Raw genomic sequence first — 69,632 nt, forward strand, 5'->3', positions numbered from 1 at the left:
GCTGTCCATTGCTATAGACACGGTGGTTCCTGCCATGTCCAGAACAAAGTTCTGACTGGCCCTTATCTTTATTATATTTCCACCATTATGCATGTGTGGCACTCTTCCCACTGGGCTGGGCACTTCCTAGGGCAAGGACTGTGTGCTTCCCAGGCCCAGCCATGCCTGCCACATAAGAGCACAGTCTGAATGAAAAGCCTGAACTGAAAGCGTCCAAATGGTTCAGAAAGTGGGCAGATAGCATTTCTTCAGCTTCAGACTTGCCTTGGGGGTCATGCGTGATCTGCTATGTTTTAAAGGTGACCTTGTTGGGGGGGCGACTACAGAATAGAGAGGAGACACACAACCATGAAAAAGGATGATGGTGATTAAACTTTTTTTTAAAAAATTCCTTTAATGCTATGTATGATTCTTATAAATTGTTTAAAAGGGGAAAATTTATTCCTGAAGCTGCATCCAAGAGATCCCACTCCATTAACCCCTGTCCAGCTGTGAGTTCCCTATGGTCTGGGGGCTCCCAAGGTGTGATGAACAGCCTGTGGGGAGATGGGCATGAACAGGTATGTGGACCCTGTCTGAGTCAACCCTGAGAGGCTTCCCTTCCATCCACAGGCCTCCCTGAAGTACCAGGGAGGGAGCAAGTTCTGCCTCAAGATCAGTGGCCAATTGCTCTGTCCTGATGCCTTTGTGATCACCTCCAGGCTGGGCAGGGCCAGAGCATGGGGTGCTAGGGCAGGTGGAGGGAAGGCTGCAGGAGGAGACAGGTGAGACATATATCCTTGTGTGTCATACGGGAGTCTACACTGACTCTTCTCTCCAAGGCGAGTCCGGTCCATGCAGCAGCCTCCCACCTCACTCTGAACACTTGGAGGAGGAGGAGGTGGAGCCTCAACCTTGTCTTGCCAGCTTGTTGAGCCCTCTGGATCTTGAGATGTCTCCAGGTGATTGAGAGCTCTCACTGGGGCTCCCCAGCACCCCGTGGCCTAGAACACAAGAGGTCCTCATGCAACAGGGTCCTCACACAGCCCAGCTGAGGGGAGACAGGGAGTGGGCAAGATACTTGTCCCAGGTAGGCAAATTGTCCACAGTGACCCCAAAGGTCAGCAACAGGGATGGAACTCAGAATAGGCTCCTTGGGCCCCAGCAAAGCCAGGTGCCCATCATTCAAATCCCTAGATCCCTGGGCCCCAGATTGGAAGAGGCTAAGATAGAAACTCCTCCTTGACAGGCACTGGGGAGGGGTTGGCCAGAAGGCCTGCATTGGTGGAGCACAGACTACCCAGGGGTGGCCCTGATGGTGTGGGGGTGCCATCCAGGGGCAGGGGCAGCTGTGTGGGAGGCAGCGGGGGCGGCTGCTGTTGCTGCTTCTTCTTGTTCACTTTGCGCTCCTTGGCCCGACGGTTCTGGAACCAGATCTTTACCTGTGGGATTGCAGAGAATTTGTGCAGCTGGTGTTAGGAGGGAGCTGTGTTGGGGGAGAGGTGGTCTGTATGGTCCACTTCCTGCTCCAGCCAAGGCCCTAGGGACTAAAACACATTCTCCCTGTGCCCAGACACCCTTCTCTGTAACCTCCTTCCTCCCTTTTCCAAGGCCCCATTACTCCAGAGCCCCTGTGTCCTGTGACCGCCCTTCCTTTGTATCTGAATAGCACTGATCACTGCCCACTGTAGCCTGTGTGTGTGTGTGTGTGTGTGTGTGTGTGTGTAGCGATGTGGGGGTTTAGTTGGTGCTGTGGCAGTGGTCCAGTGTGTAGTATTGTGGCAGTAGTCTAGAGACAATCTCTCTGTTCTCTTTTTGTGTGCTCTGTCCCTGCATGGCAGCCTGAAAGCTCGACTCTGGGCCCTGCTACTTGAACTGAGGTGGAGGACCCACATACCTGCCGCTCTGTGAGCCCCAAGTTAGCAGCCAACTCCGACTTGCGTCGGATGGTGATGTACCGGCTGTAGTGGAACTCCTTTTCCAGTTCCAGACGCTGGTGGTCTGTATAGACCACACGGTACTTGTCCTTGGTCCGAGTCTTACCTGAGGAGCAGAAGGGGCAATGAGGGAAGGTGAGTGTGGTGGAATGCTCAAGAAGGGCCAGGCAGCCCCTGGGAGGAAGCGGATGACAAGGCTGCCATGTCAGCTGTGAAGGGTGAGGCTTCAGGAGACCCCCTGATTGTTCACTCAGAAGACCTCAGAGCTGTGTGGCAACAAACTCTCCAAGATCTGACACCCTGACAGACATACATGCAGGCAAAACACCAATGCACATTAAAAAACAAAACAAAACCAGATACACAGCTGGGCGTGGTATCTAGTGCACACCTTTAATCCCAGCACTTGGGAGGCAGAGGCAGGTGGATCTCTGTAAGTTTGAGGCCAGCCTGATCTACAAATATGGTCCAGGACAGCTAAGGCTACACAGAGAAACCCTGTCTCAAAACCCCAAACAAAAGAAAACTCTCCAGATGGTTTTGACTCAGGGGTCCCCAGACCATAACATCTGAGCACCAGTGTCATGAAGGGGACACCTGGCTGGTGAGGGTAGACTGAGACTAAAGGGGCTTGACAGACAACCTCCCTCTTGTGCAGGGAAGACACAATGATGGAGGGAAAGTACCCTGGGCTTGGGGCGGGGGTGGAGGGTATTCCCCAGTTCTATTTAATGCTAGCCCAAAGTAAGACAGAAAGGCCCAGGGCTGCTGGTAGATCTGTGGTCTGCTAGCTGCCCAGAAGGACACCCAGGACACCATGCCCTACTCTAGGGTTGCACTGGGGGCCAGAGGCTGAGTGGCCCGAGCTGTCCACACTTTCTTCTATGTCTAGGGACAGGCCAGCAGTGACTCCACTGGAGAAACCTAGCTCTTATCTCAGGCTACACGGTGTGGTGGGCAGGGAACAAAATGAAAAGTCCCTGCTTGGATGCTAGGGACGGAGGCAGAAAAAAAGGAAATAAAAAATGGAAAGTGTTTGCTTTGTTCGCTGGCAAATATTTTGAGGAAAAGAAAGAAGACAAAGAATTTGGCAGTGGGGAGGGGTGGGGCTTCGAACAGAGTGGTGATAGCTGAGTCAGATGGCAGGCACCTAGTCACTTGAATCTAGGAATTCATGTCCTTCCTTCCTTCTTTCCTTCCTTCTTTCCTTCCTTCCTTCCTTTTTCAGAGATAGGGTTTCTCTGTGTAGCCTCGGCTGTCTTGGACTCGCTTTGTAGATCAGGCTGGCCTCAAACTCAGAGAGATCTGCCTGCCTCTGCCTCCCCAAGTGCTAGGATTACAGGTGTGCACCACCATGCCCAGCTGAATCCAGGAATTCAAAACCACCCTGGGGAACATAGTGGAACCCCTGTCTCAAAAAAAAAAAAAAAAAAAAAAAAAATCAAATATTTAACACAGTAGCTGTTGAAGCCCAACTGAAAGAGAAAAAGCATGCAGAGACCTAGAGAAACAGAAGCTAGTGGAGTGAACATGGAGTGTAAACATGTCTGAGAGTGGACAAGGAAGCTGGTGGGACAAAAGTGCAAGGAGCAAAGGGGATGAGGCAGATGCCAAGGGAAAGGGCTTAGGTTTTACTCTGTCTGGAATGGGAGCCACTGCAGAGCTCTCTAAGCAGAGGGGGCACGTGGTCTGCTGCAGGCTTTCATGTTTTTCTGGCTGCTGTGTGGAAAGTTGGGGTCGGAGGGCAGGAAGAAGAGGTACAGGGAGAACTGCCACGTCTTAGGACAAGAGAGTGATGACTTGGCTTTTAGACGGTGCTGCCTGGGCCAGGAGCTAGACTTAAGTCCTGTCTGAGGTTATAAACATTGGGGTTGTCTTTGGAGCTTAGCTTGGGGGGGTTGTCTGGGGCAAGTATTACGGTACAAGGCCCGGGTGGACATCAGCTTTCTCTATAAGAAGCTAAACCCATGGGTAAACTAGAAGGTGCATGCTGACAGCAGGCAGGCACACACCAGGCACAACGGATCTTGCTGTAACCCTGAAAGCCCTCCTGCCAAGTGCCCACAAACAGCCTGTCTCCCCCATGCCACTGCACTAAAGACCTGCATCTGGCCCCATCTCCACCCATCCATCCCACACAGCTTGGCAGGACAGACCTAGGCTCTTCTCCAGCCAGTGGGGAATAGGAGACCACAGCTGTTCCTAGGCAGCTTCTCCCTGGTTTTCTGCCAGAGCAGTGGAAGCACACTGGCCACTTCCAGATGTACCAAGTTCACAGTACCACCTGACAGCAGAGATAGAGCACAAGACAGCCAACAGCTTCGGCCAGGCCTGGTTAGAGGAGGGGCTGAGGGAGAGGCTGCTGAGGCCTTGGCTCCAGATGGGGGCTCCTCCTTGACCTAGAAAAGTCAATGTTGGCTCAGAAACAGCTCTGCCTGAGGCTACTACCACCACAGCACACTAGGGTCACTAGCTAGAGCTAGGGGTCTTGGGATTTCAGTCCCTTGCCATCTTACAGATGAAGAGGCCATCATGGTTCAAGGTGGTCATGTGGCTGCTGGAGGTCTAACTAAGAGGCCTGAGAGTTCCTCCAGGAGTTTCCAATTGCAACTGTGGGTCACAAGTGTTCCATGTTAACTGTGGATGCAGCCTTACACATCTTCAGATTATGACGTAATGTAATAATGTCTAAAGGTTAGATACTCCTGCTAGATTAAGTCCACCCTCCCTGCGGAGTCAGGGTCACAAGAGGGCAAGTGGGTACACATGTGCTCATGCCTTACCTTCTACTCTAGAGCTCTCTCTGCTGCCTCCAATGCACAACTCCCATCTCACCGTCCTTAGGTACCACTGAGCTGCCCAATATCCTAAATGCTGACAATAGAAGCTCACAGAGCCGGTCATGCCTCTGTGTCCATCCCCTGGAATGGAGCGTCAGACCATGGCAAGGGTAGACTGGGAAGCCTGGGCTGAGGTTGAGGGTCTTGGGCTGGGATTTTGAAATGCCAGGGAGACTCCCTAGCTGTCTCCAAGAGGATGGCTGGGCAACAGATGGAGCTCTGCTTGCAGTTTTTCCCTTAATACTTAGCTTGCTTGGCCTCTGTCTGTCTCATCTCTGCGTCTGTCCCCCACTCCTCGTGGTAAGCAGTAGGGACCTACAATAGTCCTTTACAGGTGGCAGCCAGGGCACAGAAAGCTGTGCACTGAGGCCATCAGCTTGGTATTGAACCTAGAGGAGAGCACTCTGATCTCCAGCTGGCTCTGCCGAATGGAGACTAGACAGACTCAGGGTCTGCTGGGTCAGTGGAGCCCTAGTCTGTAGGCCTGGAGAGGAGTTGATAGGATTGGGAACCAACCAGCCAACTTCTATCTAGTCCAGCTGCTTAAATTAATCTAGTCCAGATTGATTCTAGGACTAGGAAAACAGCCTGACAGTGAACAAAATGTTTGATTAACTGGATGGCCCAGAAACCAAGGACTCCCACATACTGTCCGGGGTGAGCACTAACTGGAGCGCCCTCCTAGAGGCCCAACTATGCACAGAGCTGTGGGCCCTAAGCTCTACTTCTACGACAGAATCTCAGACAACCGCCCACGGTTCTGAATGTCACTACCAGCACAAGAAAAACAGTGTCCATGTCTATGAGTAGGGAGCCACTCAACTAAGACACGGACCGCCCATGGAGAGGATCACTGAGCAAGCGTTAAGACACGGGGTGCTGTAAGGAAAGCCTGCTACCAGGCTGGGGAGATGGCTCTCTGCAGAGCATGAGGGCTGAGTCAGGTCCTTACCACTCATGAGAAAGCCACTTATGGTGGCTCCCATGCCCGTAATCCCAGTTATGGGGGTGTAGGGTGGAGACGAGTGAATCCCTGGGCTCACTGACCAGCTAGTGTAGCTGAAATGGTTAGCTCTGGATTCAGTGAGAAGCCCTGCCTCAAAAAACAATTTGGAGGGCAATAGAGAAAGCTACTCAGTGTCTCCACATGGCCAAGTACAGGTGAACACATCTGTTTATGAACTCACACACACACACACACACACACACACACACACACTCACAAATACATAATTTTTTTAAATGTGAAACCTAAAAAGCCTGCCATAATGCCAGGAGGTGGTGGTGTACGCCTTTAATACCAGAACTCAGGAGGCAGAGTGAGTTCCAGGATAGTCTGAGCTGCACAGAGAAAACCTGTCTCAAAGAAACAAATCAAAACAGCCTGCCAAAAAAAAAAAAAACAGCCTGCCAAACGTCATCATATTTGTGTAACTTTAGATAGCATATAACTTTATGGTTTTAGACTTAGTTTTGGTTTTGTTGTTTCTAAAGATATGTACAAGAAGCCAACAACAGAAGCGCCACCTCCGGGAAGGCAAGTGGAGGTAGAAAGCCATAGGGAGGAGAGGGTCTTCAGGGTCTCAGTTTTTACTGTGCTGGGATTGACCCCAGGGCCTCATCATAGTTACGTGAGCATTCTACCATAAGGACATACCCCAGCTCCTTTTGTGCTTTTTAAACCTCGAGACAGCGTTACCCAGGTAAACCCTGACTTCACATTGTAGCCCAGGCAGTTCTTGAACTTGAAAGCTTCTGCCTTGGCCTCTTGTGTGTGGGGTTGCAGATCTAAACCACCAGGCCTGCCTTCTAATTTATTTTTTCTTAATAAAGATAGGGTCTCCAGCACAAGGTAGCCTTGAACTCACTACGCAGCTTTAAACTCCTGATCCTGTGTGTACCCCTGCCTTATGCTGAGAATCGAAGCCAGGGTTCTGTGCATGCTAAGACTTTACTGAGTACATTCCAAGCCCCAGAGCTCTATTTTTATTTACTGTTTGACTGTTTGAGAACTTCATACATGGCCCCAATGGATTTTGGTCTCATATCCAGGCCTGTGTTGTCCCTCCGGCTCCCCTAGGATTGAGTCTCTCCTTCCCAAGTTCATCTGCCCAGCTCCCTCCTCTTCTTCCTCTTCCTTTTCCTGTAACCTAGAATTCACTTATCATTGTTTGCATGCCCATGGGCGTGGGGTCATCCACGGAAGCATGGACAACCTACAGTGGCCACACCAACAAGAAATGACTCCTTTCCCCAGCAGCCATCAACTTTCCACCAGGGGTGGGGCCTTGTGAGCCTTTCCCCCATCCTTGGAAACTGTATTTTCAGTGACAGTCAGGAACCCTGCGTTCCACAGCTCTAGACAGAACTGTGTCCTCCCTGATAAGCTTTTGTGAGCACCTGTGTCCCCTCTGGAAGCCAGAGAGGAAAGGCAAGGTGGTGCATGAGCGGAACAGAGCAGGGAGGGAGGCCAGGGTGAATGATTTACAGGCCCCTGGGACACTGGGGCTAAGGGGGAAGTTCAGGCTCCTGTAACAGGTGTCTGATGAGGGGCCAGCCACTCCCAGACAAAGGATGAGTGATTTCTAGGCAAGATGCCAGTGAAACTAGGTAAGGGGGAGAAGATGCAGACTTTCAGGGCCGAGCGCAGTGGGGAGAACCTCAGCCGAGTCAGCTAAGTGAAAGGTTTGCCCTCTGCTCTGGTTCTGTCACACACAGGTGGAATGTCTCATCCTTGTGGAACAGGTTGTCACAAGAGGCATGGAGTGGAACCCCACATCTCTAAAGTATGTGCAGTTCAAGGTCCAGGGAAGCCAACGGGCAGCCAGCTCTCAGTGCCTGGCCCTTAGCCTCAGTACTCCTGGTGAGCTGTCCTGCAAGTCCTGGTCCCCAGATTTGCAGTGGGTTAAGGCTGACCATGGCTCCTGGGGTTTGTCCTTGGTCAGCTCTCCAGGTGTCTCTGATATGCGGTTGTTTGAACAAGGAGGAACTCTAGGGATGGTCAGGGCACCTACATGTCAGGGTGGTTGAGGATCATCTTCCCACCTCTCTGAGCCCCATTTTCTTTATCTGTAATATGGAGATATCTAACCATTAAGGACGCCACTGTAGCCATGGGCCAAACACATTGTGTATGTGCCTCAACAACACATGGGATGGTTTAATGTAAACTGTTGTTGGTCTGTTTGTTCGTGTGGTTGGTTGGTTGTTTTGGATTTTTGGTTGTTTTGTTGTTTGAGACAGGGTTTCTCTGTCTAACAGCCCTGGCTGTCCTAGAACTTGCTTTGTAGACCAGGCTGTCCTCAAACTCACAGAGAGATCTGCCTGCCTTGGCCTCCCAAGTGCTGGGGTTAAAGGTGTGGACCACCATGACTGGCTGAGTTTCCAATTTCTTTTTGTTGTTGTTTTGGTTTGGTTTTCAAGACAGGGTTTCTCTGTGTAGCCCTAGCTGTCCTAGACTCGCTTTGTAGACCAGGCTGGTCTCGAACTCACAGCGATCTGCCTGCCTCTGCCTCCTGAGATTAAAGGCGTGTGCCACCAACCTGGCTTCCAATTTTTTTAAAAAAAATGAACATTGGTGTTTTGTCTGCAAGTATGTCTGTGTGAGGGTGTCAGATCTCGGAGTTACAGACAGTAGTGAGCTGCCATGTGGGTACTGGAAATTGAACCCAGATTCTCTGGAGGATCAGTCAGTGCTCTTAACCACTGAGCCATCTCTCCAGCCCCTGTATATCCAGTTTTACATACAAAAACTAGGGCTAATTGAGGCTTATCTACCAAACAAGACTATCTAAGGCTAGGGAGATGGTTTAGGAAAGGTGTTTACTGCCAAGCCTAAGGACATGAATTCTATCCCTGGGACCTACAAGGCCCAAACAAATGTAGTTAAACATGATTTAAAAGCTAGGGCTATTTGTTCTCAGAAACACAGTAGAACCTATTACACAGAAGACTGTTTCCCACAGTCCTCTGCAGGCGTGGGGTGTACAGGAGCATGGGAAGGGCCCCTTGTGCAATACCCGGCATACGGCAGGTACACAGATAGGGAGGGATAGGGCCCACTCTTTCACAGCGGTGGTGGGGTGGCCCCCTGTAGGAATGCCAGGAAACAGGGCTGTGTCCTAGCAGTATGCTGGATTTGTAAGGTTCCTTCCAACTTGGAAGCAGAAGGCTCCCAATGTTTGTTGACTCTTAGATTGTGTTTGTTATTGTTGCTGAAATAACAACTCTAAGGCTGATTTCCCAGTCTGAGAGCCTAGACAACAGGCCTGCCCAGCTGGAAGACAGGGATAGAGTTTTGGTGGCCTGTACTGTGGCCCTCATCCAGCCCAGGACAGACAAGAGCCTGGCCTCTGCACCAAGATAAACTGACTCCCAGAAAGTCAAGTGCTGTCTAGGTCAGCCCTTACATCTGGGTTTGTGGCTCCAAGGGCTGGCTAGCTCTCATTATCAGTACATGGGCCTCAAGTCCAGCCCAGACCATCTGTGATCTCTCACTGGGTGGGCCACCTCAAGTGGCTGTATATTAAGATGCCACCCCCCACCCACCCACCCAAGCATATACACACACATGCATGTATGAAAGTTTGTTAAAAATACCTATTGCTTGGTTCTTTCCAGGTCTGGGACTTTCTCTCCCATTTTGGTGTGTGTGTGTGTGTGTGTGTGTGTGTGTGTGTGTTTGTCTGAGGATCAAGCCCAGCTCTGTCTCTCAGCTACACCACTGTCTTTAGCAAGCTCCAGCTGGAGTGTTCTTAAGCAAGACCCTTATCTGTGGGTCTCAGTCTCTCCTGATGAGGAATGGGTGTCAGCACCAGGGTACGGAACCCAGAACTTCCTATACATGAGGTGCTTTTTCCATTGAACTATAACAGACCACAGGGCCTCTATGCTCAAGTATTGTGCAACTCACTGCTCACCCACTACCCAGGTACATGCAAAGGGAGGGCACACCAACATACCCTCCAGCCCAGTAGAGCAGGGAGCAATGGCCTGCCCACCTAAGTCTGTGGTGCCTGTTTGGGGCATGCTTAGGGAAGGTGGGAAAGGAAGCCATTGGGTCCCACTTCAAAACAGGTCCAGAAACGTCACTGGGTCATGTGATGAGGACAGCTGCCAAGCCAAGGAACAAAGAGAAGGAAAGAAAGATGGAGGGGAGTCAAAGGTAGTTGGAGGACCAACTAGAAGACAGCTTCCTAGCCAACCCCTGAGCACCATTGGCCAGTGCCTTTCCCAGGCCTTGTGGAGACTGAGGGAGAGCACAAGAGACTAGGTTTTGGTGTGGGTGATTTGTGCCAGTGCTGCCCCTGACTCTTAGTAGGATCCCCTTCTCCATTCTGTGCCTCCACGTCCCTATCTACCGAGGGAAAACTGGATGGACAAGATTAGGGTGGACATCTTTTGTATAGAAAAGATAGATGAAAAGGAAGAATTGCAAGTATGCTGAGCATACACATAGCTTTAATATAAGACCCTTGGGGAGGGGGGCTGGAGAGATGGCTCAGAGGTTAAGAGCACTGGCTGCTCTTCCAGAGGTCCTGAGTTCAATTCCCAGCACTCACATGGCAACTCACAACCATCTATAATGAGATCTGGTGCCCTCTTCTGGCATGTAGGTGTACATGCTGGCAGAGCACTGTATACCTAATTTTAAAAGACCCCTGGGGTGTCATCCAGATTAACGTGAGAGAGCTACCAAAAAGTAACAGGGTACCAGCACCCCTGCGGTATTAGCTCTCTGCTCTCTACCAAGACCTGCAAAGGGTAGGTACTCGCTAAGGACCCAAACCTAGCACCAAGACAGAGAGCCGGGAGGTGGCCAGTCTGTATCCTTACCGGAAGAACCAGACAGGTGTTTGAGCTTCTTTAGGTCCCCTCCCTGTAGAGCACACAGAAGAGATGTGAAGACAGTTTGTAAAGGGCAAAGAACTATGGACCCCAAAAAAGAAGAACTGATCTATTTGCAGAAGAGGATGCTGGAGCACTCCCTTGGGAATAGGAGGAATGTTGCCTGATGAGAAGTCAAATGCCAATGAACACCCTGGAGTGTGGAGAACTGATTAGGCCACCGGTTACCGTGCAGTCTCAATCTGAGCCTGTTTCCCCCATCTGTGTCACCTGTGGCAGGGTCTCTGCGGCAGTAGTTGCAGCCCTGCCCATCCTCAGGATCCAGGGAGCCTTTCTGGAGCTACAGGGTTTCCTGCTGAGCCCACCATGTGTCCTTTGTTGTCTGAGGGGCAACTACCGACTATCCTGTCATGGTACCTCACCCAGGCCCTGGAGGGACAATGAAGTTGGCAGGGGTGGGTTAAGCATAGCCAAGTGTGAGGAAACCAGGGGCCTCCTGAACCACCTTCTCTTCCCTCTCAGAGTCATCTATCATAACCACACACCCTGAGGCCCTCAAGCCGTGTGTGTATCTTGACCGCCATATCTTCCTTGAGACCCACAACCAGACCTGGCTTTGGGAGGAACTTTAGAGTCTTGGGCTGGAGAGACAAGCTCAGAGGTTGAGAGCATTGGCTGCTCTTCTAGAGGGCTGGGTTGATTCCCAGCACCCATGTGGTGTGGTGGCTCACAACCATTTGTAAGTCTAGTTCCAGGGGATCCGATGTTCCTTTCTGGTCTCCACAGGTACCAGGGCCACATGTGGGATACAGACATAAACACAAGCAAATCATTCATGCACATAAAACAATAATTTTTAAAGTTTAGGGTTTGATGGTCCTGAAAGTCTTCACGTAGATTGGCCGTGCACTGCTGGTCTGTCCCCAGGTAAGCCACTAGAGCCCTTTTGTCATTGTTTTTATTTGTTTTCCTTGTCACATTAACCAGATTCTAAGTGCTCGACCACTGTATGCTCTGGTGGCTGGCTGCTGGACAGTCCAGATCTGGTGCACTTCCCCAGTGACAAGAAGTTCTATGAGACCCCCACTGCTCTGCCCACTGGGGACCAGGAACCCAAGCTACCCAGCTCACCCCACAGCAGAGTGTACACTGCTGCAGCTCCTGCCAATCTCATGTTTCCAAGGTTATTCTACAAAGACCCTCAGCCCAGTGCACAGCTCCGTCCCTTCAGCCCATGGCTCAGCCTCTAAGGCAGCCTTTCCTACCTGTCACTACTGCCTCCTCATCCTTCCCTTAGCCTCAAAGCCAGTTAGTTGAGAAGCATCCCAGTCCCAGGCCAGTATGGCTGCATTTGAAGAGGGGCTGAGCACACACACCTGGAAGTGTGTGGGAGACACCAGCTCATTTCGTCCTGACTATGCCAAATGCTTAGCACTGATCTGGTCCCTGCTCCTGTGACAGGACATGCGAAAAGCAAGCACGCCAATCAAGCAACTACCAACTGATCAGGAGTGCAGAGGACCATGAATAAGGAGCCGAGGCTGGGCTATGATGGTTGGAGGGAGATCTCTTGGAGGGAGTGGCATACAGTCCGCAAGACCTGAAGGTTGAGAAGGAAGCTTCCATGTCACATATGGGGAACAATATTCCAGAGAGAGAGAAAAACACTTCCGCAAAGACCCTCAGATGGGGGGTGGTTAGAGCGGGGAGCTGAGTACCAGGTCCCTGGGGGTAGCTGATGCCACCTTTGTTCAGCCATAGTGCCCATCACCCAACAGAATCTTCAGCACAGAACAGAACACCATTGCCTGACTTCCTGGAAGAATGGATGCAGAGAAGAAGAGATGGAGTAGGGGGAGGTACAAGCTGTGGTTGGAGGACTAACAACCTCTGGCTGAGGGGTCTGGGTTTTATTTCAGAGCCCAGGCAGGCATGAGGGTAGCAAGCACAGAGTGGCAAGCTCACGCTTCTCCACTCTGCTCATGCAAAGATGAGGGCTAAGGAGAGACACAGGGAAAGGGTAGTAAAACATGGCAGTGACTCTGACTCCAGATGCTATGGCTGCTTGTGAATCCCAGGAGCTCAAGGCCTGTCCAGGAAGAGGCCTTCCTTCCCAAAGCTGGTCCCTGCTGCTAACAAAGCTGTCTAGTCTGAGGCTCTAAGCACAAGATCTGCTGGGGGAAAGAAGGGACACGTTCCACAACTCCTGCCACTTTCTAAGTAGGTCATTCCCAGCTACATCTGAGAGCTGAGGTGTCAGGTGCAGCTTCTGCTACAGGGAAAGCCAGCTTTTTAAAAAGTCCTCCCTGCAGAGCCTATTCTCCTTCTCTCACTCTCCTTTCCTCCCACCTCACCCAGCTCCTTCCTGCTGGCCTCTTTGTCCTTACCTGGGTGGGCACTGGCTGGAGAGCATGCAGCAGAGGGGCGATCTGGGGCTGGGTCCTTGAGATTGTTGCTTTGGTTGACAAACCCAAGACAGGCTGTGTGGGTCCTGGTTGGAACCGTATGCCACCATACCCTAGTTGTGTGAGCTCAGGCAGGCCACATGGCCTCTCTAAGCCTCTTTAATTCTATCTGTAAAATGTGTCCAATAATAGGCCCTTTCATCCCTTGAGGCAGTTAAGAGACCTAAGTAAAGTGGCCCAGAAGGTCTTTGCACAGCGCCTGCATGATGTGCCCCTACTATGTGCAAAGCAGGGCAGGAAGGCATTGATTAAGACTGGCCCTTGGGATTACAGATAGCAAGTGAAAGGAATAATGACCTAATCAAAGCAGATAAGGCTAGGGGTCATTAGTAGGTTATAACTGTCCTTCACTCCAAGGGCAGCACTCGGAGTGGGAAGAATCAAGGAGGGTTTCCTAGAAGAGGCAGCCTTTGAACTGGTAAAGATACAGTAGAGGGAAGAAAAGGCAGGGCAGATAAAGGGCTCAGGAGGTACATGCAGAAAGTTGTGAGTTTAGGCCTGTTCACACCTGCCAAGAACTGTCACTGGGCATCAGCTACCTGCAGTGCTGCGCTGTGCTTCATAAGCACCAATTATCCAAGTTAGGGGCCCAGAGAAAAGGCTCAGTGGCTAAAAGCTTCTGCTACTCAAGTCTTGACAACCTGAGTTTGATTCCTTGAGCGGAAGGAGAGAACCAACTCTATGGAGTTGTCCTCTGAATGCCACACGTGCTGTGACATGCAACTTCCAGAACTGATAAGTAGAATTCTTTAAAACAATAACATCAACAAAGATAACCAAAAGGCTGGGTGGTGGTTGTGCACACCTTTAATCCCAGCATTAGGGAAGCAGGGGCAGAGGATCTCTGAGTTTGAGGCTAGCCTGGCCTATAGAGTGAATTCCAAGGCAGCCAGGGCTACATAGAGAAACCTTGTCTCAGAAAACTATGAAGAAGAAGAAGAGGAGGAGGAGAAGGAAGAATTAGAAAAGAAAGAGGAAAAGGAAGAAAAGGAGGAGGGAGAGGAAGAGGAACAGGAGAAGGAAGAGGAGGAAGAGGAACAGGAGGAGGAGGAAGAGGAGGCCGAAGAGGAAGAGGAGAAGGAGGAAGAAGAGGAGGAGAAAGAATCCAGGTTGATGTGCCTCTGGCTATGTAGCATCTTAGAAAATTGCATTTCCAGAGCTAAGTCTCCCAAGCCTCACCTTAAAGAGTCTCCAATAGTCTCTGGGCTTCTAAGCAAACTACTGGGAGAGTGTCCTCAGCAAAGAATTGGTCTGTAGATGCCACAGAAACAGGGCATCCAGAAATGGGGACCCAGGGGTTGCTCTTAAGCAGCAATGTGCCCTAATAAAGGAAGCCTGGCAGTGGTTCAGAAGGTAGGTTCAAAAGGTACTCATGAAAGGTCAGAAGTGCCTGGCAGTGGTGGCCCACACCTTTAATCCCAGCACTCGGGAGGCAGAGGTAGGCAGATTTCTGTGAGTTCAAGGCCAGCCTGGTCTACAAAGTAAGTCCAGGACAGCCAAGGCTACACAGAGAAAAACAAAACAAAACAGAACAAAAAAACAAAGAAAACAACAACAACAAAAAGAAAACAAGTTGGAATTTGTCAGAGGTCTTAAGGGCACCCAGTAGAAATCATCAGAGGGAGTGGCGGAGGAGCATCTGATTTGGGGACCACAGAGGACCTCTCATTTAGCCACATACTGAAGGGGGACAAGGAGCCAGGCATGTAGAGTCAGAGGGAAGAGGGGGAAAATGTGTACATGGACCTGAAGCAAGACTTCCTGGCCTGAAGCATTAAAAGAGGGCTGGGTGCTGGAGCATAGTGGCCGGGAGGGGGGGAGGTGCTGGGGGGCGGTCAAGAGGTGGGTGGGAGCCAAGCATTGGTGCTACAGAGTCTCACAGCCTTGAGGAAGCAGGGTGCTGTTCAGCCTAAATGATATTGGAAACCTCTCTCTCCTCATCAGGGCATCTGTTCTTCATCTGACCAATGCAGATACTCTAGACTGTCAGGAGCGCAAAGGAACGAAGAAAGGTAGCAGGCTGAACACTGTGTTGCCAGTGTCAGTGGGGATACACAGTGAACTTCCCTAAGCTGTCCCAGCCAACAGCACTGCACAAGAGCCACCTCTGGAAACCTGTGCCTTTAGTGCTCAGAAGGAGAAACTGAGTCAAAGAGGAGGAGGGGAAGGGCTGTATACCTTTCCCCCAGCTCCCACTCTGCCCTACTTCAGGAGCATTGGTGAGAGTCACATGGCTTAAACAGACCAGAAGGCCCAGACTCCTGCATCCTCAACCAAATGTGTCTACTCTGGCTCCTGAGAATCCCCTTCCTGGAGCCTCAGGAACCCAAGCCTGCTAAGAGGAAAAACCCTTTTGCCTTTGGGCATGCACAGCCTCATCTATATGCAGAAAACAGTCTATCTGTGACAGGTGCCCAAGAGTGAAGCTGGGCTTGGAAGTTCATGCCCAAAGGTAAATGGGGTCTGTGTGACCTCAAACGTCACCCAAGCTGGCAGACGCTCCATTACCCGACTTACCCACTCCTTCCTACTCACACCACTTCATAGTGCCAGCCTTTCTCCAGGGCTCTCCCTGAGGGGAACCTCTTCATCCCTCTCCCGAGTCACCTGACCAACAGGAAGCGGCTAGTGAAAGATGGGAAAGGTGCCTTCCTTCCTAGGCCTCCATGTCAGACTACAGGCTGCTGGACGAAGGGCCCTCTCCTGTCATCCAATGTAAAGCTGCCATCCCCCTTCACAAACAAGGCTTCAGAGTGACCCCCCAAACACACACCATCTAACACCAAAGGATGGAACATTTTCTCCATCAGCTTTTTCAAGGCTCTTCTGTAGCTTGACGCAGGATACAAACCACCACGCAACCTCTTACTGTGCTTTCTTTCATTGACCATAAAACACAGGCCCAGAAAAGGTGGCTCATCCATCACCAAAACAGACACACAAGGAGTAGAACACAGGTACAGTGCTCAGGATGCCTCACCAGTTCCTGGCTGTGGCCTTGGGCCAGCATTTGTCTTCTTTGTACCCTAGTTTTCTCACCTTCCAAACACAGGGAAGATCATACCCACAGCAGTATCTAATGCGCGAGTTCCATATCATCATTGGCTGCTCTTACTCAAGGCACAGAAGGTGAGTGGCCCTGCCTTGCCCCTCGAATATCTCTGCAGACAGACAGGAGATTCTGTATCCCTTGCACTTCTAAGGAGGGGTGTGACTACAACCAAGGCCTGCAGCTGGGCATCAAACCCTCCCGGGGCAGCTGCCCAGGGGAGTAAATGGGTGTATGTGGGAGAAATGGACGGAAGGGAGAGGAGGTGGAGGAAGTCTCAGGCCCTGCTCCCAGCTGGGGGAAGGGAAGGAGGGGCTGGACATCAAAGGGTAGGCAGGCCAGCTTCCCGCCCTCAAGGCCAGGTGGCCTTTGTCAGGACAGGCCAAACACAATCTGGACAATGAGATGCCCTGTTCACTTTCCTGCCAACAGGAGTCACTACTGAGCTACAGCAAGAGCAGTTACATGACAAAGGGGGGGGGGGGGACACCCATAAAGGTCAGGCTGTCGTCATTAAGCTGAGCCTTTGTCCAGCCCCTTCCCCTGCCTTTGAAGAGGGTGGATCAGAGAGGCCTGCCCGGGGGCAGCAGCTTCACAGACTAAGGAACCAAATAGCAGCCACCTTCCCAATTGCTCCTTCTGCCCCTCCCCCGGGGTCAAGAGTTCAGGGAGAGTCCTGGGGAGGCTAGGTAGGAACCCCCTATGTCAATGTAACCAAAGGGGACTTTGTCAACGTAAGGATAGGATCCTATCTCTTCCTAGGATAGGGAGCTAATTGGTCCCAGAGAGGAAGGAGATCCGTGTTCCCACAGCAGTTGGTGCTTGGGTGTGTGTATGTGGCGAGGTTAGGGCTGTAAGAAGCTCGGAAGACCACCAGTGCCAGTGCTGCTGCGGAGACTTGGCATCTGGCCTTCCAGTTCCGGCCTTGTCACTTACATAGACCCATGTCCCCTTTTTGCGGGGTAGCAGTTTCTCCAGCTATATACAAGGGTTTTCAGTTGGGTTACTCGAAAGTCTCAAAGCCCAGAGATCAAGATGGGCAAAACAAAATGATTCTCCTGGGTTGTGGTCTTGGGCCACACTCTAGAGAAGCCAATCAGGGCTAGGACAGAGGTCAAAGAGAGGGCGGCCTGGGCCTTCGGGCACCTGCCAGGGCCAGGAGCCCATCTGTAGGCTCAGGCAGGAGAAGGGTCCTTACCGTTGCCACCGCCGCCTGCGACCGCCACGCTGCGCCTCATCCATTCGTAGGGTGTCCTCCTTTGAGCTCCAGGCGAGGACGGTGCGCCCGGGCCGCCGAGGGTCTGCGCCAGGATGTTGGGACCAGGCCCGGGAGGCGCTGGCACCGGGCTAAAGTCCGGAGGGGGCCCGAAGGCCAGCGGGGCCGGGCTGGCGGCGGGGACCGCGGGCCCCGGGCCATAGGCAGCTGCCCAGTCGTCCTTGGGTGCAGGAAAGGGCGCAGCCCATGTCGGAGGGGGTGCGGGCGCCTGCTCCACGTGCGTGTAACCCGCGAAGTCTGAGTACTGAGGGGGTGCCGGCGCCGGGCCGGGGGGCGCGTAGGCCGGAGGGCCCAGGCCGAGGCTGGAGGGTCTGGCAGGGCCCGGGTACACCGGGGAGTCCTTGTCCAGCACATAGCCCACGTACATGGTGACCGCAGGGTTCCCCGCGCATGCTGGGCCCTGGAGCCGCCGCGCCGGCCGGCCGCCCCGACGACCAGCGACTGCTCACCTGGACCCGCGGCCGCCGCCGCGCCCGCCCCACCCCGGCCTTTTATAGCCGCGGGCTGTCCGCGGCCCCAGCCGGGCGGCTTTGCATTTCAAAGCGGGGAGAAGCCTCGGGGCCGCGAATCAAAGGGGGAAGCCCGTCGGGCGAGGGGGTTCAAAAGGAGACAAATTGCCGCCCTAAGCGGGAGGTGGATGGGCTAGTGGGCTGGGGACCCAGAGGGCGCGGCCTGGATGAAGATCCAGGCACTCCTCCTTCGGTGGTCTTGGGGACCTCCCCACCACCGGGTTACAGGTGGAGAAACTGGCTCCCTGGGGCGGGGGTTTGGGAGGGGGGAACGTAGGTCAGCCTCACACAGCACAGGGAGCCTGTGGCGCTGTTGGCAGTGACAACTAGCTTGAGGTACGGGTGAGAGCAAGGCTGACTTCAAACGGGGTTCCGTCTGTAAGGTAGAGGGCGTCTTGTGAGGAGTTGAGGGGGTAAGGGTCACGACCCCTCGGGTCCCAGATGAAAGCTGTGGGAAATGTGCATATGCAGATAGCCAGTCTGCAAGCTACTGTGTTTCCCTTGTTGGCTCCCCAGAGAAATTTCTCAAAGCTGTGGGCCAGGGGGTCTTCTGGGGACACCTTGGGAAACCTCACAAACTCCTGATGTCTCCTTACCTTTCATTATCATTGTTGGGAAGTTTCAAATATACACAAAAGCAGAGTTGCATCACGAACCCACCACGCAGCTTCTGTAATTATCAGGTTTCTGTCACCTTTTCTCATCTACTTCCTTTTCCCTAAAGCATTTTAAAACAAATTTCAGGCTTCATGTCACTTTCCCCCTACACGTGTCAGCCTGCGTCTCTAAAATACACGGACAAATTTCTGAGTATTATCTATTGCAGTTTGTATTTAATGTGCTCCTACTGATTGAAAAAAAAATGTGATTTTTCTGTAGTTCGCTTGATGAACCCTTGTTGGTTACGGAAGGAGTCCCGCTGACATTTTAAGTGCCCGTGTCTTCTTTCCTAGTCCATTGAAGACACGCAGGTAATCCACAGCTAACTGAACAGGAAGTGGGGGATAGTTGAGACTGGGGGTGGAAGGGGGCACGGCTGAGGAATTGGGGGAGGGGGATTCAGGCAGGATATGTGCCTGTACCGCTCCGGGAAGGCAGTGTGTAGAAGAGTCCTCTGAGCTTTGATCTTCTCTCATGTTCTAGGACCATGAAATGTGCAAGATGTGTGAGCCCTCAAACGAAGGTGGAAACAGGCCTTTAGCTCTTAGACTTTCTTTCTCTTTACAGGGTCAGCCAGTATCACCTCAAGGCAGGCAGGTGAGTGGAGATCACACTGTGACTTGCTGGAGGACACAGTGCAAAATGAAAATGCGGTGTGGGGGTGGGGTGGGGGTGTCTGTTGTCATTCAAAAATGACCTAGAATCTCATAGTGGTGGGATTCAGGCTAATGAGATCTTTTAAAGCCAAGCCCTGTGTGACTTCACAGATGATCTGCCCTAGATGGTGTCCTTGATCAGAGTCACACCTACCCCTAGCAGAAAGCCTATTGGTCCCCTTCCTGCTCAGGTGAAACTGCCCATTCAGTGGCTGAAAGCTGGGAGGCCTAGAGAGGAAAGGGCTTCAGGTAGGTTGCTGACAGGAAAAGGGACGGTGGATAGTTGTCACCAACATGGATGAATGTATGACCCAGTGGAGCACATAGTGTCTCAGCAAAGGAAGCCTGCCACATTGCCAGATCAGCAGACACCTGGAGTTCTGGGCTCCCCTGAGGGCCCAAACGAGAGATACACAGAGGCAAAAGATAACGCCCAGGAGGGGCAGAATTCTGCTCTCTGCTGGGATAACTAGGTCTGCCCCTACTGTGGGAAGTGAAGGCCTGCCAAGGAGGCCGGGAACCTGAAAGAAATCTGCAGGCGTGAGGTCTAACCTACCTGCCCAGAACGAAGAAGTGCTCACTATAGGGCGCCATCTAGCCTGAACTGGGGTTGCAGAGAGCGAGTTTACCATCGAGGGAGGTATGCAAGGAATTTTTGGACATCTATATCACGGGATCTCATTCTGGCCTGGGTGGGGCATCGGTGGCCTCTAATCCCAAATCTGCTGGTTCACGCCTAGTCACAGGGCTTGCCACTTGGGATTAGAAATTCATTTGTTCATGTACTCATCCATTTGACATGTACACACACTAACCTACACACTTGTGCTGGCACCATGTTTAGTGTGGGATGGGGCCCTGCCCTGCAGCTACTTCAGGGCTTGGGGCCAGGCATGAGTTTATTCTTTACAGTAAAGGGGATGTTCCATCTTGGTTCTGGTCAGGAGCCAAGCTAGAGGATCCTTGCAGGAGATGACACATCCATCAGGGCCCTAGTAAGTGCGGAAGGGTGCTGTAGTCCAAGGGTCAGTATGAACAGAGGCCCTGAGGGGTGAGGAACCTGTGTTCCCCTAGAGCTGATAACCCAGGCTTGAGTGGAGAACAGGAAGCCAATCTGAGGACTCCCACCTACCCCTCCCAAGCCCTGGGACAGGAGAGGGAGGGAAGGTGGACAGGGATCCGGAGTGATTGAGACATAGAGACGGGCTTAAAGATGGGTCAGGGTAGCAGGGGACCTTAGCAGAGAAGCCTGGGGAGCCTGCTTCAGGAAGGTTCTCAATACTGTACCCTCAAAGGGTGGACATCCCTCCCACTCTGTAGGCACTCCTGGGGTGTGCCACCCTTTCTTTCTGAGTAGTCACTGCCTCTCTCTGAGACGGCAGACTTCTACGCACTGAGCACATGGTAACAGCGATGCCTCACTCCATGCACGTGTCACCTCCACTCAGCCTCATCATCGTCCAGGGAGATAGAGGCTTTTACTATCACCATTTTTTTTCCTCTTCAGATTAACAATTAAGTTTAGACAGGTAAAGTCACCTTCCTGGAGTCACACAGAAAATCAATGACCTATCTGGCAGTTTTTCTTTCTTTCTAGAGATGGTTGACTGGTAAGCACAGAGAGTGACCCTGAATGTGTGCCTGCCTCCCAACCCCACAACCTGTTAGCTGGATTTTGCTTAAACAAATTGCTGGTTCCTCTTCCTCCTAGGGCTCCTTCATGCAAAAGAACCTCTAGGCTCCCTTTACCCTCACCCCCAAAGGTAGACCCCCCTAGATTAGAGGCTTTAGCATCATGGATGTGGCTCCCACACTTCCCTAACTAAAGGTATTAACCCTGTTTAAAAGCCACAATCTGATACTGTTGTGCCTTTTACCCCACCTCTGGCCTGCCATCTGATGTTGAGCCCCTGCCCCGTCTCACATTTGCCCGCCAGGATTGGTAGCAAACCCGATGGCTGTACCACTGTGTTCAGCAGCCCCCCCCCCCCCCCCCCCCCGATCCTGAAGCAGCCTCTTCCTTCAGGCAGCCCCCTTATCTCTGGGCATGGCTGTTTATTGGGCCCCTCCTTCCTCCTTCTTCCCACTGGAAGCTTGCTTTCCCTCCCCACCTCTCTTTCCAGGCTGCTCTCACACCAGGGCCTCCTGGGGTGGGGTGCCTAGAAGAGGGCCTCATAAAGATCTCGCTGATAACTTGGTTTATGGCTCTGGAAGAGAAAGGTCTGGGGCTCTGTTTTCTGCTGAAAAAGGTTTGCATAAGAGAAGCCAGTGGGCATCAGGGCTAGCCAGTGTCAGACCCACCATGGCCCCTAGCTCGCTGAGCCTCTTTCTAGACAACAGAAAGAGAGTTTCAGAAGAGAGTTTCAGCCTTGCTCTGCATCGTTGGGCAGGTCAGTTTCCTTCTCTGGGTCCCTGCTTCACCTCAGAAGTGAGGGTGGCTGTCCATGTTTCAGAGACAGAGGTGAGCTGGACACCGGAGTAGGCGTCCCTGGAATCTTTTTTTTTTTTTTTTTTTTTTTTGCCTTCCAGTTAGGCCTTTCAACCCTGTCCACTTTTCCTTCTGCCCCTCTAGAGATGAGGTCGCCACCTGCTGGCACTCTAGAGCAATGGCAGGAGGACTTGGTCCCTTATTGCCTAGTCTCTGGCGACAGTTTTTCTCAGAAACTGGGAAAGAGGTAGCCTCCTTCTCCAGACATCGGAAGGGGTCCTGTACCCAAGGATGTGCAGAGCGACAGGCCAAGAAGGAAAGCAGACACAGAGACTCAGTGAAAGCTTGGGCAGAATCTAGAGGTCCCAGCTCTGGTTCACAGTAGCCCATAAGCTCCCGTGTAGCCCAGCCTCAGCTTTCACTCTGTCCCTCAGCTACCTGGTCTCATCCACGTTTAAGCCGCAGTGGCTTACTGGCCTCAGGAAGACGCCAGGCTCACATTAGGCCCCAAGGCCTCCTCACTGGCCCCCAACTATCCCCAGCTCCTTACACTTCTCAGCATGATCTTTCCTCTCCTCTAAGCTACCACTTCAAGGTCTTTCTAGCCTCAGTGATTTTGCAAAGGCTGTCCCCTTTGTTTTAAACACTGTTCCCATTCTTGCTTTGTATGTGGCCTTTCAACCTCCGGTCTTCCCCCAAGAAGGAGCTTCCATAGACCTGAACAAGAACCCTCATATGTCCAGCCCAGGCATTTCTGTATCTCTTTCATTGTAACAACCACAAATTAGTATTGTTAATCCATTGTTTCCTTGATGTTTGCTCTGGGTGAGCTCTGGGTGGTGGTGGGAGGGCACATAGTAGGTGCTCAGTGAACTAACCTCCTTTTTGGGGCCGGGTGTTGGGACGGTCTCTCTGTCTTAGCCTTGGCTATCCTGGACTTGCTTTGTAGACCAGGCTGGTCTCGAACTCACAGAGATCCGCCTCGCCTCTGCCTCCCAAGTGCTGGGATTAAAGGCGTGCACCACCATGCCCAGCAAACTAACTTCCCTTATGCAGATGCATGATGAGAGAAACAGGACAGCCTGAGAGTAGAAATGAGAGGCCCCATGGAAGACCTATTGTGTGCCCTCAAGCAGGTCCTGTACCCCTCTAGACATTAAGAGCCAGGGTTCTCATGAGGGAGATACAATAGGTCTTCAAGGGTCTTTAAGATTTCTGGGGCTGGAGAGATGGCTCAGAGGTTAAGAGCACTGACTGCTCTTCCAGAGATCCTGAGTTCAATTCCCAGCAACCACATGGTGGCTCACAACCATCTATAATGTGATCTGATGCCCTCTTCTGGCCTCTAGGTGTATATGTAGGCAGAGCATGGTATACTAAATAAATAAATCTTAAAAAAAAAAAAAAAAAAAAAAAGACTTCTGTGTATGGCAGGATGCATCACAGTGCCTGTGTTCCTGTGGCCCTGAGATGGCATTGGTGGTGGTGTGGGGGGGGGGCAGTTGGTGTAAGTGTGAATGGACATGCCTTGAACTCCAAATCTCCTGCCATCCTGGCATGCTTCACTAGCTAGAGCCTGGCCCAATAAGAGTTCTCAAGAATCTCGGCAGAAGGTGTCTCATGTCACACCTGCTCCAAGTGTCGCCATGCTGTGATTTCTAGTCTAAGCCTTTCCAGCTACAGGTAGAAGATCTACCTATCTACTCATGGTGTGTAGCAGGGGAGGAGGCGAGGCTGGAGTCAAGCATCCCGCAGCTTAGGCACCTCTCTGTGCAGCCCTCGAGCCTCTGGGTCCGTCATCATCATCATCAGGAGGACTATTCTTGAGTACAAAAACGCCCTGCTGACATTCAAGATGGTGAGATGGCCGCGCTAAGGTCTGGGATGCCTATTGCTTCCTCACACCCCACGCCTGCCCTGGGAGCCTTCAGGGCAGCTCCGGGAGCGTGGGAGAGCCAGCTGCAGTGGCTGCTGGCCCTGCTTGTGTGACGCTGAGCTGTTCCACAGGGGACTTCTCCCATGGGGGCTCCCTTCCCTGGCCTCTCAGCACTGCCCCCCCCCCCAGAGCACTGCTTCCTGCTCTGACAGTGAGGGAGGTATATGTGTGTGTGGAGGGGGGAGGGAGGTGGTTACACACAGTCTGGACAGAACACGGGCATAAAAGTCAAAACCAAGCCTTTGTTGCCACTGGTCGCATCTGTGCCCATGCTGCAGGATTATATGGCCTGGCACGAGCCACTTCTGTCACCATCCCTTATGGGTGGAGGGCTTCCCTCTAACCCTAATCATAGACTCCTGTGAATACCTGCACATCTGTTATCCTCAACAAAACTCTTCTTGCCCTGCCCTCATGCTTGCTCCAAACACCTGTGTGCATCTTGCACTCAGGCCTCTCACAGCGTGTGAGGTAGGCACATAAGTCCCTGTTTTAAAGCCCCCAAGGCTCAGGGCATTCTGAGAGTTATACAGCCAAGAAGCAATTTTGTGTTTGGTTTGGAAATTCGGGCCTAGGGCTCAGCTCCTTACCCTTTGAGTATACCATCACTAGTCTGTGTGGGTGAGAAGTGTGATACCCCAAGGCCTAGAGCCCCCCTCTGAGTTCTACCCATCATCCACCCTCAGCAGCTTTCCCCTCACTGTGTGAGCCAAACAGGATCCTCCTAGGATATGGGTAGTGAGTGAATGCACACTGTTAGTTCTGTCCACGGTGGGGCTGGGGCCACGCTTGCCACCCCAGCACCATGGTGCTACTGTATCCCTGCAGGATGCTGAAGAAGTGGTGAGTGAGGAGACACCTACTGATGGAATGCTTTCCCCCTGTCATCCTTCCAGCCACAATGCTGCCCTGGAGGACAACGTGAATCTCAGCTGTTGAAGGATTCGGCCCTGACTTACCTGTTTACTAGAGCTGGAAACTGAGGCTGGCTTGTTTCAAGGTCTTCCAGCCTCAAACGGAAAGGCTGAAATCCGAACCCATCTTTAGTCTTGGGGTCCCAGATCCACCCTCCGTGGTGACAGTTTAGTCTTAGAGTCCAGGCCTTCACAAGGGCCAGTTCTGTGTTGCCTGTCCCCCATCAGTGGGAGGAGAAACAGCTCTCATGCCCAACCAAGGGTTAATGGTGGTGGAGCTAAGTGATTCCAGATGGGCCAGTGGACTGCTGGGCTGGCCGGAAGTGGCAGCCCCCAGCTTCCCCTAGGGAGCCGCTACCACTCCTCCTTCCTCTATACTGCATCTTTGGTCCCCAGCTGTCCCCTGACCCAGGGCCTACCAGCCTTCTTTTCCTAGCCAGTGTCCACCCATGTGGGACACAGCATGCAGCAGAACACCCCAAAGTCACTGTGCTGCAGTGACCCCAGCTGAGGAACAGAGACTCAGAATCAGACGAGGACCCATCCAACGACTCTGGAAGGCCAGGGCCAGGTGTCTTCTCTTCCTCTGGGACTGTGGAGTGGACACTCCTCCTTGCTTCCTGCAAGGTTTGCTGATCACTACAATTGACCTGAGGGTTCAAAGGAGCACAGCCAAGTGAAATTTGGGGTATACAACCCTCACCACCATACCTCTCTGTTTTGTGGTCTGGGGGCTCAAACCTAGGGAGTTACAGTTTCTGTGGGGTCTTTGACATAGGAAATCGTGTGTAGGCTTGACCCTGTGACCTTTGGCATTATCCCTGCTCCCCCATGACCCCTGGGTCAGGCACTCCTTCTAGAGATTCATTACCCAATGTGGCCTGGGTCAGTCTTGAGTCCCTTTTTGCACACAGTCCTGCCCAGTCCTCTGCTGGGCAATTGCTACTGAGATGAGACTAAGAAATGATGGCAAGATAAATAGTGGGATGTCAGATGCCCTTGATCGGAGACCTTGGTGGGAATGGAGAAGTGGCAGGGGGTGGGGCACACAGGGGTGGGGGGGATGGTAGAATGTGCCAGGAGGTGGGCAGAGAAACGCAGAAGATAGAGTGAACAGAGGACAGAACTTAGCTGTGTGATCTAGGAGACCCCTTCTCCAAATCCTGGAACCCAGCTTTCCCCAGGAGTTGGGGGCGGGGGTGGGGGTAGCTCCACTCAAGGCTTCAAGTCCTTTTGAGGGCTGGGTGCCTAAGAACAGGCCTGGATCTAGAGAGGTGAGTGTGGAAAAAGACCATCTAGAGGAAGGAAAGCAGCTCTGGGGAAGAGGGCTGGAGAGATGGACAGGAATGCAAAGGGCGGTACCTTGCCCTGCAGCCAAACGGCGCAAGCTAGGAGGAAGGCAGGGCACCTGTCACTGCTAGTGTGGCCCAGACAACCTAGTTCCACCCTTGCTGTTGCCACGAGAGCTCAGGAAACTCACTGAACTTGTACCTCAGTTTCCTTGCTATAAGACAGAGCAAAGTAATTCTTTCCCGCTTCTTCGGGCCAGGGGCAGAGATGGAGATGGGGGTGGGGTGGGGGTGGGGGCTTAAAGTATCCCAAATACATGAGGCAATGTGCGGGGCGACCTTGGGCAGGTCATACTTCCTTTCCATGCCACTTTACCCCTGGGTCTTTGTTTCTTGTAGAAAAAGAAAGCCAAGACTGGTGTTATTTATCTTGGGAGAGTTTCAGGAACACCAGGCCAGAGAGCTGACACCGGGCTCGGCCACTGCTGCCTGGACGAGTCCAGTCAGAACTGTGACAATGAAGCAAGAAAAGCATTTATATTTCAGCGTGGTCATCCTGGTAAGAGATGGGAACTGCTGTCCTAAGCCCTGCCTGTAGTACTAATAAGAGCTAGAGGGGACCAAGAGGAAAGAGCGCATCTAAGCCATCATCCTGTGGTCTGGCTCATAGCAAGGTCTGGTTCTGCGAGGTCCCGCTGTTTCCTGGGAAGTTGCCACAGCTTGAGAGCTTCAGGTCCCATCATCCTTGTATTTCTGGGGTGATCTGCCAATAAGACTTGATGTTTCTGGAATCTAAGAATATACTTTTTGTGTGTGTGTGGTTTTTTTTGTTTTGTTTTGTTTTGTTTTTAAAGATAAAGTCTCTCCGTATAGCTAAGACCTGCCGTCTTCTGGTAGTCTTATCTGGGATCAAGACCCATCTTCTGGGGCCTGGAGAGATAGTTCAGCAGGTAAGAGCACTGGCTGCTCTTCCAGAGGGCCAGGGTTCAATTCCTATCACTTACATAGCAGCTCACAGCTGTTTGTAATTCCAGTTCCAGGGGATCCAACGCCCTCACACAGACATACAAACAGGTGAAAGTAGGATTTGATCGTTTACAAATCTGCTTTATTTGGGGGTTCTTTAATGCCTATACCTCCCTTCTAATTCACTTACCCTAGATAGGAGAGAAAAGAGGTTAATTGAGGCAGGAGAAGTCGACCTTTTCAGACCCACTTCCTTGGATTCCAATCTTTGTCTTTGGGATTCCAGAAGACCTGTTAAACAGCAAACCAGAAATCCAGCAAAAGCAACCACAGCGGCTAGAACCTGGCGCCTTGGAGTGTTTCTCTTTTAGGAGTGTCTTGAAGTGGTGAACAGCCACTCAATGTGAAGCAGTGTAAAAAACCTAAAAGCTCATACATATTCCCACTAAGAGTCCCTGCCAGGATGTTTATCAGATGGCAAAGACCATGCTTCCCCATGGAGCAGTTCCCCATCTAAGGGGCAAACATCATGTGCCCTCTCACAAGTCTGTTTCCAGCAGACAAACATCACACGCCCTCAACACAAGGATATTTCACATCCCATACTTGGGATCAAAACAAAAACATGTTTACATCCACTGCAGGTGAAACACCAGTGCATATAAAATTAAAAAATAAATAAATTATTTTTTTAAAAAAGACCCGTCTATCTAAGATCACAGGCATGCTCCACCATTCTCAGAGTCTTAATGTTCTTTTTTTTTCCTTTTTACCTTGCAGTGAGTGTTTATAGAGACACTCCTCTGCTGATTGACTCATCTGTGTGCAGAGATGAACCAGAATCAGGCTCAAAGTTTAAGGCAGCAAAAGAGACAGCTCCCGGCCCAGCTGAAGAGTCAGGACTAGGCAGTAGCTCTGTCAGCCTTGGGTCTTTCTCTAGTGTGCTGTCAGTCACTCCTTTTCTGGGGGTACCGGCTTATCTGGGAATATCTTTCCAACTCAGGTGGTCTCTTATTACAGAGTCCCAGAACCCAGTACAGTTCCTCATACCGAGCAGATGTAAGTCCACTACACAAATCATCAGCACTTCCTTTACAGATGGAGAAACTGAGTGCCTCTCTCTCTCTCTCTCTCTCTCTCTCTCTCTCTCTCTCTCTCTCTCTCTCTCTCCTCCGCTCTCTCTCTATCTCTCTCCTCTCTCTCTCTCTCTCTCTCTCTCTCTCTCTCTCTCTCTCTCTCTCTCTCTCTCTCTCTCTCTCTCTCTCTCTCTCTCTCTCACTCTCACCCCAGGTGCCATGGTCAAGGAAGGCTCCATTTGACAAGCATCAGGCAAATGGGGCAGGCCGCTCTAATAAAGTGACTCAGTGGCTGGCGTAGGCAGCGGAATTTCTAAACATCCTGAGCGAGCCGGTGAAGGGAGGGAGCAGAGGGAAAGGAGGAAGAAAAACAAGAAACTTGGGGGAAAAGAAAGAGAGAGGAAAAAAAAAAAAAACCTGAAATTGAAAACAGACACACGCTTCCACCCTCCCTGCTCCACCTCCCCCCTTCCCCCAGCTCGGCCAATCAGAATCGGCCCTGCAGCCTTTCCCCCAAAGTGTGTGGTGGTGGTGGTGGGGGCACGTATAGCCCACAGTGGTGTGAGCACTGGGGCTGACTGTGGTCACAGTCCCGGCTGCCCTATCTGGGACCTAGGATTGCTCTGGGAGTAACTTTGAGAGAAAGGAGAACACAGAGGAGCCCAGAGCCAGAGCGGCCCAGACCAGTCGTCAGCCTCCTGCCTGCCAGCTAGACCCAGGGCGGCCCCTCCAGGCAGCTCCGCTCCTCCCAGAGGATGCTTTTGGAGTGAGGAGGGGCCGGACTACTCCTCGCCCCTGAGCACCCTCTCCATTCCCCCGCTTCTCCCAGGGCTTTCCGCGATCAGGCCAGCCCTTCTCCTGCTGTCCATTTTGGATCCAGAGGACAGCGAGGAGGACTTCCTGGAGGGGGTGATAGCACACACCAGCAGCCATCTCTAGCCGGTAAGTCCAGGGAGGAGAAAACCCATCCCATGTCCCCCTCCCTTCCTAGCCTGTGCCTGTTTGTGCAGTGGGGGTAGGGGTGGGGGTGGGGGTGGGGACAGAAAAAAAGTGACAAAACCAGATGGGAGAAAGGCAGGGACTCCCCTTGACGGCAGGGCCATCCCCTCTACCCACCATAAGTGGCTACTGCCCCCTCAATCCTGCTGCCTAGCCCCCCTCTTCAGATACCCCCATACCTTTCAAGATCCGACATACCTGGAACCTCCAAGGTACAGCCAGTCTGTGGGGGTGGGGTAGGGAGAGGTAGCAGGAGCAAGGGACGGGAATCCAAGGTGGTCAGCAGCTTTTACAGAAGTGGAGACTTCAGGATCCTAACTTCTGTCCCTTGGACCAAGGCTTGTGCCTAAGACTGTCTGGCTACAGGCCAGTCAACTGCCAGGCGGACTTTGGAGATTTTAAATAGATTTGCAAATTTTCCAGATTCCTAAGACTTCCTTCCAAACCCCTAGCCACTGAGAAAATTCTGGCTCGCAGAGTTGTGGACCAAGGGAAGCTTACAAACTGGCGTAGTTAGTGGTCATGTGTCTGGGGTGGGGTCTAGTTCCGGGCCGCCAGGTCTGGGGGCTCCTTTGTGAAAGTGGGTTTGAGGCTGTGTCGTTTCAGTCTGTCACAGTGTTTCCCTATTTGTTCTGTCCCTCGGGGCCTCTGTTCCTTCTCCACTCTATCCTAAAAGTCTGAACCGAGTTGGATCACATTTCCTTCTTGCCCAGGTAGAAAAGCTTGGTCACTGCAGAAGGACTGAACCCAGGATGCAGAGTGTACCCTGTGATGCTCACCTGCTCCCTGAGGCAGGCATGGTTTCTTCTTTTAGTTGATGGGACAGCAGCCTCGTGTAGCCACAGCCCAGCAGCAGGGCGGAAGTGACAGTAGGCTTCCTCTATCCCAGACGACTTGGGCCCTAGGTTCCCAGCCTGGGTTCTTACTTCCAAATGGTTAGACTCCAGGATCTGTGAAGGAATTTACACCACCCTGCGTATAGGCATTTGCCCTCATCTCCATTCTACTTGGAATCCTCTTCCTCATCACTTCTCTCTCCTGGACCCTCCAACCATATCTCTTCTAGGCAGCCCTCCCTGGTTCCTCCAGACTCCGGGTACCTTCCACACCTTTCTCATGAGCACCCTACCTACCACTTGGCCTCTCTGCTCTATCTGTTTGTACACCCCAGCCTGTGTGGACACAGCTCTTGATGCTTTGTGGTCCACCTCTGTGCCCAGCTCCAGGTTGGCAGTGGGAATGTGGCGGCCAGGAGGAAGGGTTCACTGAAGCCTCCAACAGGTCTTTCTAAAGTGATGAGTCCCTCCCCTGTCTCCTGGCAGGAGGCCCTGGAGCCATAGGGTGCAGGCAGTCACGGTGGCACTGCCATGGGTGAGCTTGCTGCACACCCACTTTGTATTCCTTACAGCAAGGCTTCAGAGTGAGTTTTGTTACTCCTGTTTGCAGACGAGGAAACCAAGGCTATGGGACTCTAGGCTCGCACAACAGAGCTAGTGTTTAGGCTGAATGGAAGTAAACCCAAAGGCTGCACCCCATACATCCTGGCAGTGCGTCATCAGGGTATTCTCACTCACTCTTCTCCCGCTGCTCCCTGCTGACTTCCATCATCCCCAGCAGAAAGTATAGATCAGGCCTAGATCCTTCAAGACCCCCATGTCTAGTCCTGAGCCAAGAGAGAGGCTGTCTGGCAAGCACTTGAGACAACAGCATGGCTGTGCAGTGTTATCAGCAGCCCTCTTTCCTCTGTGGGGAAAAAAAAAGCTGGGTTTGTAATTGCTAGCAGATGTAGGGAGGCTGTGGCAAGCCCAGGGCATTCAAAGTGAGAAGCTCATTCTTACATAAGCACCCTGTGGCTAGCGTGGCATCCCTGGCCTGCTCCTTACCTAGAGGCTGGGAGCACTTTGATCAATACAGGTGTGTTAACTTTGTTTTGAGACAGAGTCTTTCTATGAAGTCCTGACTCTGACTGTATTGGAGCTCACTATATAGATCAGGTTGGCCTTAAACTCACAGAAATCTGCCTTTCTTTGCCTCCTGAGGGCTGGGACCAAAGGTGTGTGTTACCATGCCCGGTCAGGTGTTGATTTTTTTGATTTTACTGTTGGCTGAGAGTGCGCCCCTGGGTCAGCCCGTTGCTTCTCTGTGAACACTGTGACAGTTTGTGGGTTTACCAAGATGTAAGGTATTAGCCTGATTTCTGCAACATGTGGCCACAGCTGAGAGAAGTTAGTGCTCCCCCTCTTCTGTGCATTAGCATCCAAATAGGGAAAAGACCTGCAGCCCTAAAGACCTCTGACTGTGGAAGTCACTGAGACACCTTGAGCTTCTAAGCCGTTTGGCTCCCAGACTAGATGCCCTCGGGCTGTAAGAGGGAATCTGCCTTTGTTCTAGCCAAGCTTCACAGTGTGGTGGAGAGGGAGGAGAGAGACAGAGACAGAGAGAGAGAGAGAGAGAGAGAGGGAGGGAGGGAGGGAGGGAGGGAAGGAGAAAGAAGCCATAGGCATTTCAGAAAGGCCCATCTATTTCTTCCAGATGGTTCAGGATCCTGGGCAGTGGGTCATTACAATGGGACTATTTCCATAGTCAGCTCACCCAGGAAGCAGAATCTTTCCCCAAGGGCCAGCCCTCTGTGGTACCTCAGCTAGTGTGAGCAGAGCCAACAGCTGAACAGTCATTGTGGGAGTTTGTTGTTGTTTTTCGAGACAGGGTTTCTCTGTGTAGCCTTGGCTGTCCTGGAATTCACTCTGTAAACCAGGCTGGCCTCAAACTCAGAGATCTGCCTGTCTCTGCCTCCAAGTGTGCCATCACCACTTGGCGGAGAAATGTGTGTGTTTTAACCTTGTTTCTGCCTTGAAGAGACCTTCAAGTTTTCTCTTTGGTCCTTAGTGCTTGGCATTCAGAAAGCTCATACGTATTTACTAGGCTAACTAAATCTTTTTTTTTTAGGCTAACTAAATCTTGCACTCTTAAGGAGTAGATACAAATTCTCCCCCATTTTATAGAGGAGCAAGTGCCCAAGAGGCTAAATCAGTTGCCCAGAGTTCCACAGACAGGAAGTGAAGGATCTCGGACTAGCATTTGGGTGTTTCTGATTTCAGAGCCTTAGGAGGAGAGCCTGCGTGGGGTCTGGGACCCAATATAAACTCCAAGAGCTTGCCTTATCTGTCCTCAGTGTTCCAGAGGGGCGCGGGCTCAGAACCCAGGATGCCATGTGACCGTGGGCCTCAGTCCTCTCTCAGTTGAACAAAGAGGTTGACCCCGATGATCACTAAGCTCCCTGCCACCGCAGAACAATTCCAGGATTCCAAGCCCTGCCAGCCCAGATTGGCAGCTGCACAGGCCCTGCTGTGTACTCAGGGATCATGCATATTTAACTTTACAATGAAAGGGTTTTTTTTTTTTTTTTTTTTTTTTTCTGTCTACACATTGCAGAAAGAGGTCTGGATCAATGGCTGCTAATGGAAAATCTTAACCTGAAATAAGGAGGAGAACTTTATAACCTGAAGAGGGTTCTTTAATGTACTCAATTTCCCATCCCAGGGCGTGTTCCTGCAGAATCTACATGCCTGTTTTCTTGAGAGCAAGGAGGCCTGGGAAGTGGGTTGTGACGGCTGTATAAGAAAGGCCTTGTAGATCCTTTCCAGGGCTGAGTTTTGACTTGAAGAGGAAGCGGGCTTTGGCCCAAAACAAAGAGGGGCATTGGTAGGAGTGGTGGAAAGGGACCCCCTCCCCAGGGACACACCCCTATGGGAGCAGATGTAGAATTCACACACTTGCCACTTCTTGCACAGAAACTCACCAGGTATCCTCTCTCCCCACTCCAGTCTTGGGGTCCGAGACTCAGAAAACAGCTTCCTGAACACCCGGACCTGGCCCCAAGGCTCTTCCACTCCCAAGCACTTTCTTGGGGCACAGCTAATGCTCAGCCTGATATAGGTGGGTGAAAATCAAAGTATGTCTGTGTACGGCTTTAATCACAGTAATTCTCTCACTCTTGCCTCAGAGTGCGACTGTTTGATGTCTTGATGCTTGACGCTTTCATCTGCTGGAGGTTCCAGCTTCTCCATTCTGTGATGGACAGCGCTGTCCCTGGGGAGGGTCAGAGGCTCAAGAATTGTCCGAATTTCAGAGATGAAAAGGTTTTCGGGCCTCATTTGGTTTGATTTCCCAATGGTATGGGGTGGACCCAAGGTCAGAAAAAAAAGAAAGAAAGAAAAGAAAAAGAAAAAAAAAAAAAAAGGATGTGCCTCAAGCCATGCAAATCACAGGTGTTGAGACATGTATTCACACCACCACACAAAAGACACAGGGGATCCCAGCTTCATATCCTGTCCAGGGACCAGCCTCCATGTCTCTCTGGGGGGTAAGGTTACAGGGCAGATTTTTGCAAAAGAGGAACAAAGCTCCCCCCAACCCTAAATCTTCCTTCTCTCTGGGGTCTCAGGTATCCCAAGTTGGCCTTGAACCAGCTTAGTAGCCAAGGATGACCTTGAACTCTCTGATCCTCCTGTCTCCACCTCCTGAGTGCTAGGATTAGAAGCATGTCCCACCATGCCCAGTTTTATGCAGTGCTAGGGAGATAGAAAAGAGACTTCTTGCAGAGCAATTGCTCTGCTGACTTGGCCACAGCCCAGAGAGCCTGCTGGATGAGGGAGGGGAGCCTTCTGGTGTGGTCTCTGGATCATAAAACTTCCAGCCCCATCACTTTTCCACTCTGACCATAGTTTCCTCTTCTATGAAGAAGGGAAGAAGAAGGGAAAGAGAAGTGGCTCCAGAGGCCCACCTAGCTCTGCTTTTATCACTGTAAGCTCTTTCCAAGTCTCATGGCAGTGGACTCTTCCTCCTCCTTTTCTAGACAAGCTCTTATGTAGCCCAGGCTTGCCTTGAACTTGATATGTAGCTGAAGTTAACCTTGAACTTCTGACCTTCCTCCTTCCACCTCCTATGTAGAGGAAATGCAGCTCCTCACCACCACACCCAGTTTACCTGGTGGTGGGGATCAAACCCAGAGTTGTTCACAAGCTAGGCTAGCACTCTACCAACTGACCGCCCACCCCCCTACATACCCACCTCCTGCCAGGTTTCATAAGGCTGTTGGTCATATTTTGTTGGTGACCTTGTTGCTTTCCTTTCCTGGAAAGTGGGTCTCCAAGAACTGTAGTCCTACCAGTTCCTCTTCTCCTAAGGTTGAGCTTAAATAGTACTGAGGCATCAGGGATATCTAGACAGAGGGATGCAGAGGCAGGCAGATCTCTGAGTTCAAGGCCAGAAGAAGAAGAAGAAGAAGAAGAAGAAGAAGAAGAAGAAGAAGAAGAAGAAGAAGAAGAAGAAGAAGAAGAAGAAGAAGAAGAAGAAGAAGAAAGAGAAGCAGCAGCAGCATCCCTGCTTCTCATTTTACACCTGCCCCACAAACTATATAGCTGCTCCTGCTGGGGGCTTCCGGCTGGGTTTGGAATGGCCTCATTCTGGGGACTGGACTCTGACTCCACCATCCTTATGCCAACTCACAACCTCCCATGAAATATCTGTTCATGTCACTCCTCTACCTGCCCCACTCACACCCTTGCTTGCTGTCATGGCATTATCGCCATCACTAGCTAGCCACTCACCGCCACTCTGTTAAAACCCTGAAAATCGATTTGTTGATATATATACCCAGGGCAGTGTCCAAACGCTCCCCCAGTGCCCCCAACCTTTCCCAAAGGCTTTCCCTCCTTCAATGCCTGTCACCTATCGTTTTGCCTGATAAACCTCAGCTTTAGTCTAACAGATCCATCACTGCCCTTCCCCCAAGATGTCTTTCCACTCTCCAAAGGTTGCTCACAAGGAGCACTGTGGAGCAGCCTGGCCAGCATCATCTGTAATAGAACCCAACTGAACCCCAGAGGCCAGCCTCTCAGTATTACAGTTGCTACCATTTACTGGTCAGGAGAGCACGCCATAGGCTCCTTATTACCCTGAGCAATCATAGTAACAGCAGAAGGCTCTCGTGCCCCTCTTCAGAAAACACCACTCAGCCAAGCTAACCTCAGAGTTGGCCACACAGTGGCCAAAGAGTAGGAGAAGTGGGATTTGGATGTGGATTAAGAGGCATTAAGATGGAAAAGCTCTCCCAGCCTGCCTGAGCTCCCTCTCACACCATTCCCTTGCCCTGGGTGGCAACAGGACCAGCCCATTGCCTTTAGGCTACCATAAGTCTGTCTGTGCCACTCTCACCAGCTGCCTGTCCTATCACCAAGAGGAAAAGAATCACCCTTGTCTGCCCAACCCAGCCCCTGCCTAGAAAACACTGTCACTAGGGGATAGCTGAGGACCAGGACTGAAGAATAGAAGAGCCAACTCCCAGTAGCCATTCCATCCTGTGCTGTGTGGACATCAATGGAGCTCCTACGATAGGCTCAGTCCCACGCGTACTGGAGAATTGGGAGAGACCCCAAAGGATCATTAGGTATGTTGCCTGAGTTGTGGGAGGTCAAATTGAGGGACAGAGAAGACTCGGCTGACAGCCATGGACTGGGAGCCATCTATCAGATTTAGCATATTCCTAGGCTGGTTTACTTGGTAGCTGAACACACTCCTGACTGAGCTTCAGTTTAGTACAAGGGGTGGAGCCTCTGCAGATCTCATCCTATCTACAGCTCCCACTTCCCAAGAAGCCCCACTTGGAGCTTCCTGAGCCATCTCCTGTATCGCCTGCTTCCTCTCTCTGGCCAAGCTAGTCTACCAGGTCTCAGCTATGCACTCTAGGCTGGCTAAGTGAGTGACTTCTCCAGGTTGGGGGCAGGGAGGGGGGAATGAAGAAGGTGCATCTGACTTCATGTTGGGCTAAGAGGCCTCCTCCAAGCATCTGCTTGTGGGAACTTCATGCCGAGCCCCGGTGTCTCAGTGCGAAGGCCTGATTTTATAGCCTGGAGAGTGGGACATGGAGAAGGCAAGTTAACAGTCAGAGGGAGAACCAGAGGGTGAAGCCTGCAGGAAGAGATAGGGAAGAGATGCTGAGAAAGTAGGAAGGTGAAGGAAACATAGACACTTTTTCCTCCCACTTCATTTCCCACAAGGGTTCTGAGGGGAATCTCAATGTTCTATAATTGGCAAGGATCAGTGGCGGGGGTTTCTCCTTAACCAGCTGCTCCTGCCTAATCTGTGGGTTATGGGCTGGTGTGGGAAGGCCTCGTGCTGGTGGGTCAGCAGGAATGGGATTCGAGGCCTGCCTGCCCCCTGCCCACTTGGCTCTGAGAACACATTCTCCATGAGGCCCCCCAGCCCACGGCTGATCCCGACGGTGGCGGCCAGGGAAACAGAAGGTTTGCTTGTTTGTGCCTGCTGTACCCCTCCCAGCCCCAGGCTGGGACCCCTCTCAGGGGCTCCTTTGGCTGCCAGGGCCTGGTGCTCTAGGTTGCCATGGCACCAGCCCAGGATGAAGCTCAAGAGAGTGGGGGGCAGGGAGGGCAGCCGAGGGAGGTGGAGGCTGGAACTCTGTAGCTTCCTAGGCTCTGGCCCTCTGTGACTATGTGAAAGACGCTAGGCCCATAGTGGCAGGCCCAAGGCAGAGCTGGCAACACACTGAGCCAGGTGGCCTAGGTGCTCTCTGTCACAACGGCCCTAATGACAAGATCAAACTGGGCTTTTCCTCTGTAAGACTGTTTTCTACAGAGTCTAGTATAGACTTGACCAGCCTTGAACTTTCTATGTTTAAGCTGGCCTCCAACTCCTAGAGATCTTCCTGCCTCTGCCTCCTGTGTGCTGGGATAAAAGGCTACCACCGTGCCACCATGCCGGAGCACCAGCCACCGTGCCGGAGCTAGGGATCCCTCTCTTAATTTGGCTGATGATGGGCTCTACACTGAAGTCTCAAAAGGCTCTGACTCCTGTCTCTATTTCATCTTCTGAATTGGTGTGTGACCTCAAGGGCACAGGTCCCCTGCCTATCACCCTCAGTGAGGCCAGGAGCAGGGCCCTGACCTTGGAGGACCCTCCTGTCCCTAAGACCTTCAGAAAGGAGCAGTTTCCTGTGGACAGAGTTATTTCTAGGTGAGAGATTGGCTGCCTTGGTCACTGGTTAAGAAAACAGGCTTTGGGCCCAAAGCAGCCTGGGTTTGCATACTTTCCTAGGTCCTCTGATTATTGGTCATGTGACTTTGGGCAAGTCACCAAACCTCCTTGAGACTCAGTGTTCTCCTCTGTGAGATGGGTGTAATGGACACACACACACACACACACACACACACACACACACACACACACACACACACTTGTTGTGTGGATGAGACACAATCCCTGGATCACTTCATTGAGCAGAATGTCTGGTTCCTAATTATTGGGGCTTTTATTTGTTTTCAGATTGGAGCAGGGAGCAAGAAGAGAAGTGTCATTTGGTGGATATGGGAGAGCTGCTAGACAAAGAAGTAGGGCACAGAGTAAGACAGGCTGTGCTCAGTATAGTGAACCTGCCATGGTAGTCTGGCCTTTGAGGTTCCTGAGCTATCTGGGTAGAAAGGGCCACAGTGGAAGTAGTGAGATTCCTGTCTCAGGCTGTGTGCAATTGCAGAGAGTGAGGAATAGGGCATATGTGGCCCCTGCTGGCCCTAAGACTGTAGCACCTATGACAGTCTATTCCAGTTTGGTCTAGTTCATAGGAAAGTGTGAAGAAGTCCAGAAATAGGAATGAACAGACAGCAGCCATGTTTTTCTTTCCTTCTTTTCTTTCTTTTTTCTTTTGGTTTGGTTTTTGAGATAGGGTCTCTCTGTGTTAGCCTTGGCTGTCCTGGACTCAGTTTGTAGACCAGGCTGGCCTCAAACTCACAGTGCCTGCCTCTGCCTCCTGTATGCTGGGATTAAAGGCATGTGCCACCAAGCCTGGCCAGGCAGCAGCCGACATGTGATTGGTGTGTGGTTGGTGCTGCCTGGGCTCCCACTGTCCCTTCTGGAGGCCTGTAACTGTTAGTCCTGCAAAAAACACAGTGAGTGAGTAGGTGTTGGGCCTGTGTGCTTAGTGGGGCCTGAAGGCAGCCTGCCAAGGATTTTACACTGTAGCCTCAGCTGGGCAAATGAATTGTGTCCTTTCTATACCTCAGTCTCCTGATCTGTGAGACAGGAAAGCAGTGGTGGGTTGGGTTGAGAACCTGGCAATATCATTCTCAGGAGAACCTGGCCCAGGTATCAGGTGAGACCTTAAACAGGCCCTCTGTGACTGTGCAAGGGGTGCTGGGCCCTTAGGGGATGACCCAAGGTAGAGCTTCTTCTGTCCTGGAACTCTCCAAGGCCAGGCAAGTTCCTGTTTCTTCTGAAATAACTGGCAAGGGAGGGCCCAGGTGAGATCCTAGAGAGACTTGAAGCCAGGGCTCCTGGGGCATCTGCAGAGCCAGGCTCTATGGCCGGGGAATAAAGCAGTGCTGGCTGAGCCTGAGGCCAGTGAGGCGCTTGAGGCAGGGGGCAGGCAGGAAGTGCTTGCTCTGCTCCCTGGGCTATGGGCAGAAGCATGGTTGGGCCTCCCATCCTCCTCTCTGACCTCCTTCCCATCCTGGTTCCCAGCATTCGTGGGGACCCAGGCCCCCTCCCTGGGGCCCCTAGAGCTGTCAGACACACACTGAGCAGTTTCCCACAGGCTGTTCCACCATCACCCAACCCCCAGCACACACACTCTGCGGGGGTGGGGTGGGGGGTGGGGACACACTCTGCGGTGGGGTGGAGGGCTGGGGGTGCTGTTGGTGGTGGCGGCAGGCGGGGAGTCACTTCCTTCTTTATCTGCCTGGCTCCTTTCCAGACAGATGTTTCGTTTAATTTTGGACTTCCAGAAAATAGGCCATTTCTTTTCCATTGTGCCCCAGGGGACGCCTCCTGGGGAGAGGAGCACAGAATGAATGTGGTACCCCGGGGAGCTGAGAGGACAGTGACCTTCTTCCTGCAGCATCGAGGAGCAGAGGTAGGGCCAAGAGTTAAGTGATGGCTCCTCTAGCCATGGCTCAGAAGTAGCCTTTACCTAAGTGCTACAGAAAGCCATAGAGAGGTAGGGGAATGTCAGGGTGCTGCAGAGAGAGGAAGTGGGGCCAGGCCAGGCGAGGTGGCAAGGGACACAGAGACAGCGCTGAGGAGATGGGCTCTTTTCCTTCGCAGCTTTCTCTTCCCAGTTGTAACTGTAGTCTTACCCTCCAGTCCCTTCTCTGGCTCCCAGGATTGGGGTGGGGGGTGGGGAGGCAGCTCCCTGACTGGAACTGTAAGATCACACCCACATCAGCTGGCTCTGGGAAGGCTAGAAGTGCCAAACTCTGTCAGGTCCTGACCAGGCTGTTGTCACTTGCTCACTGTCCAGCTGCTAGACAAGGATTTTGTCCCTGGTCGCAGATTCCTCTTAACCCCCACACACTCCCAGCCTAGAGCTGGCTGCTTCTTCTAAGCTGAGTCATGGCATCGTAGCCTGGGTTGGGCTACCCCCACCCCTAATCCAGCATTCCAAGTCCATAGGGCAAGGGTCCTGAGGGCCATGTCAGCCTGGAAAATTTTACCATTCTCTTGTACTGGGCTGTAATATAGGTGGATGACAGAGAGAAAATAACCTCCTCTCCTGCCATTTATCCAGGGGCTGTGAAGGGCCCCTGATTGAGAAGACAGGACAAGGCCAGGAAACAAGCTCGTGTCCTGCTTTTGCCAGCAATTTAGCAGGTCACACCTCTGAATCTCTGTCACGAGTCTCCCCCTGTCTGGGACAGGTTAAGGAAAGTGACTGTTCTGTGGAGAGGCGGGGCCACATGTAGCTAGACTCTAGACTGTGAGCGAGTGCTAGGAGTGGGACCCCAGGCAGAGAGTTGCAACAGCCCATAAGTCATTAAAGCCCATCTTGCAGAGACCCAGCGGGACTTCTCTTTTCCTTTGCCCTAAGCCTTAGTTTCCCCACCTGTACAGTGAGCCCCAGAAAGGGATGGGGGAGATGCTTCCTAGCTGCAGGGGATTCCCATTCCAAGATTCTGACCTTGTGACCCCAGGACTGGGCCTCCTACTTGGGTCCCCTGTTTATTCAGAACTTGGTGGGAGTGAAGCTGGTGACACGAGTACACCAAGTGCCCCCTGTGAACCTTAGCTGGCTTTCTTCTCTCCCGTCTAGCCACGTTTCTGCCCAGCCTGTTCTCGGCCTCCACTCAGTGCCCACAAAACCCTCCACACTTGAAACTAGGTCAGAGGCCACTGTTAAGCCTGCACACAGCCTCATTCGCATCTTAGAATGTGGCTCTATGCCCCTGTCATGTGATGCACTCCTGGACTCCGCATCTCTGAAACCTTCCTCTTGCAGTCACCAAGTCCTGCCGACCTCAGCTATACTGATCTCAAAGCCATCTGTTTCATTCGGTCCCTACCCACTGCCCACTGCCCAGCCAGGCACTGCAAAGAGGGAACCCTGCAGGGGGTGGCAGGCAGTGGAGAGGCATGCTGCCTCATCACAGTCTTTCCTCTTGTCTGGTCTGCATTTCTTGGCCATTTTTCCAAAGCAGTTCCCACCTCAGCTTTCTTAGCTTTAAAGTGGGAATAACAGTTCTCTGCCTTGGAGCTGCCAGAGGATCGAGTGATACGATACATGCCAAGCACCACACAGCAAATGGGGCTTATAGCTCCTTTATGCTTGTGCTCAGATACATGTGCAGAGGGCGACTGTGATCCTGTATACACATTTATTTGTCCTATGTGGGGAGGGGGGATGTGAGTGACTCTTATGCACGAGTGCAGCTCTGATGGACACATGGTAAAGTACCCAAGTGTCAGTCTGTGTGGTGTGCACGTGTACTGGGCCCTGAGTGAGCTGTGTGCACGTGTGTCTTGTGTGGGCATGCACATGGTCCGTGTCTGCGTGAGGGTTGGGCAAACACCCAAATAGCTACAGCACACACACACACACACACACACACAAACATGTGTGTGTGTGTGTGTGTGTGCGCAGTGGAAGAACATGTGAGAGAGTGCGTGGGCAGCATCTGGACTCCGTGCATGTGTTTACCGTGTGCAGGCCTCCCTCTGGCAGCAATGCAGGCCCCCCTCCTCTTCCCAGACTGCTTGTGTCGTGGGAGCCTCGGGACCCCGAGGGAGGAAAGCTGATGCTGGCGGATGTGGCCAAGATGGGCTAGATTTATTTAGATTAAGTTGGTGGGAAAGGAGTGGGGAATTGTGTGTGCTTGTGAGTGGGAAGGCTGAGGCTCTGAGGATGACTCCCAAGCATGCTTGCTCCCCTGGGCCTCACTCCGATTCCCTAAGGGGTGCCTCAGATTTGTTGTGAGAAGCCGAGCAGACCCCCTGTCTCTGGACCTGGCCTGAGCAGGGGCAATCCTGAGGGCTTTCTGACCATAGCAAGAGAGTGAGATTTGGGGGTTTTCTCTGCTTTAGGAGACTTACTGTATCCAGCATAGCGAGTAGGGGGTGCCTGCCCATGTTGACCTAGGTGACCCTTTTCTGGAGCACAGCTCCCTCCCTTGAAGAACGGAAACTGTAGAGACATGCCATCAGGGCAAGTCAGCTGGCTGCCTGGTCCTTGCTGAGGTTGTTCAGAACACAGCAGTCCCCAGAAGGACAAAATGTTCCATAAGGCACGGAAAGGACACCTGGGGTATCCAGAGCCACTGAGATGGCCAGGAGGTTATGCTGGGTGCCTGAGCCCCACTCTGATGAGTCCTTGGTCTGTACGTAGCTTACTTTCCATGCCACCCTTCTATACCCCAAGTTCGTTTGGTGGGAAATCACCTGAAAAACCATCCAACTCCCAGTTGTACAGAGGAGGAAACTGTGGCCATTTAGACAGTGTGTCTGCTTCTCCACCCAAGGTCAGTGGGATGAAATGGGTCACAGAGTCCCAGGTACTGTGGCCTCGAACATGTCATCTGCACGCCTGACCAGCCATTTCTTCCTCAGGTCACCACACTGAGAGTAATGGTGGCCAGCACCATCTCTTTAATAAGTCAAAAAGGCAGAACACCCTAAAAACAACAGCTCTTTAAGATGACAATCACAGAGCTGGGCAGTGGTGGCGCATGCCTTTAATCCCAGCACTCAGGAGGCAGAGGCAGGAGGCAGGTCTCTGAGTTAGAGCCCAGCGTGGTCTACAGAGTGAGTTCCAGGACAGCGAGGGCTACCCAGAGAAGCCCCGTCTCAAACAAACAAACAAACAAACAAGATGACCATCACAACCCCTCTGTGAATGAATATGCAAATGTGTCCCAGAGCTGGCAGGAGATTCAGTCATTGTCACAGTGGGTTCAAGAGCCTGGTGCTTGTTTCAGAGAGTATAGAGCCAGTCTAAGCCTGCTGGCATCTTTGACTTGCGTTGTCCCTCAGCTCATTTGCTTAGTCTGTTACCCCCCACTACTTAGTGTCCTTGTGACCTGCTCATGGTTCTGGGCCTCCCTGGGTCTCTACTTCCCATTTGAGAAGGCTCCTTCCCAACTTTCGAGTCCTAACTCTTAGCTCCCCGAGCCTTATTCTCTGCAGGAGAGGGCCTGTGAAGAGAAGATGGGGTGCCACAAAGTCGCAGGGTTGGGGACTGCATGCCATGAGGTTCCAGCCTACAGGGTCAGCACAGGCTTCCAGAGCCAGGCCAGCCTCCTTGCAGTGACCTCCCATCTCCTGGCCAGCAGGCCAAATTCCTCCTTTAGAATAATAAACAGCGTGGCCAGCCGGGGAGGCTGAGAGAGGAGGGGGAGGAAGGCTGAGATGTGCCCTCCCCCCACCCTGGGCTGCTAATGATTTTCTTTGGCCCACATCTCTGGCAGGAAGTGGGGAGCCAGAGGGGTACCCACCAAAGGGAAGATGGGCCTCTGTGAGGCCTGTTGGCTCCGCCTGGGCACCCAATGCTGTCTGTGTTGCCCAAGGAGGTCTGGTGTCCAGCTGGAGTGGGTCGGCACCAGAGAGATGTGAGGGGGAGAGCTGAGAAGGGGGCATCAGGAGGGTTTTAGCCAGTAACAACTCTGAGAGGGGAGACCCAGGCCCGTAGAGGACCCTCAGGCAGGCTGACTAAACATGAGGCAGCGGAGGAAAAGTGAGTTTGTATAGTTGCTCCTTAGAGTGTTGAACGGAGCTGGGCTGGGCCTTGCCTGAGTCTCATGCACCATGGGAGACAGCTCTCACTCATCACCTGGAGGCTCTGCCCACCACATAGCCCTGGCACAGAGATGGTGACGGGGCTCATGAGACCTGATTCATCAGTCCTGGGTAGGAAACCAGGCAACATGGGGTGGAGACAAACTGGGCCAAGATGGGCAGCCCCACAGGCTCAGGATGCTCCTTTTTGCCTGTCACATGATTGCCTCCTATCTTTCTTATTTATTTATTTATTTATTTATTTATTTATTTATTTTTGGTTTGGTCAAGACAGGGTTTTTCTGTGTATCCTTGGCTGTCCTGGACTCCCTTTGTAGACCAGGCTGGCCTCGAACTTACAGATTTTGGCTTGCTTCTGCCTTCCCGGAGTGCTGGGATTATGGGTCCACCGCAGCCGGCTGACCTCCTATGTTTCTTGATCTGTGCCTCTGACAGTACCTGGTTGTTGGTGATTGTTTGGAATCTGAAGAATGGCTGCCAAAGAGGACAAACTAAAGACTCACCCGTCACAATCTGTCTGTCTCTGTCCCTGCTCCAACACCCCATTTCACCCAGGCCCTCTCTTCTGTCTTTGTCCCCACCGTTCAGCTGTCTCCCTCTTGAACAGGCTCTGTTAGGAACCCTGGGTAAATGTCTTTGCTCCTCAGAGCCTCAGTTTCCCCATATGGACATGAAGTTAGAGGTGGGAAGTTTGGCTTCAGTGGTCTCCAAGGACCTTCAAAGTCTGATAAATTAGAATAAGGCTGAAGCTGGGCCCGTTCTCCTGGGCCTCCTGCAAACTGCTCTGTGCTGAGTAGGGGGGCCAGCCCACTCCCACATTCCACAGTCCTGACCCCCACCCCACTTCCCTTCCCACAGACATCCCATTTCCTGTTGTGCTTATGGAGGGAGCTGTGGGAGTTCTGCAGGCTCTGGGTCACCCCCTCCTACTCCTCCAGGCCTTTCATCACACTGCCAAATATTTGTCCTGGCAGATAAGTCCCTGGTATTGGAACTGTCACCCGGAGGACAGGGCTGTCATAGCTGGCAGGCTCCTATCTAGCCCAATTCCCCACCTCCACTGTAAAATACAGGGAAACTGAGGCCCATAGGCAAAGGACTCAACCAAGGCCATATGAGTATTGGAAACAAAGGAGAGAGGGCTTGGGGATCCTTCCCGGCTTGAGACGAGAGGTTGGATGCCCAGGCAGAGCAAACTCTTCAGGAAACAGGTCTAAGGTGGGCCCTGGCACTGCCTTTGCCCACACTGATCCCTTTTTTACCCTACAGGGCACCATGGGGCTTCCAGGTGTGATGCCAGCTTCTGTCTTAAAATGTAAGTAAGCTGGGCACGCGGGTGAGGGCCCCAGGGATGCCCTAGGGAGCTGGCAGTGGTGATGCTTGGTAGCACCAAGGCATGAGAGGCTTGAAGTCCCACGGTGCTCTTGAGCCTCGGTTTCGCCGTATTTGGAGGTAGTCTGCAGAAGACTCCTTCAACTGCCCACCTATTTAGATCTGCTCAACAAATGCTTCCTTGGGCTGGAGAGATGGCTCAGAGGGTAAGAGCACTGACTGCTCTTCCAAAGGTCATGGTTCAAGTCCCAGCAACCACATGTTGGCTCACAATCATCTATAACGAAATCTGTATACATAATAAATAAATAAATGTTTAAAAAAAAAAAAATCCTTCCTCATCCAGAGCCACTCACTTAAGTTCCCTGCTTAGCCCTCTGCACCCACAGCACCCTCTGAGACACCCCAGTCTCCTAACCCTCCTCAGTCCAGCTGGGTACCCGCCTTCAGCTCTCTAAGGTCTGGGCAAATGCCCGAGCAACCAGAGACAAGCCAGTGGCCTGCCCTACTGACTGGCTGCACCTGTCCCGACTTTCATCACTAGGAAACATGAGGGCGTGACTTATAAAATCCTCCCTGTGGACACTGGTGTATTGTGGTGACTGCAGCTGCTTCTCTCAATTCCCCACCCTGTGAAGATATAATGGGGGAGGCACCAGTCATTTGCCCACATATATATATATATATATCATAACCTTCCCCACCCCCCGTCCTTCAAGCCCCCCAGGGGTGTCTCAGGATCTCACTGGCTCCAGTCTGCCCCAGCTCTAAGCTAGGTGAGAACCCCTTTCCTATGGCCACCTGTGGACTCCACAGGAACCTAAGCAGCTACAGAGAAAAGCGACAGGGAGTGACCTAGAAGGCAATGCAGGAACTGAAGGTCTGAGGATTGCTTCCACAGGATTTCCTGCCCCTTTCTCCTGCGTGCTGCCCGTGTGTAGCATAGCTGAAGGGCTTAGAGGCTGCAGTCAAGTGAGGCAGGAGCCCTTGAGGGCCTGACTGCCTGTGTTGCATGTGGAAGATGAGTTCTTTGAGGACTTGGGAGCTGTGCAGACAGCTCTCCTGGACAGCTCTGGGGGAGGGGCTGATGTCTCTTTGCCCTGATGTGTGACCCTTCCTGCCCCAAAGGCCAGTTGTTGCTGTCTGTGCTGCTGCTGCTGCTGCTGCTGCTGGGACAGGCCTCCCAAGGCCTAGTCATCATGCCCCCTGGGCCAGAGTTCATCCTCAACATCTCCAGCACCTTTGTTCTGACCTGCTCGGGTTCAGCTCCAGTGATGTGGGAACAGATGTCCCAGGTGCCCTGGCAAGAGGCGGCCGTGAATCAGGACGGCACCTTCTCCAGTGTGCTGACCCTGACTAATGTCACGGGGGGAGACACCGGAGAATACTTTTGTGTCTACAACAACTCCCTAGGCTCAGAGCTTAGTGAGCGGAAGCGCATCTATATCTTCGTGCCAGGTAAGGATGCTAGCCTGTGTGCCCGCCCCCTCACCCTCGTCTCCACAGCACACTACAAAAGGAAACTTGAGGAGCACCTCATGACTCCGTGAGATGCAGCCATGTGACACTGGCAAAGAGCAGCACCCGGCCTGGCTCAGCCCAGAAGCCAGGATGGCTGTCCTCTCTCCCAGCCATCTCCACTCTTGCCTCTCAAGACATCTGCATTCTCAGCTGGTTTCAACCTGCTCATTTTGGCTCCCATATCCCACTGCCCTGTCCTTTGAGCTCCAAGTACAGCTACTCTTTAGCTTATGACTCTTCACCCTCCCCCCCCCATCCCCTCCCCACCCACCCCAACCCCACTCTAACTCCAGCACTGTCAGCATCAAATGAAGAGCAAGGAATGGCCAATGGGAGGCAGAGGCAGGCGGATCACTGTGAGTTCAAGGCCAGTCTGGTCTACAAAGCGAGTCCAGGACAGCCAAGGCTACACAGAGAAACCCTGTCTTGAAAAACAAAAAGACAAAACCCCCCAAAAACAAACAAACAAAAAAACTAAGGGCCGGCATCTGGCAAGAATATTTTCTTTCTTTGTTTTTTTTCCTCCTATTTTCTCTTCTGCCTTCCCGTAACCTGGAGTCTCTCACATACAGCCCTGGCTGGTATGGAACTCACTCTGTAATCCAGGTTGGCTTTATACTTATAGAAATTCAACTGCCTCTGCCTTCGGAGTGCTAGTAAAGGTGTGTGCTGCCACACTCAGCATCTTTTCCTTTGTTTCTGAGGCAATGTCTAGTTCTTATATGGCCAGTGATGACCTTGAACCTCTGATCCTCCTACCTCTACCACCAGAGTGCACTACTCCACCCCTTTCATGAGTGCTAGGCAAGCAGTCTACCAACTGAGCTACATCCTTAGCTCCAGCAAAAGCCTTCCAGCTATGGAAAAGGCAGAGGGGCAAGATAGAGCGAGAAGAGCAAGAGTGGGCTGAACGTATCCTTCTGTAATGGCACCAATCTACCATGCCTACATGAGTAATCCCCCTGCCTCCATTCTCCTTTCAGCACTGGGGATGGAACCTGGGGTCTTGTGCATACTAGGCAAGGACTTTACCACTGAACTACATCCCAGGCCTTTCTATTCTGGTCATTTAAAAACTTTTACTTATTTTTATTTATGTGTGTATGTGAATGCACTGTGTGTGTGTGTGTGTGTGTGTGTGTGTGTGTGTGTGTATGTGTGTGTGTGTGTGTGTGTGTGCACGCCAGCCATACAAAGGCCAGAAGTTGGTTTTGGATCCTCTGGAGCTGGAATTATAATACTGGTGCGGATAATCTGATGTAGGTGCCAGGAAACAAATTCAAATTCTCTGGAAGAGCAGCAAGTACTCTTAACCCCTGAGCCATCCCTCCAGCTCCTACTGTTAATTGTTTTTAAACTTTTTGTTTTGAGAAAGAATCTCACTAGGTGGCTGTGGCTGGCATGGAGTTTGCTCTGTCACGTTGGGAGGCCTCGGACCCACAGTCCTTTAACTTTTTGCACCAGCTTCACAAGAAGCTAGGACTACATCTTCACTCCCAAGTCCAACTCACAATCACCAATTAAAATCCTACCTGTACACACAATGGCAGCTATATGTCAATGTAGTTTGGAGAGGACCAATGCCAGAACTATAGCAGCATCCTTATTCTGTATTGAGGAGACTAAGGGGCCAGAGGGCCAGAGAGGGGAAGAGACTGCTCAAAGTTGAACAGTAGTTCACTGGACAGCTAGAAACCCACGGTCCTGGCTTTGATTAAGTAGTGTCCTGATCAAAAGCAAACTAGGAAGGGAAGGATTCATTTCATTTGGGAAGAGAAGTCAGGGCAGGAGATTGTAGGCAGGAGCCAAAGTAGAGACCATGGAGGAATGCTGCTTGCTGGCTTGGTCCTCATGGCTTGCTCAGCCTACTTTCCCAAAACCACCTGCCTAGGAGGGCCACCACCCACAGTGGGCTGAGCCTTCCCACATCAATCATTAATCAAAAAAATGCCCCATATCCTCAATTGAGGTTCCTTCTTCTCAGATGACTCTAGGTTATGTCAAGTTGACAAAAACAAAACAAAACCCAAAACCCCCCAAAAACCAAAAAACCAAACCAAAACAAAACCCTCGGACTATCATTTCTTGGCTCTATTCCTGACAGATCCCACCATGGGCTTCCTCCCTATGGACTCTGAGGATCTATTCATTTTTGTTACGGATGTTACTGAGACGACAATTCCATGCCGAGTGACAGACCCCCAGCTGGAGGTGACACTGCATGAGAAGAAAGTAGATATCCCCCTACATGTACCCTATGACCACCAGCGAGGTTTCACTGGTACATTTGAGGACAAGACTTACATCTGCAAAACCATCATTGGGGACAGGGAAGTGGACTCCGACACCTACTACGTCTACAGCCTCCAGGGTGAGCCCGGCCTGTACCCCCCCCCCCCTTTCTGGCCGTTGTGGAAGAGTAGCCTCTCCATTTACCATATCTCATTGGATTCTCCTGTGGCTTAGGGAGGGGCCTAGTTAGTATTCTCTCCATCATATGCCCAAGGAAACTGGGGCTCATAGAAAGGGTGGAGTTGGCCCACAGTCATAGTGCACCAAGGGCTGGTCTAGGCCACATAAGGTGGGGACAAAGGCACAGGCTTGGAGCCAGCTGCATTTGGTTCCCAGCTTAAGCCACTTCCCATCTGGACTACTTTACATAAGGCACATTGTCCCCGTGAGCCTGATTCCTTCTTCCCGCATAAGATGAGGGTGGCGATGCCCACCTTACAAGATTTGAGGGGGAAATAAAATAAAAGAGATCAAGGTGGCTGGCATGCAGAAGGCACTTGGTGAAATTCTTCACACTTAGATTCCCAGAGGATTTTGGCTTCCAGATTCCTCTCTCATTGTCAGCTCCGTGAAGAAAGAGATTCTGTCTGTGGTGCTCACTCCTCTAGCCCCAGTGTCTGGAATAGTGTTCGTGTATAGCAGTAGCTCAATTATTATTGATAGAATCAATGAGTGAATCTTTCGCAACAGCCCACCTTTCCCTGTGGACCGCTCCCATTCCCCAAGCCTAGTGTTGGGGGCTGGTGATGACCTCCTTGTCTCTAACTGAATGTCTCCACCCAAACTCCAGTGTCATCCATCAACGTCTCTGTGAACGCAGTGCAGACTGTGGTCCGCCAGGGCGAGAGCATCACCATCAAGTGCATTGTGATGGGAAACGATGTGGTCAACTTCCAGTGGACGTACCCACGCATGAAGGTAATGCTGGGCACAAGGGTTGGAAGGCAGGACGGACATCTCAGCTCACACTGGCTTCTGATTTGGGGACTTGTCCTTGCAGAGTGGGCGGCTGGTGGAGCCTGTGACAGACTACCTCTTTGGAGTGCCCTCCCGCCTTGGCTCCATCCTGCAAATCCCCACGGCTGAGCTGAGTGACTCGGGAACCTATACTTGCAATGTGTCAGTGAGCGTGAATGACCACGGAGATGAAAAAGCCATCAACATCACTGTGGTCGGTGGGTGCCTCGCACTCAGCCTTCTACCCTACCCTGAGCTGGACCAGACTCTGGCACAGACCTGGGGTCTGTTTCAGTAGTAGACTCAACCAAGTCTAGCATCAGCCCCAGGTTTAACTCTAAACCCAACCTAGACTTCCTGCCTAGCCAGGACTCTTAGTTCATTTTCCACCCCTCAGTGCAGGCCTTGGCAGCCCCATTGCTAGAGTCAACCTCTGCACTAGTTTGAAGTTCCAGTGCACCCTGTGTATAATATGGATCCAGAACAGAAACTACAACTCCCGTCTCAACCACAGTACTTACCCTAATACCATCAGCACCAAATCCCATCCCTACTCCCACCCCAGCCAAAGCTTGCACTTCAGTTCTGTTGCCTGAAGAAGCCCTGCCCCTAGATTCCTGAAGTCCTTAAAAAGTGCTCATCTGGCATTTAGTCGGTACAGTCCTCCTGGAACACTCTACTAGTGATGGGCAGGATGCAACACCCTCGTTGGTGTCTGGGCATAGCCCCGCCCACAGGGCCCGCTCCTGACTGTTGTACCTTCACAGAGAAAGGCTATGTGCGGCTGCTGGGAACACTGGGCGATGTGCAAATTGCTGAACTGCATCGGAGCCGGACATTGCAGGTGGTGTTTGAGGCGTATCCACCGCCCACTGTCCTGTGGCTCAAGGACAACCGTACCTTGGGTGACTCTACTGCCGGTGAGATGGTTCTCTCCACTCGCAACGTGTCTGAGACCCGGTGAGCACCAGCTACTCCACTTGCTTTGGATCCTTCAAAGCTGCCAGGCAGCCCAGGGTCTTCAGACACCAACAGACCTAGGACCTTCTTGTCTGAGAGTCTGCTGTATGTCAGGCACATGCCAGGTGGTAGGGATGCTCAGGCCCAGAGCAGGCTGTTCTGCCTGTCCTGATGGCGGGGAACAGATAGCGGTGGGTTGGTCACTTAGAGGTTTAGTGACCTTTGTGATGAAGCGAGCCAGATGGTGACAGCCAAAAACAAAAGAGCTGGATGGGAAGAGGGTGTCCCCGAGACCAGAGACGGTGCCCCTCTTGAAAGCGCTAATCTGTGGAGAGGGAGACTCACCCTGGTCCTTCCCACGCCTTCCTGGTAGTTTAGAACTGCTTGTGCCTGAGGATTCAGGAGGCTGGGTATGAATCTTAGCTCTGCTGTCGTCATCTATGTGACCTTGGCAAGGGGATCCCTTCCTTCAACGCTCTATAGGAAGGTGAGGGTGCTTTAGGGGTTCCTGCAGTCCTGATCTAGCCTGGCTTGCTCCATAGGTACGTGTCAGAACTGACCTTGGTACGTGTGAAGGTGGCAGAAGCTGGCTACTATAGTATGCGGGCCTCCAACGAGGATGAAGAGGCCCAGCTCTCCTTCAAGCTGCAGGTCAATGGTAAGGACCACCTCTCCTTTCCCTCTCTCTCCTCCTTATTCCATCCTCAATCCCTCTTCCTTTCTTTTCTGCCCAGCTACCCATGGGAGAAGCTGGAGAAAGGTCCTAGAAGGAAGGAGGCTACATTTTAGACAGCTAATCTGGACATGTTCCCTCTCTGGGCCTCAGTTTCCCTAGCTGCAAAAGATGACCATGAGATTATACTGGTGGTCTCTCAAATCTAGGCCATTTATGTACCAATGGCACAATTTTACTTCTCACATACCGTTCATACCTTGCTGAGTAATTTCATTATAGCAGTTTGTTCAGAGTTCTACTTTTTGTGGTTTGCATCCTAGTTGCTGGGGGTGGGGAGGGGGTGAGACAAATACTAAAGGAGGAATTCCCATCAAAAACAAAAAAGATTACTAGGTAACAAGTAATTGTAGGGGATGGGGAAGGAGGAAGAGAGACAGAAGACAGATGATAGATAGATGGATAGATAGATAGATAGATAGATAGATAGATAGATAGATAGATAGATAGACAGACAATAGACAGATAGGAGAGAGCCTGGCATAACATAGCTTAGTAGGCAGTGAGGGTTGTAGTTTTCAATATGGGGATCAGGGTTGGCCTCATTCTGGAGGTGACATTTGTGAGGAGACTTAAAGAAGGGGAGGGCATTGGGCAGTGGATATTTGGGGAAAGGGCAGCCCAGATCATGCACGCCCCCCCCCCCTCCGCCAGAGAACTAGCAGGAAATTGAGTGTGCGCTGGCATCTGTGGAGGAACATGAGGTCGGGGCAGAACTGGAGGAAGGATGGAGGGGAGTGGTTGGGTAAGTGCTCATGGGCTTGGTACAGACATCTTTGTGACTGAAATGAAGGGCCAGGGCAGGGCTCGGGCATAGAAAACGACATGATAACGACTTAATGTTTTGTCAATTAGCTTTCTAAAAATAAATTTATTTTGGAAGACAAATTTAGCATCTCAACAGTAGATGGAAACTCAATGTCATATGCCACAAATATAAAAACAACCACTAAAATAAATTCAGAGAAAAATGAAACAATACTGTCAAAAATCTAGCTTTCTGGGCCTGGCTGCCCAGGGCCATGGGGTCTGTTCTCTCTTTGTTAAGGAAAGTGACGTTAAAGGTAGACTTTGAGACTTGCCCTCTGAAGGGTCCTGAAGGAAATCTGTCACTTTCACACTGTGACCCCCTGGCTGCTCACCTGCTGCCCCTGCCTGCGGGGTGGTCTGGATGACATGACAGGACACTACCCTCTGGAGCACATCCTCCTGAGGGCCTTTCCTGTGGTCTGTTCTGACCCTGACCCCGTCTTCTGTCTCTTCAGTCCCTGTCCGTGTGCTGGAGCTGAGTGAGAGCCACCCTGCCAATGGGGAGCAGACCATCCGCTGTCGTGGCCGAGGCATGCCTCAGCCAAACGTCACCTGGTCTACCTGCAGAGACATCAAAAGGTGAGCACACCCTGAGCCCCAGCCTCCCACAGCTCTTCTCGCTTTGTTAAGGAAAGAACAAGTCTCAGAGCCACGTTAAAGAATTCCCACAGACACCTAGAGTGACCAGTGTAGGGTACTCTAGACCAGCCTAAGAGGTCCAGGCCACACCTTTTTTTTTTTTAGTTTCTCTGTATAACAGCCCTGGCTGTCCTAGACTTTCTTTGTAGACCAGGCTGGCCTTAGACTCACAGAGATCCACCTGCGTCTGCCTCCAGATTGCTGGGATTAAAGGCATGTGCCACCACGCCCAGCTATGAAGGCCACACCTTAGATCAGTCCTCTGCCTTCCTGGAGATACTGTGCCTAACCTAAATGCTTCTTTTCTACCTGAATCTTGACCCATGCTCAGGCCAGGAAGGTACAGGGTCTAGCCACCCAGGTGTCTAACTCACCCAGTAGATGTTCTATACCCCTGACCAGAGCTAAGTCAAGTATAGTAGATAGAGATGGGGTGGGGTTCAGGGTTTGCCTCTATCCCTGACACACTGGGTAACCTCGAGCATCAAATGAAAGAATTTTGCCATTTACAAGTCTCACTTCTAGAGTGGGAGCGCCCCCTGCTGGTCAAGATAGACAATACAGTAGGAACCTACTTAAGGACCAAGCAGTCAGCATTCTTTCAGCCACCCCTCAATGATACTGAGCCTGCTTTGGGCCTTAGTTTACCCATCTGCAGATGGGGAAATTAAGGGAGGCTGCAAGCTAATTCCTTTATGTCTCCTGGCAGATGTCCACGAAAGATGTCACCTACACCCTTGGGGAATAGTTCCAAGGAGGAGAGCCAGCTGGAAACCAATGTGACCTTCTGGGAGGAAGAACAGGAATATGAGGTAGTGAGCACACTGCGCCTGCGTCACGTGGACCAGCCACTGTCAGTGCGCTGTATGCTGCAGAACTCGATGGGCCGAGATTCACAGGAAGTCACCGTGGTACCACATTGTGAGTGTCCCAGCCATGTATGGCTCTGATGACCTCTGACCCCTTCCTTGATACCATTATACTGAGTCTGAATTCCCAAAGCAGGTCAAATAAGCATACTCGCAAATCCACAGGAACATTACAAAATCCGCGAAGAGTATGTTCCTATGCACATACCCAAACTATGGCATGGACACAGGCACACAAACACAAGTCTGTACAACACAAACATGAAAAGCATTGACTCTTATGTGCAGAAAATGATGCTAGTGTGCATGATGCATGTTGAGAACTTGCATGACTAGGCTGACCCTGGGGCTGGGTGTACACTCGTCATGTGCACATCTGTGCTGAGGATGCTGAATCTTCAGGGTACATACATGTTAGCATGTATTCAGACATGCACGATGCTGTTCATGTAGGTAAAATTGCAGAACATATTTTTGTAAGCTGTGTGTATGAGCCTGCCCAATCTAAAACTTGTATGTACATCCATAAAATGAATGTCTACATCGCATGCACATGTGGGAGCACACTCCCCATGCATGTGTTTAAACCATGCATATATGATTCCTATATGATTCCTGTGCATGTGTGAAAACTGGCCTGGTGCATATCTGTACTCACATAATTGCAACATATTAAACATATAAAAGCACTTGAACACAAGTCTGTATGCATACACCTCCAGACAACATGTGAACCCTAGTATGTGCACATACATGTACAATCATTGCACGTATGACCAGTGCTTGCCAGAGTCCAAATGTGTGTGTGTGTTTCTCCCACGCATCCCTGCCTGCATCTGTGTGTGCATACTTCATCATTCACCACTCATCATCATCACCCAGTAAGTTATGGGACCCAAACTCACTAGAGCATAGAGGCCAATGGGTCAGACAGAGGGAGGAGGCAGACCAGGAAGTAAACCAGCCCACACAGGCTCACCACTTCCAGGGAAAATCCTTGAGAACCATGCTTATGCCAACCATGGAGTTAAGGAAGTATCCCTGAAAGAAAAAGCTTTACATCAGAAAGCTAGTTAGTCTGTGAGGGGTGGTGCTGCAGCCAAGAAGGCCCGTGGAAAAGCTCACAGGCAGAGTGACTTCTGAGAAGTTAAAGGCAATCAGTCTGGCTGCAAGGCAGACTGTATGTGGGTTTGGGGCAGGGTAGGTATGGGGAAGGAAACTGTGAGGAATGGGGCTACAGGATACATAAGTCAGAGCAAGCAGAGCCTCAAAGAGCATATTGTACACATGCAGACACAGACACGCAGACACACACACAGACAGGAAGACACATACACAGAGACACATGCAGACTCATGGACAAACACAGAGAGAGAGAGAGAGAGAGAGAGAGAGAGAGAGAGAGAGACAGAGACAGAGAGACAGAGAGAGAGAGACAGAGAGAGAGAGACAGAGAGAGAGAGACAGAGACAGAGAGAGACAGAGACAGAGAGAGACAGAGAGACAGACAGACAGAGAGACAGACAGACAGACAGACACATCAGGCTTCCACAAGCCTGTATATGTCTATGTACATGCCTGTCACCTGCCCTTAGAAGAAGGGAAAACTTTTAAAACATCCCTAATGGGGCTGGATAGATGCTTCAGAGGTTAAATGCACTGATGCTCCATTCCCAGGACCCATGTCAAGTGGCTCAAAACCACCTGTAGCTCCAGTTCCCAGGGATCTATTGCCTTTTCCTGGTCTCCATCAGAATCCACACATGGAATTCAGTCAAATGTACACATATACACATTAAAATAAATACACATTAAAAATAAAATGAATATTTAAAAATTCCCTATTTCCCCCACACTCATACATGCACATATATCCCTGAGCAAGTGTGTATACAGCCTGACATATAGACTCACTCCGAGCCTGAGTCAATGCAGAAGTAAAGTTATTGTGTGACGCCTGGACAAGACACCATGTACTATTACACAGAGACCTGGGATGACTCTGAGGGCTCCCTGGAGAGTGCAGGCTCCCTTTCCAAGACCCGGATGTGGGTCTGTTGGGAAGAGAGAACAGAAATATCAATCAGTGACCCTAAGAAAAGAAGGATGTTGAGTAAGCCAAAGGAAGGCTCCCTGAGGAGCAGAAGAGGGCAGGAAGGGAACATAGGAGGAAGAAGCAAATTCCCAGAAGACAACAGCTATTGCTATGTGGGAAAGGGTAGGGGTTGAGGGTTCAGCCAGGGTCACTAGGGAGGTAATGAGTAGCAGCGAGGCTAAAGGCTGGGCTAGAGAGGACTCAGGGAGCCTAGATAGACCTGCATGTTCACCTCAGTGCCATGGAGGTGCACTCTATGACTACACCACCACACACACTAGTGGTCCTCAGGATGTGGCTGGGAGGACAGACTCCTTTCTGGGTGTGGATTCAGAGTCAGTTCCTTCAGGGAGTCACTTTGTGAGTGCCTCCGCCATTTGGTTCCAAATGGCCCTTAAACCTATGACCCAGGCAGGACAGCCCAACATGGCATGGACTCCGAGGTCAGGAGGGCGTGACTTGGTCCTCATGTTGTGAGAGGCACCAGCAATGCTCAGGCTTTTCACAGCCTATTAGAGTGGCGCAGAAGCCAGCCTGAGTCTGGCTGTGCTCTAAGAAGGGATCACTTGTGGGGAGGAGCTTGGGGTTTTTTAGGAAAGGCCAGAGTGTGGGCCCTGAGGCCAGCTATCTAAGAAGTAAGAGCTTATGTGCTTGGCAGAGCAAGTCTAAGGGATCTGTGATACCCACCACAAGATGAGGAGAGTGGCTGTGCAGCTACTGTTGCTTATGGCTTGCTCTGGTCTTTGTCCTCAGCCTTGCCCTTCAAAGTGGTGGTGATCTCGGCCATCCTGGCCTTGGTGGTCCTCACCGTCATCTCTCTCATCATCCTCATCATGCTGTGGCAGAAGGTAGGCCTGTAGGGGCAGGGTAGTTAGTACCCAGCTCTCCTCATGGTCTCCACTGACTGTCACACCATCTGGCCCATAGAAGAAGGCCCCAACGTGGAGCTCATCTGGGAGCTGACTTAGAACAACACTGGGTCTCCAGCTCCCTCTGTCCCCAGCAGGCTGGGATGACGTAACCTGGAGCAAGCAGTCCAGGACTTCTGGCCCCTGCCTATGTCCTTGCTGTTCAACCCAGTCCTGGGGCAAATGACACTTTGTGGGTGGACTGTCCTGGCCCCAGGATTCTTCCAGCTCTTACCCGTAGAGACTCCCATGAGTCACTAGAATGCAATCTGACCCCATGAATCTGTTCCAATGCTCTTTTCTGACATTTCCTTTTTCTGTAGCTCCAAACGCTTAAGATTCCTGAATTGGAACTTTAGTCCCCCTTCATCGTGTCATTATAAGATTCCAATACCATGACTCCGAGATCCTAAGATTTCCACATCCAAAGGCGTTTGAGGTCCCACAGAGACAGGGTGGGCATGAGGAGGGGCCACCCACATTTGACATCTGTCCCACCTCATGCCACTTTCTGGGTAACCTGCTCTTCTCATCCAAGGAGTAACTGGGGCTCAAAGGGAAACTGGTGAAGCAACCTGAGTGAGCAAGGATCACCCTGTCAGCTGCTCTCCAGAGGCTGTTGCATGGGTGTCTCAGCCACGCTTTCCATTTCTGGAGCCCCTTAGTACTGGTTGCCTCTGAGCTCATGGAGACCTTGGTTTCACTGGCCATTTATTGTGTCATTTCAAATATGTCCCTCCCCTGTCTTGGTCTCAGAGTCCCCTGTCCCATCTGCCTTCTAAGCGGCTGAGCCTGAGAGGCTCAAGGCCAAAGGCACCCTCTAAGCATCTCACCTGTTGCTGTGTTGGTCTTGACCTGCAGAAACCACGCTATGAGATCCGATGGAAGGTGATTGAGTCTGTGAGCTCTGATGGTCATGAGTACATCTATGTGGACCCTGTGCAGTTGCCTTACGACTCCACCTGGGAGCTGCCACGGGACCAGCTTGTTCTGGGTCAGTCCTAAGAGGTCTTAGGTGGCAAGGAAACACTGAGGTTTGCTCCCAGCATGGCCGTCACTAGCTGAGACATAGAGCTAATATCTTGCCCTCGCTGGCTCTCTCACTATCCTTTCTATATGGTGAAGACAAGGAGACCCCTGATAGCACTGAGGCTCTAGGATCCCAAGACTGATACTCGACCCCTCTAGGCCAAAGAGGAAGTACTGCATACAGGCTGGGGAGTCTGAGGCTGGTCCTGCTTCCCTGAGGAGGCAGGAGGTCTTCCAGGGACCCTAGGGGAGGCAAGGCAGCATGCAGGATCTAGATGAGACCCAGAAGATGGGAAGCTTCCTGACGGGGAGCACAGTAGGGTGGTTGGAGGGATGTGTGACCTAAGAGAATGTTCTCCAACATGAGTGGGAAGATGGGATGAGGAACATAGCTCCCAGGCACTGAGGGCTTCTCTCCATCCTAGGACGCACCCTTGGCTCTGGGGCTTTCGGACAGGTGGTGGAGGCCACGGCTCACGGTCTGAGCCATTCCCAGGCCACCATGAAAGTGGCTGTCAAGATGCTGAAATGTGAGTCCTGAAATGGGAGCTAGTCTGCCCCTTCCTCACAGCTGGGGCCTCACTCTTGCCTTATTCTTCTGAAGGGGCCTGGTCCTGAATTTGAGGGACAGAAGGGCTGTGACCTCTTCGGATGCTTCCTTCTTCTCTTCTCTTATCCCCTTCTCTCTCCTCCTCCCACCTTCTTCCCTCTCCAGTATGGTCCTCACCACCCAAGGACACTAGTCCTACAACAGGGTGGGATAGCGGAGCCAGAGTAGGACCTTGTGGGGCCTCTATACTGCCTCAGTGGTCCATCCAGGCTGAGTCTTTCTTCCTCCTCAGCTACAGCCAGAAGCAGTGAGAAGCAAGCCCTCATGTCGGAGCTGAAGATCATGAGTCACCTCGGACCCCACCTGAATGTGGTGAACCTGCTGGGAGCCTGTACCAAAGGAGGTACCCAACCCATGCCCTGGAGGGCTGTGGGGCTCCTCTCTTCCCTGTTCTCAGTCCAACCACCGACAGGACACCCCTGCCAGAGCGTGCACACACTGGCTGCTCAGGACTCTTATTTCACTGTCCTAGATCGGCTCAGTTTTAAACTCAGAATCTCAACACCTTCATGGCAGAGAGATTCTTTGGGCCACTGGCTCCAGTTACTCTAGAATTCAAGTCTCTTTAGACATTTGTTTAGGTTCTTAAATTTTATGTGAGTGAGGTTTGTTTTGTTTTGTTTTGTTTTGTTTTTTTTGCCTGTGCTCTATGTGTGTGCCTGGTGCCCGAGGAGGCCAGAAGAGGGCATTAGATCTTCTGGAACTCCAGTTGCAGATGGTTGTGAGCTACTGTGCAGGTGCTGGGTATTGAACCAAGGTTGTCTGCAAGAACAACAAGGGCTCTTAACTGCTGACCGACCATCTCCACAACCGCCATTTTCATATTTTCAAAACTGTGAGACAGTAGCAACTTCTACAATATGGACACAGCAGATCCCATCAGTGCGCTAGTCAGGAACTGGTTTTGTTCACACTGGTGTTGAAAATCACCCTGCCCAACTGTGTTTATTTGAGGTTACCCATTGAGCTGCCAACATAGTAATAATCATGAAGTTACTGCCATTTGCAGCTGCTTGTTGAGAGATCTGGGATTTTCCTTGGTATTGTGTAATCAGTGTAAATACAGAAGTACATTGCACACAGACTGTCATCTGTGTCCGCAGTGAACATATTTCAAAACTGTTGTTTTCATCTGTTGGATGGCTTGAAGTGCGTTGAACTTAAAGTGTAACCAGCAAATCGTGCCAATAGTCATGTTCACCTGCTTTATGTAGATCAGTCTGAAAACAGCCCCAGCGTCTGATGTCATAGGCTTGCTACATGCTGAGCCCTCAAAGACATCTCAGGGGTCTTCATGTCAACCCCTAGGGTGGGTGTCAAGAAGGGCCCTGGACACTTGACAGCTTGCTTGCAATCAAAGACACAGAGAAACAACCTCAGTCTGTCCGTGCCAGCCCTCTCTTGCCGTCTTGCTATCTGTGTCTCCAAACCTAAGACTATATTGGCTTTGTGGCCATGCTGGGGAGACTGAGGCCTTCCCCAGAGTCTGTCCCTGAACCTGTCCTTCTGCAGGGCCCATCTACATTATCACGGAATACTGCCGCTACGGTGACCTGGTGGACTACCTGCACCGCAACAAGCACACCTTCTTGCAGCGCCACTCCAACAAGCACTGCCCACCCAGTGCTGAGCTCTACAGCAATGCCCTGCCGGTGGGGCTCTCCCTACCCAGGTATGCGGGAGTCAGCACCCAGTGAGCACCTGCCAAGCGCATGTACACTCCTTATCCAGGAGCCCGAGATGAGGGTGTGGGCATTGGGGCGGAGTCATTTCCCAGAGCCAGCCCTGTGACCACACAGTAACGATGATGCTAAGGAGAGAGGGGAGGTCAGCTGTTGCTTGCACATCATCTCAGTGAGCCAGGCTCCATCCTAGGCCTTCTGCAGATATAACTCCTTGAACCCATGTACCATCCTTGTGTTGTAGGTATCTTATTCTCTTGTCTCAAGGACATAAGGGACAGAGGCAGTGTTGAGCCGAGAGCCAGGCTCCCAGCTAAGATGCTACAAGCTAGGCTCCCTGCTGTAGCTCTGCTACCCTCCACAAGCCAGCCTCCCCAGTACCCTACAGGCAACCCGACTCCTGTTTCTGATGGTTTCAAAAAGAACATTTATGATTATTTTGTTTTTGTTGGTGGTGGGTGCTTGGCTAAAAAGGAAAAGACAAGAGTAAGTTTGGAGAAGTACACACAAAGGGTATGAACACCCACCCTGCCCTCTCTGACACTGTGATCCATTTCCTTGCATATATGTGTATAGTTCTATTACTCCCTGGGGAGCTAAGGCTGTAGGGAGGGAGTGTCCAGGTGAGGCCTTGCTGCCACTCTAGACTATGTATCTCCCAGCCCCCTAGGCTTAGAAAAGAGCCTCTCTGCAGACCCATTTATAGCCCTTGCTCTGGCTGCTCTAATCACTCCTGGCAGCCCCAGGGCCACTCAGGTTTGATTCACAGTCACTCATACTGTATTGTGGCAGACCAAAGGATGGTGGGTCAGTAACTGAGGAAATCTACAGATGACAAGGCCCCAGGGGCTCAGGCTGAGCAGGAGACAGGAACAGGAGGGAAGAGAAATCCACGACCTTTCCTTATTCTGTCCTCTTGCCTACAGCCACTTGTCCCTGACTGGGGAGAGCGATGGTGGTTACATGGACATGAGCAAGGATGAATCCGTAGATTATGTGCCTATGCTGGACATGAAAGGAGACATCAAGTACGCAGACATTGAGTCCTCCAACTACATGGCCCCTTACGATAACTATGTCCCATCTGGTGAGTGGATACAGTGTTGTCACACGTGTGCGGGCTCATCTCATATGCACAGTGATGCCTTCCTTTCAAAGTCCCTAATGTACTCAGTCTTGTAGCAACCCTTGGAGGAAGATAGCTCATTTCACCCATGTGGAAACTGAGGCTATCTGCCTGCCCAATGCTGCTGTGCAGTGTGGCCCTGACCCCAGTCCTGTGCTGGTTCCAGAAGCATGCACACAGCCAGCAAGAAGAGGGCCTCCTTGGGCCTGGAGAAAGAAAGATCAGCTCTGAGTTGACCCCATGGTGGTCTAATGTCCTGAGAAACAAGCAAGCTTTAGCTAGAGGCCCCAGGGCTAAGGGCAAAGGTTCTTGTTGCCAGTGAGTACAATGAAAGCATTAGAGATTTGGGTTAGACACTTAAGAACTCATTATCCTAAGGAAACATCTAGAGAATTGGTAGCCACTTGTATTGAATATTCAGCCCCCAACAAGCCTAAAGACGGGTTCTTGTAGGCATATGGTGTACATGACACAACTCATAACCCTCTGTGCTTTCCAGCCCCTGAAAGGACCTATCGGGCCACCCTGATCAATGAGTCACCTGTGCTTAGCTACACAGACCTCGTGGGCTTCAGCTACCAAGTGGCTAATGGCATGGAGTTCTTGGCCTCTAAGAATGTATGTGTGATCCTGATGGGACAGAACTGTGGGGAGAGGGGTCAGCTAGCCAACCAGAGTCTTTTGCATTCCTGGTCCCATGATGAAAACAGCTCCCGACCCTCTGGTGGGCAAGGCATTGAGAAACAGCACACCTGGGAAAGCATACATTTTCCTTAAAGCTGGCCCAGAGGGTCTTCTCCCATAGTGGCCCCTCGGCCTCAGTTCCTCTCTCCCCTGACCCAGTGTGTTCACCGAGACCTGGCAGCCAGGAATGTGCTCATCTGTGAGGGCAAGCTGGTCAAGATCTGTGACTTTGGCCTGGCTCGGGACATCATGCGGGACTCAAACTACATCTCCAAAGGCAGTGTGAGTATCATCACCATTATACGATTGTCCCCAGGTGCCTCGGTCCCACTCCCACCCTCCCGCCCCCCATTCATGTGGACACAGCCCAGTATGGGGACACTGGTGGCTTATTCCTACCAGCAGAGACGTCAGTGCTGCCCAGCTTAGGACCAAGAACCACCTAGCTTTGTGTACCATGGGAAGAGACGAGGAGAGGGTCAGGGCCACTTGTCACAGTAAGGGCTGAGTCAGGACCAGCTACAAGTGGGCCTGAGGTGCATGGAGAGTGGGTATAGACAACCCTGTTCTAGGAGATATGAGGAGTAGCCCAGATGATATGGTAAGACAGGTAAGCCTTGAAGCCCAGGGGTAGAGAGCTGCAGCCCCCAGAGACCAAAGAGAGCTCCTAAGCATGTCCCTGGCTGCCCACTTCTAGGCACAGCATACCCTTGGGTTCTCCCGAGGCTCTAGCTAGTGAGTTAGGGAACAGCTTCCCAATGCTCTGGCTGGGACCATGCTTAGAGCTTTGGAGCAGAGTGAGATGGAACTGGTGTGGGAGCTGCTGAGCCTCTTGCTCCCCAGGTGTGGTGGGGCTGAGAGACAGGCTGCTGGGACCCTCCATGCACTCAGCACCCATCTTACCTCTGCAGACTTTCCTGCCTCTAAAGTGGATGGCCCCAGAGAGCATCTTCAACAGCCTCTACACTACCCTGAGTGATGTGTGGTCCTTTGGGATCCTACTCTGGGAGATCTTCACTCTGGGTGAGCCACTTCTTCCCCCAGCCCCAAGCTATACACACACACACACACACACACACACACATACACACACACACACACACCAAAACAAAAACAAAAACAAAAACAAAAAAACAAACAAAAAAACCACTACCCTCCTGCTCCCACCTCCTGATTGCTTCTTGGGCTGGAAACAGGGGATTGGGGGATGGACACTGGACCATGAACTGGGATTCAAGGGGAAAGTCCAGGCAGTACCACTCTTTCTATTGTATGGCTTTGGCAAGTCCTCTGCCAACTCTGGGTCTTTTCCTTCCCATCCAAGCATCAAAGGGGTTAGACATAGTTAAAAGCATGCTTGAAGCCAGCTGTAATGGTGTATACCAGTAATCTCAGTACTTGGAAGGCAGAAAGATGAAAAGTTTGAGGCCAGCCTGAGCCATATAGAGACTCCATCTTTGAGAAACAAAGCAAACGAACACAAACACAAGCCCTGCTTGGGTATCTACTGCGCCTCAATTTTCATCTCTGTATGGAGTCCATTTTCAATGCCAAGTGCACTGTGTTCTCATATACACCAGGACAATATGCCTGAGAGGACCCCCTGCCACCTCCCATGCTCTGACACAGTATGTTCCTGTCTCTGCTCTGTGACAGGTGGCACCCCTTACCCAGAGCTGCCCATGAACGACCAGTTCTACAATGCCATCAAGAGGGGCTACCGCATGGCCCAGCCTGCTCATGCCTCTGATGAGATGTGAGTGGAACCTTGTGCACTTGGGAGGAATTTGAGGGTTCAGAGGGCATGCAGCTCTAGCTCAGAGGTTAGGCAAGTGCTGCTAGAGCCGTATCAAGGCATTTAAAATGGTGCCATCAGGAAGTTCGTCCCAGCCCAGGCCACTACTTTCTCTGTGCTAGCTTCAAGTTCAAGCCTGCCCTGCCCAAGTGGCTGCCATTAGCACCACCCTGACCTCTTACTGCTTGCATTGCTCCAGCAAAAGACACAGGGCTGAGCTTTTAAGGGCTCAGTTTGGTTACACGCCATTAGAACCAGGCCAGAGTTGGGAGGATGGAAATCTCTATTGATCAAATTCAGGCTACAGTGCTCTCCATGATGTCTCGGACTGTACAGGATCATGAGGAAGACTCCTCAAGAGATCAGTGAGAAGCAATGATGGGGTTAACAATGATGAGGTTAACAAGGCCCCTGGCTGCTGCTCCTCCCCAGCATCTTTCCCTTCACCTTGTTCCAAGCCCCACCCCATGGCCCTGCCTCTACCCCCTCTGACCCCCTCTCTGCCTCCCTCAGCTATGCGATCATGCAGAAATGCTGGGAAGAAAAGTTCGAGACTCGGCCCCCCTTCTCCCAGCTGGTAGTGCTCCTGGAGAGGCTTCTGGGTGAGGGTTATAAAAAGGTATGTAGAGACAAAGTGGGGTGGGAGACAGAGTTCTCTTCTGAGCCCTGTGTACTTGGCTTGTGTGATGTGCTGGTATTTGGGGGAGGAAATGCTCTGTACACACTTTAGGCCTCAGTTTCTCTGTTGGTACTAGAAAAGTTTGAGCCAGAGCTGTGAGTTTATTTTAGTAGAGCCAAGATGGGGAAGTGGATTGATTTGACCCAGAGAGGTATGGTAGATAATCCTATCTGACAGTCCTGCTCACCGTGATAACACTGGGCTCCTTCAGAAGTGTGAGCAACCCAGGTTCTCCTGAGACCTTACAGCAACTACTCAAACCTTGTCGCGGGTTCTTCCAAGCTGAGCTCAGCTTCCTGTCTTTCCATCTGGGGTGGTCCTGGGGAGATCAAGACAGAATGACATCACCGCTGTTTCATAGCAAGGGACACTGACCTCTAGCCCTGACAGGAGGCTGTGGGAGACTACAGTGGGACAGGAGCCCATATCTATCTACTCTGAAATGGGGTGGGAGTTGGGGTCATGGTGCTGCCTAGCTGTGTGCCCTTTCCTAGGTGACTCCAAGCTTGTACCTTGTCCTGGGATGCCAGGTAGGAGGGCAGCTCAGCAGGGCAGCTTTGAGCAGAACCCCTTTCTCTAAGCACTAAGTTGGGTAGAGGTTCTCTAAGGCACTGCTCATCTCACACCACCCATTTTCTTCGTTCCCTGTTGAGTAGAAGTACCAGCAGGTAGACGAGGAGTTTCTGAGGAGTGACCATCCAGCCATCTTGCGCTCCCAAGCCCGCTTGCCGGGGATCCACGGCCTCCGAGCCCCACTGGACACCAGCTCTGTTCTCTACACTGCCGTGCAGCCCAATGAGAGTGACAATGACTACATCATCCCCTTGCCTGACCCCAAGCCTGATGCTGCTGATGAGGGCATCCTGGAGGGTTCCCCCAGCCTTGCCAGGTAGCCGCCCTGACCCTTTGACCCCAGCCACTCGTGTGTGTGTGTGTGTGTGTGTGTGTGTGTGTGTGTGTGTGTGTGTGTGTGTATAGTGCATGCATTTATATGTGTGTACCAGATTCACCACAGAAGAATTGCCAGCCAGCTCTGAGGACTAACCATTGCCAGTGGCCAACAGAGGCTAAAGCTTATTCAGCCCTCAAAGCTGCAGGCAGGAAGGGCAGGCTGGAAAGGAACAAGATGTTCTGGAACCCATTTGCAGGGTAGCTGTTTCTTTTAAGAATGTCACCACAGGACCCTTTCTAGGTCCTGGTCTTGGTGCTAATCCTGAGGACAAAGAGGAAACATTTAGCATTTTCCGACTGTTGCTGTGGGTCATGGCTGCTCTTGACACCATGCCCAGAGGGCCCCAGGGGAGTCTGCTTGTAGGAGATGCTGCTGCTGCAGTTTCAGTTTAAAACCCAGACGTCTGCCTTGGGCTGTGGTAGAGTCCACTGTGGCATGGGCTCCAGTGGGGAGCCCTATTGCTTCCAGGATGAGAGGACTCCTCAAATCAAGACTCAATGGGAGACACAGGCCGGGTTCTGTGTCTAGCCGGTTACTGTGAAGCTTGGACAGGCCTTGCCACTCTGCGAGTTTCCGAGTTTCTGTTTCTCCGTAGGAACCAGCAGTGCGTTCTGACCTCCTGAAGGCCACATTTGCTCTGTTAATGAGACAGACATTTTCAGGCAGAGGTGGGGGATGGGGAGTAAGGGGGTTGGGGGGGGGGCACAGGGGCCCGGGGAGGGCGGTGTTAGACTGTGCAGGTTCAACTCAAGAGCAGCCTCATTCCTTCTGTTTTGTGACCTCAGACCTGATGCCCTGCCCCCACGAGCCTCAGTTTCCTTTTTCTGTAAGGTGGAAACAGTGAAAGGTCCTAGAGAAGGAATGAGATAGGTCCCTGAGTACAAAGAGGGATACGTGACAACTAGGGATGAGAAAAAAACTTGGGATGGTCTTGCTCTCACGTTCCAGCTCCTGTATTCACTCAGGGTGTGTTGCTGTAATCATTACTCAGGGTGCGTTGTGGAGCAACAATATGGCAAGCCCTCTGAACTGTGCTTGCCTTGTGAGGCAAGCCTCTCAGTATGTCAGTCAACACACAGAAACCTCTTAGACAATGCCGTTACTATCTTCGTGGGGTTCCCCCCAGTTCCTCTCTGACTTGTTCCCTTCCTCTAGCTCCACCTTGAACGAAGTCAACACTTCCTCCACCATCTCCTGCGACAGCCCCCTGGATCTCCAAGAAGAGCCACAGCCAGAGCCCGAGGAGGCAGAGCCACAGCAGCCACAGGATTCATGCCCAGGTCCTCTGGCTGAAGTGGAGGACAGCTTCCTGTAGGGATTGGCCCCACCCGAGTCTGCCCGAAACTTCCATCTGCCTCCCAGCATTCAACCCTCCTGGCCTAGTCTGGCCTCCCAGCACCTGCACTGCCACCAGCTGTCCCTTTGGAGAATGCCCTTGGTTTGCAGCCCCCAAGGTCCAGGGACCAGCTTAGCTCAGTAGGCAAGAGAGCTGTGGGAACTGAGCTTCTGCCTCTGGAAGGCCGTGGGACCCTGAGCCGGGGCTCCTCCAGGGGACTCAGTTTCCGCAGATGTAAGAGGAAGAGTTGGACTTGGTTACTGGACAGGTATGGAGCCCAGATTCCTGGAGAAATGCATGGGCATAAGGTGTTGTGTTCATGCCCTCCTGTGTAGCATCTGTCTTGTCCCCTAACTGCATCACTGTACTTTGATCTTCCCAAGAACTGGGCAGGGAGCTGGTTCCCAGCTCCTCGCCAAACTGAGGCCAGCTGTGGACAAGGTCATTTCATTCACAACCCACCTCCCCTGGTCTTAGCACTCCCAGGTCCGAACTGGTCTGGGGCCAGCCATGCTTAATAAACACTGTTAGTGGTGAAGGTAAGCCGAGTAAGGGATGCTCTGGCCTGCAGCCTTGCCCAGGGCCCTCAGGGCACACCTTACGCCTTTCAGCCTCACCAGTCTTAGAGCATTTTCTTCATCACTATCAGTTGGCCCTCCCACCAGAGTCTGCAGGGCCATTGTCCACGCTAAGTGTCTACCTGAAGTGTGCATCACTAGGAGCCCTGCCTCTGCACTGGACCTGCTATGAGACCTTGGAAGGACTCCCTTGTTTTCTTCCTCGCCTTTGAAAAACAAGCAAGGTGGACTCATAAACTCTGAGTACAACTGAGTTAATACTACAATTCTAGAGTGTCCAGGAGTTTGCACTTGTCCAGACAAAGCGGAGTCCAGCCTTAAGATGACCTTTCTGGGGGTCAGCTGAGCTCATCCAGACAAAGCAGGGTCCGACCTTAAGATGACCTTTCTAGGGGTCAGCTGAGCTCTTGGAAGATTCCAGATACACACCACCCTCTGGAGATTCAGGAACTGAGCCTTTACTTCAACTCCCCAAGTGCAGTTCCCCAGACCTTGACTTGGGGTGACAGTCAGTGTCCTAGGAAACCCCCAACAGCTGTCCTGAGGACATAGAAGGGCCATGAGACCCTTTTCATACCGTGATAAACTCTAAGGCAGCAAGACTGTCAGAGAAGGCAAGCCAAGTCACCTCAGGCCACTGTCACCAGGAGTGTGGACAGACATGAAGGAGAGTGAGCACAGATGTGTCCCATGTGGGACAAGAGACTTGAGATGGGCATCAGAATTAGACGCTGGGAATGGCCGTCTCAACTGCCAGCTGCCCCGTCCTCAGGTAGCATCACACAGGAATGTTTTTGTCACTTCACTATTCCTGAACCAATGGACATTGGAGGTGCCTGGGGAGTGAGGGGTAAGTTAGAACAGGGTAGGAGAAGTCACCCCTGCTGGGGGCCCTCCCATGCCTAGAGTGGCAGAGGCCGCTGGAGATTGGGAGCACTGCTCACAACGGTACCAAAGATAAAATCACCTAGGTTTACAAGTACTTGTAGGACTCACAATAACCCACATTTAGACACCAGAAGTGCTATTTTGTATGCTGTTAAGTTTTCCTATCTGTACTTTTTTTTTTTTTTAAGGAAAAGATTTTAATATTAAACTTGGTGCTTCTCACTGAAAAACTGGTCTCTTAGGTTTTGATCTGTGCATCCAAGAGTGGACGTCTGTTTGTCCCAGACAGGTCACTTCAGCTCTCTCACCTTATCTTTAAAATGAGTTTCATTCCCTCCTATCTTGGGAATTAGATGGGTGACCACATAGACCTTGTGCTTGGGTTTCCAGACGTGAAGTAAGGCTTCTCTGGTTGTGGCATCTGGAAGGAGAGTATGGGCTGAGAGAGATGGTCCAAGCACCCCCATCCTTGCCCGCCTTACCATGTGCTCCAGCTTTGGCCACTAAGCTGAGTCACCCTCCCTGCCCCACTTCTTGCTGCTCACAGCCAGACTTGAGCCAGGGTAGCTTGTGGAGAGGCACCTAACGCAGCCTCTAGCATCCTAGAAGATAGAAGAATCCTAGGTCCTTAAGAGTCATCTGTGGGACCCACGTAGGAGCAGGGTGGACAGAACACCCAGGAGGGCCAGAGAGAGCAAGAGAAAAGTAAGGAAGAAGAAAAGGTGGAGGTGAGAGGAGGGGGAGGGGCAAAGGACTGGAACAACAGAAGGACAGAGGGGTGCAGACCCAGATCACTTCAACATCTCAGAGATTGTGGGGCCAGCATGAGGTAAGCATTCTGGCTCCTGCTGGGTCCTGGCTGTAGGCTCCTCTGCTGAGCTCAGGGCTATGGCCTGTGGGACACTGACAATGGCTCAGAACCAGGAACATTAGAGCCTCTGGGCCAGGTCAGAGGGGAAAGGGTATTAATGCTGGCTGGGGGTCCTGGACCCTCCCACTGCAGCTGTATGGCATGGTCGCTTGAGATGGAAGCAGTTTCCAACCTGAGGCTTGTCACCTCCTTGCTGCATGTCTTTGGTCCTTCCCTTGCTTTATTTGAGCTAAGGGGAGGGCGTTTCTGGATGTGTGTGAAGGGGATTTCATTTTGGAGACTCAGGTTGTGTCTCGCAGTGTGAGTAAGAATGGAGTTAGGGGATAGTGCTGACTCACAGGCAGGCTGCTGACTCAGGCAGTTGAGACATGGGGGGGGGGGGAGGTGGGGAGAACCACCTGACTGAAGGACCTAGCCACACACTGCTACCTCTCAGGAGTCCTGGCTTTAGGGTACACTTTAAGCCTATGACAGCCTTCTCCTGGCTATGGCAGGCATGGAAGGAGGCAATAGCCAAGTGTGCTCTGCAAAGAACAAAACTAAGATTCCACATAGGACTTTTGTGTTTCAGAATACTTTTTTTGCTTTTTTTTGAGACATAGTTTCTCTGTGTGGCCCTGGTGATCTTGGAACTATCTCTGTAGACCATCAAACTCACAAAGATCTTCCTGCCTCTGCCTCCCAAGTGCTGGGATCACCACACCTGGATAAAAAAAATTTTTTTAAAAGATTAGTTATATATATATATATATTTTTTAAAGATGTATTTATTATGTATACAGTGTTCTGAGTGCATGTACACCTGCGCACCAGAAGAGGGTACCAAATCTCATTATAGATGGTTGTGAGCCACCACGTGGTTGCTGGGAGTTGAACTCAGGACCTCTGGAAGAGTAGCCACAACTCTTAACCTCTGAGCCATCTCTCCAGCCTTTAAAGATTAGTTTTATATTATGTGTACCATATGTATGTCTGTATATCACTTGCACACAGTGTCCATAAGGGGCAGAAGTGGAGGCTGGGAACCAAAACTGGGTGTTGTGAAAAAGCAATCTCTCTCTCTCTCTCTCTTTCTCTTTCTCTCTCCCCCCTCCTGTCTCTCTCTCCCTCCCTCCCCGCTCCCCCTCCCTCTCTCTCTACCCCCTCTTTCTGAGATTTATTTACTGTTTATCCTTGCAAGGCTCCCAGGATTGACTTATCTAGGGGTGGCAAGAGAATGAAGAAAAGACAGACACACAGACACATGGAAATAGCTGGGATTGGGTGGTCTAGGCTAATTTCATCAGGATTAGCCTCTGCAGGGAGCTGACTTCAGGCAGTAAACATTCAGGGAAGAATGAGGACGTTTTGGGTGCACACAGGCACTAGAGGAAGCTTTGCCATTCCT

General features: G+C 51.7%; 2 protein-coding genes across 2 annotated transcripts; one reads left to right on the forward strand and one right to left on the reverse strand.

Annotated features, from left to right (window-relative positions):
* Positions 1-395: 395 nt before the first annotated feature.
* Cdx1 (caudal type homeobox 1) lies at positions 396-17,760 on the reverse strand. Its single transcript, XM_051163300.1, has 3 exons — positions 17,316-17,760; positions 1,877-2,022; positions 396-1,421 (listed from the first exon to the last, which is right to left on the reverse strand). The coding sequence occupies exons 1-3, from the start codon at positions 17,758-17,760 to the stop codon at positions 1,203-1,205; spliced, it is 810 nt and encodes a 269-aa protein (XP_051019257.1). The 3' UTR covers positions 396-1,202.
* A 20,841-nt stretch (positions 17,761-38,601) lies between these two features.
* Pdgfrb (platelet derived growth factor receptor beta) lies at positions 38,602-66,502 on the forward strand. Its single transcript, XM_051163377.1, has 23 exons — positions 38,602-38,748; positions 44,169-44,214; positions 45,360-45,689; positions 47,857-48,123; positions 48,835-48,962; positions 49,045-49,219; positions 49,769-49,961; positions 50,504-50,619; positions 51,960-52,083; positions 52,853-53,064; positions 55,861-55,955; positions 56,877-57,009; positions 57,470-57,574; positions 57,887-57,997; positions 59,167-59,326; positions 60,263-60,423; positions 60,962-61,080; positions 61,306-61,428; positions 62,058-62,169; positions 62,803-62,902; positions 63,455-63,560; positions 64,277-64,509; positions 65,728-66,502. Exons 1-23 carry the CDS (start codon positions 38,683-38,685, stop codon positions 65,885-65,887), a joined length of 3,375 nt encoding a protein of 1,124 aa, XP_051019334.1. The 5' UTR covers positions 38,602-38,682; the 3' UTR covers positions 65,888-66,502.
* The last annotated feature ends 3,130 nt before the right edge of the window (positions 66,503-69,632 follow it).

The sequence above is a fragment of the Acomys russatus genome, chromosome 20 (assembly GCF_903995435.1).
Source record: "Acomys russatus chromosome 20, mAcoRus1.1, whole genome shotgun sequence".
Classification (NCBI taxonomy): domain Eukaryota; kingdom Metazoa; phylum Chordata; class Mammalia; order Rodentia; family Muridae; genus Acomys; species Acomys russatus.

Bases quoted from the DNA above. Each gene is read 5' to 3' on its own strand.
- Pdgfrb (XM_051163377.1), top strand. From the start codon at position 38,683: ATGAATGTGGTACCCCGGGGAGCTGAGAGGACAGTGACCTTCTTCCTG. The intron at 49,220-49,768 runs GTGGGTGCCTCG...GTACCTTCACAG, and splicing joins CATCAACATCACTGTGGTCG to AGAAAGGCTATGTGCGGCTG. The intron at 63,561-64,276 runs GTATGTAGAGAC...CCTGTTGAGTAG, and splicing joins TGGGTGAGGGTTATAAAAAG to AAGTACCAGCAGGTAGACGA.
- Cdx1 (XM_051163300.1), bottom strand. From the start codon at position 17,760: ATGTACGTGGGCTATGTGCTGGACAAGGACTCCCCGGTGTACCCGGGC. The intron at 2,023-17,315 runs GTAAGGACCCTT...TCTGCTCCTCAG, and splicing joins CGCAGGCGGCGGTGGCAACG to GTAAGACTCGGACCAAGGAC. The intron at 1,422-1,876 runs GTATGTGGGTCC...GCAATCCCACAG, and splicing joins TGGGGCTCACAGAGCGGCAG to GTAAAGATCTGGTTCCAGAA.